The sequence below is a fragment of the Aedes aegypti genome, chromosome 3 (genome assembly GCF_002204515.2).
Source record: "Aedes aegypti strain LVP_AGWG chromosome 3, AaegL5.0 Primary Assembly, whole genome shotgun sequence".
Taxonomy (NCBI): Eukaryota; Metazoa; Arthropoda; class Insecta; order Diptera; family Culicidae; genus Aedes; species Aedes aegypti.
The window spans coordinates 406,806,655-406,878,743 of record NC_035109.1 but is presented as its reverse complement, the minus strand read 5'-3'; the positions used below and the strand labels follow the sequence as shown (position 1 = coordinate 406,878,743).

Sequence of the window (72,089 nt, the reverse complement as noted above, 5' to 3'; positions counted from 1 at the left end):
TCAAATATCATCCAAAATAACCTATTTTTCGACACTATGGGGCAAGTGTGCCACCCATATGGGGCAAGACGGCCACCTTTTTGAACATCGCATGTAATTCTACTTGTAATGAAATTTTATTTATTTCCTATTAATACTACTTATGAAGCAGACACTAATCGATAATTTAAAAAATAATTTTTAGTTTACCGTAATAAAGGGATGCTTTATAACAAGGTTCAAAACATGCGTAATTCCCTATTACTCAATTCGTATAACTAAAATGGTTATTTTTGTCTCCATTCAATACAATATATCTATTACCCTTATATTACGGCGAATATGTATAATATTAAATCAGATCACCACTAAATAACGGTAAAATATTGATGTAGATATGTAAAACGATACTAAATTTGCCGAAAATCATGTTTTTATTGAATATTTTGAGAAAAAATCACTTTGGGGGCAAACATGTAAGTTATTCCCCTACTATACTTCAGAAACTACTACTGGTGTCTCATTTTGGTTTATTATTATGATTTTGTTGATGATGTTCACATTTTTATAAATTTCACTCCAACAATTTTTGGTTACCTAATAGGTGGCACACTTGCCCCAATAAGTATACATTTCAACCAGACTGGATTTCGTATGTAAAACAAAATACTTTTTTCAAATGCCACAAAAACTTACACATTTGAATAGTTTCATGATGTACAGTACGTTAGAAAAATCCGTTAATAATTTACCTTTCATTATGCTATTTAGAAACATCGAAATCTAATAAAAATCCACTCAAATTTGGATGTCTTTGCACAAGTCGATGTAAATACGTGAAAAATAGAGCAATTTTCATCATATTTTGATCATTGTATTGTGAACTATAAGGGAACATATTGTTAAGCTCAAAGAGAAAATATATATTGTAGTTTTTATAAAAAGCAGGGGTGGCACACTTGCCCCTATGGCACACTTGCCCCAAAGTCCGCTGTGTGAACCGTTGGCAGCGCAAAGCGTGATGGTATTGATGCTGCTGTTGCTTTGTGTTTTGGTTGACTGTCAGAATCGATGAACTGTGGTAAATTGTGGTCACAGTTCCCAAGACTGGTCAGGAATGAACATCGCGTGGGTAAATGAATCATACGAGTGGAACGGTGGTCCTCGGTAGCTTCCTTAAAGATAACAGAAGGTAGCGTACATAATTAACGTTGCATTTTTTGACCAATTTCCGACACCTTTTTCTCCAATCATTACAAAAAAAAAAAAATCGTAGCCTATTTTCCCATACCAAATATATTGTTCGTCTCAAAATCGCAGACTCCCCCTCCCCCCTAAAATGCTACGTCATTTATGGATCGTTCCGAATAGGATTTTTGTGCAAGATTTTGACGGAATCCTATGCACAATTCTCACAGAGTGCAGCATTCTTGAAAAATCTTGGACAAGATTCAGACCATGCTTTGAACTTTGGGTAAAATTTTTAGATACTGATAAATGAGATTATGTCTTTTTGAGAAATTTATAACGAACTCTAAGTAAATTTTTAATAAAATCCTAGACATCATTCTTACAAATCTAGAGGAAATTTTTTCAAACGATGCTGCTGGAAAGATTATAACTAAATACCGGGAAGATTTTAACAGAACTCTTAGCATGATCCTTAGAATCTTTTATATATTCTTCAATTTTTCCAAAATACCCTTTTTCACCGTTTGAATTTTTGATGATGTTATAATTCATAGCGCACTAAAAAAATGGGTCGACACACAATTTTAGTTCGGAGATTTGACCCACAGTTCATAAAGGTTGGGCAGGTCTGCCTTAGAGTTACCGGATTCCGCTCAAACTTGCACAGTTCAAATGAACAAATTCACCTTATGTTATTGCAGTTTGATTATTATGGGCCTGGGCCACGGTGGCCCCAATAAACATTTAGTATTCTAGAAAAAGCACAGAGTTACTAACACTGAAGGAGTTCAAAGAACGCTAAGTAGAGTTTGTTTGAATTGAAATGCTTGCAAGGGAATTAAAAGTAAGAAATAGCCCAATGTCCATCGACTAGTGAACGGAGTCCAATTAGCCGTGTAAAACGAGAAATAAAACAAGATAAGATCCAAACGAAAATATTTTTCCTACTGATACCGATTCATGGATATAGGTACCTACTATTCTCGCCTTCTAAGATGCACTGATCAATGTAGGCCACCAGCAAATTCATCGGTCGATTAGCATCAAACTCATTGCCTTCTAGGATCATCCACATCGCAACATTGCAAGCTTAGGTAACTAGATGTGTTTTTCAAAAAAAAAAAAACAAAAACCTGCCTACGTTGTTACAAAATGCGACCGGTCTCATCTGACATCGTGGAACCGGATTCCATTACAAGTTGTGAATCTGCAGCACCGATTACGGTGTGACGGAATGGGTATCTGACCACCAAACCCAGTCACTCAGCCACCGAACCGTGCACCGTGTTGTTCGTAAGTGTACTTTTGTGTTGCCAGTCATGTAACCGAAGGAAGCAACAGGCAATCGAAAGGGTGCCAAGGAAAATTGAAGCCGATCTGTTTGGGAGGGACATGGAATGCTGGGAACCCTAACGTTTTTCTGGCCTACTACGTTTTGACATTTGCTTACGTTTTTCGCACAGATTTGAACCCACGAAGGGTTTCCTGATGCGATTTGATGGAGAGCGGGAAGGACTGGGTCGTCGGGGGGTAAAACCACCTTTCGGTTGGGGTGTAATTCAATCCGATTTCATTATTTCTCCATAGTCGATGGATGTGTGCGCCACAGGTCGTATGAACACAGAAAACAAGAGAGACAGCGCCCGACATTGAAGTGATTCCTCCGAAGGTATGTGCGTATGCACATGAGCGGTGATCCGGCGGCTGATATTATATCGGATGTCTTTTTGTTCTAGATTTGTCACCTGTAACATCTAAGTTTCATTTAAACCCACCTTTGCGCAGCCAGCTCACCGCAGTCGTCAGTTGGCGGTGGTCTGGTCTAGACATTGAGTTCAGGGCATTCGGATACCTGTTGACGTTCGGTGGATTACCAGTGCAGTTCAGGGAGTTGAAACCAGTGTTTATCGTTCAAGGAAGTTTCTATCACAAAAATATTTATTACTTTTTCATCGAGAACTTTACATTTACGTAACGATACTTTCAACCCAATGGATGATACAACTCACTAGTTGCTTTTGTGTGTGAAGTTGTTATTGTTTTTTTTGTTTAATTTTTAAAGGATTTTCTTGTATTAAAACTTATTACTAAGATTAACCGATCGTAATCATATAAAAAGCAAAAATAAGAAAAATTAAAATATCTGAGACATTATAAAATCGCGTCCCCTTTTTTCGATTGTAAAAGAGATACTAATTCGATCGGTTTTCGATTACCTATTACAAAGGGTGAACATGTATAAAAAAGACAGAAAAAAGGATTGCTAAGATCAACGGTTTCCCGTGGAGTCGACTCTTTTGATTGTTTGATTGCAAGTGTGAGATAAGTCGCGCGAAAATATCATCGAATCTAAGGAAGCTGGTGGATTTTTGTTTTCTGAAGAGATAGGGTAAACTCGCAGAGAGATGAGATCAAACTGTGGGCATCGATTGAACAAGAGGTGCAATTGGTTAATCTTCCTAAGTACTGGCTTCCAAAGGTGAGTAGATGGCATTCGATACACTCTAGCACCATTCGAAATCAGTACTGAAGGCGAAGATTTGTTCTGCGTGAGTTTGCCGGTCAATTCTAGGAACGTGTCGCAGTGCAGCTACGGATCGGATGTGGTTGGTGAAAGGTTATAGCGTTATTTTTTTTTCAGTAAATAGGATCAAACGTTATCCCAACAGAAGACTAAATTTGGAATGCTTCGGCGAAATGGTTTGGGGGGGCAATAACAAGGTAGGCGGGACAAGCGTTTGCGTTTCTCACATTTCGCAGTCGAATTGATTGCACGCTTCGTGCACATGCACATTCTTGGCTTCGGATGTTTCGAAAGAAGTGCTCTGAGGCTTCGCCTACTTCGATGAGAAAAAAAAGTCTAAGCAAACTGTGGACTAGCGTAAGAAATATACCTTCTTCAAAATCCAACCTATTCTTGTATGAAAGTGCTATATTCCGTATTCCAAGCATAGTCATGCAACTTAGTTACACGTTTTTGAAACCACAAAAATGTTGCGTAAATTAAAATAATTGATTGAAGATTGAATGTAAAACGATAAGTGATCGGATGAATTCTCGTTTTGAACTTAAGTCAATGAATATTTTGGAATAGTTTTCAGTGATACACTCGATTAAAAAGTTAAAAAACGTACAAATTTTAGAAGATAATACAGGAATTTTTCGTACACTTTCGGAAAGCACATAATCAGATAGAAACAAATTGGCATTAATTTGGAAAGGATTTCAAGCAAAATTTCTAACGGAGCAATCAATGTTTATCATACGGAAACTTCTGGGCGAATTTGTGACAGCATGCTAAGAATTTGGTTTTATAGATTGAGTTCTAAATCCGTGAATTTGCGATGAACATTGTGCAATAATATTGTGACGCAATTTCTGGAAAAAATCTTGGAAGTATCCCTGGTTACTATTATAATTTCAAATTGATTTAGTGATCTAGATCTTTTGACTGCTATCTGTAATACATTGATAGATTTTCATGAGGATTTCATTAAATTTGAGCGAAAAAAAACTGTTTTTTCATTTTTGATGATTGCTGATGATTGAATGATGGATTCTTGAGCCTTAATTGAATTACGTTGTCGATTTTACGGCAAAATAGCTTAGCATCATCTCATGTATCAGAAAGTACTCCCAGACATTGATTTTGAAACAGTTCTGCTTCCAGAAGGTTTAGACTCAGAGCACTTAAAACCAAAAATCTAATTTCATAGCAAGGCTTACATTATTCTTTATTTTGGTCAATATTTTGCTAGCGTATAATCCTCCCTTTGTTCGCTGTTCAGCTACTTCGTCAGCTTTTCGCCAGCTGAGCTTATCATCTACGCAGCGTGTCTTCAGAAATAGTTCGTCTGCTCTCGGTGATAATATTGCATGTTGCATTACTATCTATTAATATATTGTTCTTCATATAGCTTCAGGTGAGTAGCAGAACCCAATGGACATAGATCACATATTTATCTCACAAGAAACGCTGGCATTGTTGACCTTTATTTAGAATACCTGGACGAACACTTTGCGAAATTGTTGAAGGAGTTCTTGGAGGAATCTCTGTAGGAAATCATGGATAAATCCTTGTAAGAAATTTGAAACATTTTTGTAGAAATCTTGATTGAAATTATTAGAGGAATTTCTAAAATACTCCGGAAGGTACTTGCAAAAATTTTTAGAGGAATACTGATAAAAATATCCTCTATGACTCCAGGGAGGTATGCGTTCTTTGCGTTATTTCAATGTGGATTTCAGGCTGAACATCGTATCAAGAATCGATGGCAAATCCTTCAAGTTGTGGCTACTGATGTCCGAAGATCTCTCTACATTCAGTACATGAGATGAGAGCAGAAATTATCCAATTCTGGGTTCTCAAGCCTGTTATAAGCTCTTGACTGCTTGCTGGCCTTGAAGATAACGAGGGAGATTTCGCAGGTTGAGGCACAGCTTGGAACCTTGGAAAGCTGCCAGCTTATATCAAGAGAGCGGATGTAGCTCCAGAAGCTTTTCCTAACAAGTCATTGGGTCGTTCGAGAGATTCTTACAAGATTCTTGACCATCGATAACGACATCAGGACTCTTCACAACGACGCCCTCCAGTTTTATTCTGATTCACCGATGAAGTAGATCCAAATGACAGTGTTTCTATAATAGTTCTACATCAAACATTTATGGACAGTAGATTTCTGCAAATCTACTGTTTAGCTCGGTTTCGTGATCAGTTACATCCAAATTCGATGTAGCTTCTCGTCTTCTTAAAGCCGATTGAACCTACACTTGGCTACGAAAATGCGGTCGTGCATGGCTCTGGAAGTAGTAATCGCCTTTAGGTTTATTCATGCTCTAATCAAACCACTAAAAATCATTCCGACTGAGATTTTCAGGATTATGTACTGTCGTAATGATTGATACTTCTATCTACTTAATGAAGAGATGTAAATTTTCAACTGATTGTCAACTAAAGAAAGCCCTTATTTGATCTCTCTTCCCACTACAAGAACCACCAACCATCTAAAAAGAAGGAATTCACTAAACGAAAGGATCGGAAAACACCTATATCAGGAACAAAAAATATCATTTACAACAAACAACAAGGAATTAGTAAATGCGCTCGTTTTAAACAAGTGACTATTTATATTTAAAAAAAATGATAATAATAAAAAGAGAAGCGTTCCTAACACAGACATCAGCATTAGTAAATATAGTACGAGTGGTTGTTTTGATTCTCTCAAAAATGGTATAAATGTGTTAACAATTGACCGTTCTCTCCGACCGGACACGACGGAACGCACGCGTGCCTCGCAAAAAAGTCTAGTCTTGGACTCTCTCTGTGTGTAATCTCGGCGAGTTTTCGAGGCACCACCAATGTTGCTTGTAGTTTTTTTTTACTGTGTACATTCTAACGTTAATCTGATACTTTCACTAATAAAAAAGAGCGCACGATTGTTGTTGTTGTTGCATATTACTTTTCAGGCTTCCACACCGGGTTTCTTACGAGTGAACCTTAATATTGCCTAAATATATTACCAACCAACATTGTATGAGTCTAAAGAAAGCTGGTTTTTCCATTGCTCAAAGGTTCCTCTTCTTCTCTTGTATCATTTTCCATGTGTCATTTCCAAGAGCCTTAGCAAAATGATCGTCGACCTCTTCCTCAGAGTCGGGCCTAACGTGCTGCACGGTGCCTAGTTCAGCTTTGACCTTAAGCTCTGGTCGAACGAGTGGCTGAACTAATCCCGGTTCAGCTTTTACCTTAAGCAACGGTGAGATCTCAACTGCCGGTGGGATTACATTATTGTGCCTAACAATAGGACTTACGCTTACAAGGTGGCTGTTAACGTTGAAGTTAACGCTGTTTCCAATGAGACTGCCGGCACTGCTACTGGTACCGATGGGAACCATACTGGCAACACTGCTGATTCCACTGGAGCTACTGTTAGTGCTCAAGCCGACACTGTTGCTGCTACTATTGCTTGAACTACTGCTAATACTGCTACTGCTGCTAGTACTACTGTTTCTGGTATCACTGCCACTGCTTTTCTGCTGATTATTGTTGTTATTTCCATAGATGGAAGCATAAGTATTACCTAGCGATCTCCGGAAGTGTTCCTCGATGAAAACGTCACAGTTGACCGGAGAAAGATTATCACCCACAGCGCTTTTTATCACTATTTCACCTAAAATCGACATAAGTTTATAAAAATATCACAATCATAGCAGGCGATTGCTAGGACAATTGCGAAATACAACCATTTTCCGACACCGCCTACTAGCTTTCCCCTTACCATTGCTATGCATACTGCTGATGCGCTTCTTGATTGGCGGCGGAGGCGCTTTCGTTATCACACTGGGACGTGTGTTTAGATTGATTGGCGCATCACTGCCATTTCCGCCGCCTGCGTTGGAGCTGTGCTGTTGGTCAGCTGCCGCGGGCGATCCGGTGGTGTTCACCTCGGGCTGTCGATCCGACGAGTCCTTCCGGCGCACGGTCATGTCCAGCGGGGTTTCCGGATCCAGTTCCATTGGAGTGACCGCATGTACTGCCACAGGCATTTGCGGTCGGTGCGTGTCATATACAATCCGTTCATATTTGATCGACGGTTGCGGTTCTGGAAAGACATGGACAATAATATAAACATTTATGCTATCTTAAAACTTCATCTCATCCTCCACAGTTACCTGGACTTTCGTGAGGACCGGCACCCGGATCTCGGATCATATTGAGACGTGTTTGCACTAACTTCTTCAGTGTTGCTGCCTTTGGGGTACCGAGTTGCCAGAAAAAGAGATACTCCCCGCCTCCCGCGGTCACCACTGCTCATAGAAGTGTTGTACGTGCCGAGCTGTCACGCAGTAGCCGAGTCGTTTTCGGTTACCGTAGCAGCCAACTGTAGTAAGAACCTTGATTTCTAACACTTCCACCGGCGAAACCACAAACTAGTTTCACTTTTCAGCAACTAATCAAGCCAGAACTCGCCACGATAAACTCCAAAACCAACATAAAAACTGCTTTTCAAGCAGCACAGCAAATGTCTCACAACATGCGAGAGAAGCGAAAGATAAATCAAAATGTCAAAATGAAATCTTCTTCTTCCTTCTGCACCAAGTACCAGCACACACAAACACTGCCTTGTTTCTTTTTTTTCTTTCGCTCTACACACTGTCCACTTTGACCGAAAGATCGTGATCTTTTCTCTTTCTTGCGCTTCGATCGAGACTTTCCTTGTCTTGCTTGCTTCTTTTCTATTCTTTTGTGAGCTGCAGCAAAGAAAAATTTTCTTTTCTCTGCCTTTCACTTGGACGATCGAACTGAAAGATTTGATCTGAAGCAATTTCGACAACCAATCATCCGCAACAACAAGCCTAGTGTCGATCGCAGCAACCCACAAAGCACAGCCAACGGTCGGCAAAATTTGAGCAATTTCGGCAAAAGCAACAAAGCACTTTTAGCCCAAACAGCAACACACAAGATTCAGCGCAAGACGAAGTGGAAATTTCTGTGCCTCAGACTTTGGACAAGCTCTGAAAAAAAAAAACCGAACGGAGACAACGAACCTCTCTCCGAAAGGGACTGTACAAATTGTGAGACTTCACTTGATTGTTTTGTTTTCTCTCTCTTTATCCTCCTGCTGCTACTACTGGTAATCTACTTGGCCAAACCGACCGTCGTCCAGAAGCGATGGCAGTATGGTCACTATAGTATTTTGACTTGCGCGAAACGCAATAGTTTGCGTTGCGGGCACTCAATTCGACGGAGCGATTGGGCGGCCATGACAGTCGACTTACACGGTAAAGGCAAAACCATAAATTAGTTGACTATGTTTGGCATGGAAGTTTGATGGTAAAATAAAATGGCATGAATTTCAAATACAATTATTAGTAGTTAACTGTAGTTAGTAGTTAACTAGTAGTTTTATACAGTTTGAAATCAAAAACTAATAATCTGACAAAGGACGAAGCCTGCATGTCATCTATAGTAGATTAAAATTGTTTGAATATCTTCCAGCATACTAGCAGAAATGGAGAATTTTTCTCCTAATACTTTCAAAACTCAGTTCATAATGTTCTCACGTTACATAAAGCTTTAATTTGAACCCTTCAAGTAGACTACACACTTTAATTATTTATTTCACCAACCTCAGCAAAACGATTCATCGCGAATCCAACAACTGAGAGTTCGGAAATTTTTAATACCAAATACCGGTACTTATTTTACCGAGATGTTGGCAAACCATTTTTTTTATCGAGATCTCGGTGAACATTTACTGAGATCTCAGAAATTTTTATCAAATAATTACCGAGAACTCAGTTTTTTGATTCTCATAAATTGATATTGATTACTGAATTAAGCTGTGTAGGATTCAGGCTAGATGAAAATTAACCTTCGAAAATTACATTGAAGGCATTCAAGTTATATGTAAAAAGTATATAAAATATCTTATTATTTTAAAAACGACATATTGACATACAAACAAACATTCAGGACGGTCATGTTGTATGCTGTACCAATATGGAATAGCTATTGCAATCAGAGGACTGACAAGTCTATTTCCGCGGATCCGCGCATTGTTTTGATACTTCACGTATTGGTACTCAATTTCTGGTCGGATTAATATAATTTGCAGTAGAAATTATGATGAAATCCTGAGCGCATTTATCAAAAAATTTCAAATCAGAGCATTTTATTTTAATGCAATGGGAACATGAGTGGAATACAAGAAGCACAACGTTAATTAACAGCAATACAAGTTTGTTTCTCTAAAATAAGATTTCACTGAGTGATAAACGTATACATTTTCGAAAACTTCATAATTTGAAGGAATGTTCGTTCTTAAGAGTTCTTTCAAAATCCGTGCAGAACTCTTTGTAACATTTCAAGAAGAGTTTGATTGATTAATCTAATCTAATCTAAGCGCTTGCACAGCCAATATTGAAAAGCATCCTGGAAATACCTAAATTTATTCAGGTATTTTCTTGTCAGCATTAATATTTGCAGAATATCAGCGATATGATACACATATTAAAATGGCCAGGCCCACTGTGCAGACTTTGGGGTTGAAGATAATTGATAAAAATCATGACGATCAGGTTATTCACGCATAAATAAACTGATAGCTAAAACATTTTCAATTCAGAAAGGAAGAAACTGGGACAACCGTACCAACCGTTTCGATTCAGGGTTATAAAATCGTTGGGAGTGGCGTTGCTAAGAAAGTTAATGCACACTCCATTGTTGTTCTCCTGGGCTGGGACATAGGCATTTCTTCCTCATGTCCTGGCCCTACAGCCTTGGTTTAAGCGCCTTTCCTCGCTCTCTGAAATGAGATGAAAATTTATTTTGCCCCTTTCGCGTTATACAGAAATTGAAACTATAAATTAAAATTAATGAGCAAATGTGCAAAACAATTATTAATATAACAAATAAAGTTTTAATTGGAAATCTCTTACCAAGTTTTTTAAGTAGCTTCCACAATCTGAAGGCATTGGTGCAGGTACAGAAGCTTTCTGATAAAGTTTAAACTGCAGCACCAGCAGCTGAACCTTTCTTGATTATTTCGGTCACTTCTGTCGTTAGCTTCAATACTAAATTCAAACTCTCTAAGGAACTGCAAACGCGAGCCTTCGTAATCTTCAGGGGAGTCAGCACCAAACTTCTGCCCATCCGCTCATCCGCGATAAACACTTCCGAACAAAGAAATTTTTTCGTCCACTATTTACTTCTATAAACAAATTTGGGAATAGCTTCTTAATTCACCATTTCCACTACACCAACAACTTCATGCGTGTACTCAACCCGATTTTTCTTACATTGATCAACCGATTTAAAATTAACAGAGAACGAGCAAAATCGTGATAGAAAACGAAAAGCAGCCAACCCTGCGCACCGCTTGCTGCGATCGACTCCAAGAAGAATTTGATTGATTGTGTTCACTGCAACAGCCCATTGTACCGAACAGCCCTGATAAGACCCATTGTGAGCCATTAGGGCCAAGTGGACATTGAAGTTTGGGTTGATGACGGGCATATTTGGACGGTTGATATCATTCAGCGAGTAATAACAACAGTAAGAAGTGGATGGAATTCATCGGTTGTATTTTGAAGATTCGTGAAACTATTATTGATTTTTTCTTTTCCATTTACGCTGTAAGTTAACATTAGTTTTATTTGAATTAGTCTATTATATATGTAAATTTACAGATTTAAGAACAAATCTAGTGTACTCTATTGTGAATTGGGTAGATAATTTTCAGAGACTGAATTGTGAGTACATTTGAGATGAAATCCTATTTAAAACCATATCCTAAATACATCATACGTTTTAGCTTTAAGCTGATTACCACCAAATATCTGGAGGTGTTATCTACTGGAAGAACTCCGAATAACCCATCGCAACAGATTGATTAGTGACAAAATTTATTATTTAACTCCATATTGAAATTTTTAGGAAGTTAGAAGATACTTGGGGAAAAGTTCCTTAGAAATCGTATTATGATCTTTTTAGATATATCATGGAAACCAAAACTTCCAATTATTTTTTATACAAATTCTTTGAGCTACAAACATAATTGAAATTGTTGTATGATTGAAGACAACAATATTCCAAAAAATATTGATAATTGATGGGATTTGAAAGTCTACAAAATGTGGCTAAATAATTAATAGAGATCGGTGAGTGATTATGGCCAGTTACTAGCGAATTTTATAAACATAATCCATAAACAGTGTGTAAGGTGGACGGCACCGTGGTGTAGGAAATTGGCCTGAATATCGGTATTTTCTGAACTGATTCGATGAGATCATGTCAAAATTCGATGTATAAGATGTATCGATGTAGTAAAGTAGGACTCACGGTGTGTGAGTATTATGGGTATTTTTGGAACCTGCATGCTAGACGCGTTGATGCCGGAAATCGATGTTTGCAATTTGTCGGTTTTCAATTAGTGATAAGCATTGGTAACCTATGGAGTATGGGTATTCTCTAAAGGATTAGAGAATTAGCGAGTCGACGAGTAGATACTAAAACTCATGTTAGATACCATTTTAGAATCCAAGATGGCGGACCAGAGAGCAAAAATTTCTTCCTGATTTTGGCAACACATTGAAATCTATCGTCAATTCATTGTTAGGTACTGAAATATTAGGTTTGAGATAAAATAAAAAGGAAATATACTAAAATGAGAATAGTGGTGAACATTGAGAGCAATAAAACGTAATGTAGTTTGTACTGATGAGTAGAATTCTCATATATCAAGGTTTTTACTTAAAGTATAGGAAAAGTATTATAAAGTAGAAAATCTGTATAAATTATTGCTACATACTTTAATAGGCTTCATAAATTGATGGAATGGGATGGCGATAAATGGTTGATATAATTTGTTATACTGTGTTGATAACGATTGTTTTCTTAGTTGTTGTGCAAGAAAGAATTTTTAACCATCTGTCATAGCGATTGTATAAAAGGAGATCGCAGCAAGCCATGCGCGCGGGCGGCTGCGTTTTGAATTTTGTGTCACGTTTACAGGGTGTCTACTACCTGGAAAAACCTGGAAAACCTGGAATTATCAGGGAATTTTATTCAACCTGGAAAAAACCTGGAATTCTCAGGGAATTTTGATCACAATCAGGGAAATTACTTTGAGGCAGTAATTCATGATAGAATATGTTAACGACAATGGATTTTTGCGTGATAATCCAGAGCTACCATTATTTGCCAGAAAACTCTCTTAATTCGAAAAAAAAAAAAAAATCGGCTGCGCCGCTCTCATGAGCACTATATGAGCTATTCAATAAAGATCCTTTTAAGTATGAATTTTTTTCAGCTTACCAAAACATGATTGATGTTTTTAATGTCTCTTTATTCATTTAGTGAAAGATTAACATATCAAGGGCTGGTAGCAGGTTTATTTTAGATACCATTTTTATGCAAGTCTCTAAAAAGGCTTTATTTTTGATAATAGGGGTCTGAAGTCTCTATTTTAACCAAAATAGTCTCTAAAGTCTCTTTTTTCCATTATCTTGCTTGCAGATAATTAAGATACAAAATTTCTTCTCATGTTTCTCGAGAACATTTTCAGGAATTATCCTTGTGGTTGCTCCAGAGATTTCATCATTCCTCTACCAATTTCTTCAGCAATTTTTCGTAGGATGCTTACAAGAATTTCTCCAGAAATTGCTTCACGATTGAGCATTTCAACGTTACTACCTCTAGTAATTTTCTCAGGGTATTCCCTGTGAACAAAGTCTATCCTAGGACTTCTTCCAGATACTTTTTCACTAACTTTTCAACCGATTTCTACAGTCGTTAATCTAAGAGATATCCAAAGTTTCCCACAGAATTTCTTCCAAGAAAACCCGACAAGAATTTCCACGCCATTTCATCTACGGTTATTCCAAAGAATAGCTCCAAAGTTCCTCGAGGGGTTATTCGAATTAATCTATTAAGAACATTACAAATAATTCCTTATATTTGACCTGTTTCCATTATTAAGTTTCTTTAGATTTTTTCTAGAAATTTCTCCAGCGTTTTTTCCAAGGAATTTTGGAGTTCATCCAAACGTTTGAATGAATTCTCAAAAAATCCCCATGGAATATTCAAAAGTTCATTTAAGGTTCCACACCAGTTAACACTCCAACATTTTTTCATGAGATCCTACGATTGTAGTAACAATAATTCCTTCACATTTTTTTTAGGAATTTCGTCCTGTTTTTTCAGGAGTTCCTTTACAATATCCTGCGAGATTTGATTTTTTTTTATATTTTTCAATTATCTTAGCAATAATTTAGCAATAATCTTGGAAATCTTCTAATAGTTCTTCAAGAGTGACTTTCTAAAAACCTTCTCTATCAAAGGTGACCTAAGAAATTACATAAGTAACTGTAACAGAAGGTACCCTAAAATTTGCTTTAGGAATACGTCACGAATTTTTCTCAACAATTTCTCACCATACTGGAAAATTTCATTCAAATTTCCACGAAGAAAACTCCTGAAAGAATGTTTGAGAAAAAAGTTGCGAAAACTTTCTTGAGAAATCTTTTAGAATTAATGGAGGAATTTCCGAAGAAATCTTAGGAGCAATATCTGGAGTAATTCCTGAAGGTATCCTCAGAGAAATTTGCTGTTGAAATCTTTAAACAAAAATCTAAAGAACAATGTTGTAGAAATTCTTGAGAATTTGGAATCATCTGGAGAAGTTTCTAGCTGAATATTATAACATGTTTTAAGCGAGAGTCTTGAAGGATGTTTGTAGGAAAACTGATTGGAGAATCACCGGACAAAATCCTAGAGGACTAAAGGCTTTTCGAAAAATATCTGAAATAATGGAAATAATTATAGGAATTTCTGATGGAAGCCCTGAAGTATTGTATGTGATATTTTTTTGGAAAAATCTTGATTCTATTTTGAGATACCCAAAACAAAACATTTGGAGGAATTCCTTAGGAAATTCTTGGAGAGTGAAAATCTCAAAAAAAGATATCAATCAATCCCCATCGTAATGTCGTCATAATACATGTTTGTCATTTACTGGCATATACCAGATTTGTTGGTATGTCGTCGTAATGTCACGAGAAATTTGAAAAAAAAAAGTTTAAAATATTCTCAGAGAAATATGTGGTCTGATCAAACTATTCTATCCTGGTTCCTGTTAGGTCTCGTTTTGTTTTTTGATGACTGTTTCGTCTCTTTTTGATTACTTTTTAGTGTCTTTTTTCTGGAAAGAGGTTTCTAAATTTCCTGTTTTCAAGAAACTCAGTCACCACCAGCCCTGCTTCATGCACAATTTTTAAAATTATTGGAAAATATTCGGTTTTAGAACAAACGATTTTCGAAAAGAATTCTGGAATTTGTACAACTTTAACCTTCCAGTCGTCGCGCGGTTTGCCACCGTCAGAACCACCGTGCTGCTGTTGTGAACGAAAAGCGAGGTTTTTTCAGCGGTGTTGTACAAAATACAACAGCGCGACGACTGAAGTGTTAAATTGAAAATTTCGTAACAATCATGAATAATTTAAAACTTTTCCGAAGGGAATGCGAAAATTCAACATTTATTTTAATTACCACAGTGATATGTTATACGGTCGAACGCGATTACCCAGGGGCTCGATAATTCGTGTTTCTATTTCCGAAAAAATGGATCGGGATCCAAAAGTTTTACGGATTATTTGTATTAATTTAGATGGGTATATGTATATCTACTTAAATATGTAGCAGATGTCCGTGTTAATGTTAAGATATTTTAAAGAATTTGGCTTTTATGCAGATCAGAACTGTATGATTGCTTTGCTAATACATCGATAAACTTAGTATTTATTTTAAAATATTACCACAAATCCAAATAAAGTTTTAGTTTTGCGCCCATGAAGTTGTCTTAGTTATCTAAACGACCGATGGAAATGATATGTACCATTCATCTGTACTAAAAGTACTTTCAAGAAGTAGCATACTGATGTACTTGAAAGTTTCGTTCAGTTCACGGAGCTCTAACAAACGAAATATAATACATCATCATTGGAAAATACAATTCATTTGAATAAAATTTAAGCTTTGGTATTGTTAGCATGTTCATATTGTAATATTGGATATTGAAATCGCATCAGCATGCTTTAAATAATGTTCAGAAGTGTATAAATAGCTATTAAATTGATTTTTTTTAAATTTGTCATTTGTTTGTTTTAGGGCCCTTTTCTTCACCTTCGCTTAAGCCGTAAACCACGTTAAACCCATATAATAAAACTAGATTTAAGACCTAAGTGGGGGTGAAAAAAATCATAGACATATACAATTAGAGTATTTCTGGAACCTGGATTTTTTTTGTAAAACCTGGAAAAACCTGGAAATATCAGGGAATTTCATTTCGGTAAACGAGTAGACACCCTGCGTTTACCTCGTCCGCGTTCTTTCGCTTTTTTTTCCGTTTCGCTGGTGAAAATTAGATTCGGCGGATGGTGCTACGCCACGTGCAAATGATCTGTGGGAACATGTTTTTAAAAGTGATAGATATATTTTTTATCGGAGATTGAAACCAAAGATGTTTTGTGAAGTTTTGTTTGCGTTTTGCTCGAGAGTGCTCTGTGATGGCACCATCAATTAAATTCGTTTTGCGTGACTCGTTTTTTAACCACCGTGCGTGTTGGTTCAAAAATTTAATGTGATTTGTGGATGCTCGGTTCGGGATGGATTAAGAATTGCAGTGCGTGCATTTTTATGGGCAGTGCTAAATTACGACTCAAGCTATTGTTCATTATTAGAGGAGCGATAGACTGTGGAGGATTTTTGAAAATGGAATTTGGTGAGTTTGTTCTGATCAGCACAATGCGTAAATACTAACCATTTGTCGGCCAGAACGTCTACCGAACGTATCCTTTGGCACTACTCTTTCCATCAACATTCCACAACATCCCGTAACATATATGAGAGGTCGTAGAGTTCTCTGCATCTTTCTTAAGTAGGTGTTCAATCAATCATCCATTCCCATTCTCTCGCTTTCGCAAGGACAGCTCTCGATTATTGAAGGATGCGTCAATCTTGTCAAAGAGTTAGAGGTTAGTTCCAAATCTCTGACATTGGTAACGGACGGGAAGGAGGCTACCCTCATACAATTGTCTAGATCTGTACCACCTACGAATTTGCGCTTAATGCTAATGCTAATGCTAATCTGTTAGAATGGAACCATTCTTCACATTTTGCTGAATTTTCCATCTAGAAAAAAGCCTCTCTATGTTTTCTAAAACAAGCCCTTATACTGCAATATCAAAATAAAATCATTCACCAATGATTAGGAGCCATCCATTAAATACGAAATTTTTTAGTATTTTTTAAACCCCGCCATCTTCCCGGATGCTAAGATTCTCGATTCTGATTCAATTTTGATTGCCAAGAGAATGTGTTCTTTCGACTTCACATTAAAATGTATGTCTATCCTTTGTCCTTTTAAGCACTTCTAAAATTTACGTACCCTTCCAAAATGATCAAGTTGTTTGGTTAGTTGCCATGGCAATGTATGCTCACATTGCATACTCACATTGAGTGTTCATAAATAAAACCTTCAAAGCTCTTTTAAACGTCAAAACGGAAGGATGTACATGGAACAGTTAGACGGAGCCTCAGTCTAAAACAAAGGACCGAAATTTTGCAACGCCTCAAGTTGCAAAACTGCACCAAGTCAGAACTTGCGAGGGAATTTGGAGTGGATAGAGCCACGATCAGGAAAATTGAAATCCAAGAAGCGAAAATTCTACGTAAGTCGTCTTCGATGGGGGGAAGATGTTCCAAGAAAATATATGTTTCTTCCGGCAAGCATAAAAAACTTGAACTGGCTCTATTTTACTGGTTTTTGAAAATGCGAAATAACCACAAAACTGTTACATCAAGCTTGATTGTGCTAATAGAATTATTAGTAGTAGAACACTAGTGGCGCTGTTGTCACAAAACTGATTTTAATTATTATTACCTTAAATTCTGGTTTTTCATTAATTGTTCAATACCATGTTGTTGTTTTGGTTTTTAAAATTAATCTGACACTTTGAGGCCCGGTACTCACGCTGTCAGTTCGTGGCAAACTAGATGTTGGTAACACGAACAGCAGCGACATTAGCATTCTTGGGTTCATGCTTCTACTATTGTGCTTCAAGCTCGGAAATTTGCCTCTAAGTTGCGAATTTCGAGCTCATTCAAGTTCAGCAAGAAATGGATCCATAATTCCAAAAGGCGGTTCAACATCCGAAAGCTGAAATTATCCGGAGAGAAACTGTCAAGTGATCGAGACAACATTGAGCCGTTAAAGCGACAGTTTTTTGACTTTGTTAAGAAAAAAAAAAAACTTATCAATTGATCAGCTCTACAATGCCGATGAATCCGGACTGTTTTTTAAAATGTTGCCTGGTTATACATTGGTGCATAGTAGCGAATCCTACGCATCAGGACATAAGATAGCCAAGGAGAGAGTCACATTTATGCCTTGCGCTAATGCGTCAGGGACCCATAAACTGCCTATGCTTATGATTGGAAAATCTAAAAATCCAAGGGCATTCAAGAATATTCAGTTGCCATTGCAATACGATTCTTCTAAGAATGCATGGATGACCAGAGACATTTTCCAATCATGGTTCTATACAAGGGGGTGGTCACTCTACGCACTTCAGTCGGCACAGCTGTGCCTTCAGAGCGCTAAAGTGCGCCAATCGTGCCAAACGTGCTATAATAGTAGCATGCCATAAAACTTAATGAACTGAAATTACAGTAAATCGTTCTCAGCAAGCATTGAAATATTTAATTGTTTTTCTTTTTTATCTCTCTTTCTACAAATTTGAGATGGTCTTAACCTGAGACGAGACTCGCGGAGACGGTCTTCTTTTTCTGTGATTGCTGAGTTTTTTTTCTTATTCCACTTTGTGTTTATACCAATTATGCGCATGCTGTTCAAATCCACACATGAATCTCTCAGCAAAAAATGATTGAGTTTGCATCACATCGAATCATAAATAGCCGTTTGTGTGAAATTTCATGCCAGCAAACGTAGCAGACATTAGAAATAATTGATCTTCTGCTAAGATTTATCAGCAACTTTGGAAAAAACTGCTCCGCCGACTGAGGTTTTTAATAACAGTTTACTTTGAACACAATACTTTTCACTTTTTCCGCCATAAAAACGGTGGGCTGCATTTGACGTTTCGTGAGAGGGGAATCTGGGCTGCATATGACGTTGATATTTTTCCTCTTCGCGAGTCTCTCTCAGGTCTTAACCTGGGAGGGAGGCACCGATATTACACACGATATATGACACAAAGTTATTTCGAACTGCAAGATTCGATTCTGATATATTTGTGAAACACGAACTGCTTGCGTTGCGTGGTAATTTCGTAGATTGCATACTGAAAACTGTCATGTTAGTTACTTTACGACTCTTATTCCAATTGCTCATGGAAAACTATTTTGAATGTATTAGTTATCCAATAGGAAGTCAGAGATAGAAAGACATGACATGGAAAATGATAGCAATGATATAGCAATGAGGCCCATTTGTTCCAATATTTGCACTCCAACGGAAAAAATGGCAGCGTGGTTGGTGAATGAAATGAAGGGCTACCCGGTCACCCACGGAAAGAGTGTGAAAAATTCAGTGGAATTGGTGGATAAACTGGAAGAAGTTGAAATACGTAGAGGAGAAATTTTGGTTTCATTCGATGTGGCCGCACTGTTTCCTAATGTGCCTGTACCAGACGCGCTTTGCAGTTTATGGAGGCATTTGGAACGACATCGTGCCCCATTAGAGTGATGTAAATTTCGAAATTTTTGCTCCCCTATGCTTAAATGATTTAAATTATGGTAAAAAGCATCCTCCTAAAATTTTAAATGATTTGGAAGAAATTTGACTGTGCACACACCATTTGAAGTTTATATGGAGATTACTATGGAAAACGCCAACCTTTTGTGTTCAGCCCTCTATCTCTTCGTCACTAAGTTTTATGGAAAAGTGAACACACTCTTCTCATGTGAAATTTTTCCAGCTACATCTTTGCCGGAGACCACATTTTGATTGGACGCCAGGAAAAATTGTTATTCATCATCATAAAGTGGGTTTGCCTTCAGTAAGCTTCACCTACTATTCGGCAGGCAACAGTGGTGCCGCCAGGAAAGAATAGATCAAAGTAATCCAGGCTACTATGTTCTACAGCAAGAGAGCAGTGTTGCTCTGAAAGTAATTGAATGATCATCTCAGCATGGCTTAGACTTTGGAATCAAGAATAACAAATTATCCTTACGTCCCAACAAAATGTGATCTTCGGCAAAGTTATAGCTGGGAAGATTTTACATCGGAAGAGTGTGTTCGCTTTTTCGCTTTTTTTTGGCGAGCAGATAGAAGACTGAACACAAAAGGTTTGTCTTTTCCATAGTGTTCTGTATTAGACAAATTAAATAATACGTCTTTCTTTTATGACGAGAAAATACAGAATAAAGTTTATTGCAAATCAACAACTTATGTTACTAGGATGTTGCTACCCGAACGATACTTGGCTTGCCACGTTAACAACGCTTTGGAACACGCGACAGCACATCTCCTCCGTAAGTTAGAACCGCTCTGGAGCACGTACCATTCGGTTACTTCTAGAAACATATATCCCATCATCTCGATAGTATCCTCTCTGCTGTTGAACTGAACTTGGATCTTCGATAGCCTCATCTTCTGCCGATAGATATTCGTCGTCTGGTAGTTGAACATTGGTAGTATTATTTCCAACAATCGTTTCTTGAACGCTACTTCTATCGTCCTCGAAATCGTCATATTCATATTTCAGCAGTTGATGAGTTCTTCTTATAAATGTACCAATTTCAGCTGCATAGCATTCGTACAGATTTTCTCCTTTTCGTTTCATAATTTTTGTCTTAATCCATCGCTGTCTGTCGGGATCTCGATAGTCTCTTGCATATGCTATCTCACCCGCAATGAAAGATGTATCCTTCCTTTTCGCATTATGCTTCCATGTTTTAACCGTTTGTTGTACAAAATTGTCCTTCCGGAGCGAATCGAATCTAGTCCTCATCTCACGTCCAAACATAAGTTTGAATGGTGTCTCATTTGTTGTGCAATGTGGTGTAGCACGATACATTTGAAGATAACGGTTCATCGTTGAAGCAAGTGACTTACCACGGCTAGAGCTTTCCGCAAGCATTTTTTTAAGTGCATTCTTGAATGTCTTCACTGCATTTTCAGCTGCACCATTAGAACACGGACTGTATGGTGCTGAAGTGAGATGTCGTATTCCTTTCTCCTTGCAAAATTCTTGAAAGTCTGCCGCAGTAAACGATCTACCATTGTCGGACACCAAAACATCGCAATTCCCGAAACGTCCGAAACAATCTTCTAACTTCTCAATAGTTTCCTTTGTTGATAATGTACTCACCACATAGGCTTCTACCCATTTTGTATAGCTATCGGTTATAATCAGGAAATTCTTATTTTTCAAAAACAGGTGATCGATGTGTACTCGCTCGAATGGCCGAGAACATAGCTTCCATGGAGATATTGGAACATTTCCCAATTCTGGTCTACACTGGATACACTGTTCGCATCGCTTACCCATGTCCTCAATGTCCTTATCGATGTTAGGCCACCAGAAGTAGTTTCTTGCTAACGATTTCATTTTCACAATTCCCATGTGCGTTGAGTGCAATTCTTGAAGTAAAAACGGCCGAAGTTTTGCAGGCGCTACGATCCGATAACCCCACAGGAGCACTTCTTCCTCCACAATCAGCTCTGATCTACGTACGAAGAACTTCTTCAACTCAGAATCTTGCACATTGGTAGGCCATCCAGTCTTGACATAGTTCACAACACGACTTATGACAGGATCTCGTCGAGTTTCAACAATCAATTGCTTCCGTTCTACTAATGATTTCGTTTCAGCTTCTATGAACTGTAGGAACATGACTTCTTCATCGTTGATATCATCGTCTTCATGGTACAATACTGGTGATCGCGACAGGAAATCGGCTACTTTATTGTTAACTCCTTTGATGTATTTGATCTCGTAATCATAATTGGCCAAGAAAACGGCCCATCGCTGTAGCTTACCGAAAACCATGTCAGGGATGCCTTTACGTCCAAAAAGTGATACAAGGGGTTGATGATCCGTCCAGATGGTAAAATTTCTTCCTAGTAAGTAACTGCTTAATCTTCGTACTGCATAGTATACTGCCAATGCTTCCATGTCTAACGAAGAGTATTCTTTTTCATGATTTTTGAGAACTCTTGAAATAAAAGTCACCGGTCTTTGGTTTCCATCGGAACAAACTTGAAATAGCGCAGCACCAATACCTTTGCCAGAAGCGTCCGTTACCAGTACTACCGGTAAAGCAGGATCATAAGGAATTAATACATTATCTGAACAAATTTTAAGCTTGATATCCTGGAAAGCAGTTTCACATTCAGGGGACCATTCATATTTTTCTTCTTTCTTCAACAGCCGGTACAGTGGGCTTAAAATGGCTGAGACATTCGGAATAAATTTTGAGTAGTACGTAACCATTCCCAAAAATTCTCGTAACAGTTTTACGTTTGCTGGCCTCGGAACATCCATTATTGCTCGTACCTTTTCCGGATCCTTATGGAGACCGTCGCCGTCTACAATATGTCCCAGAAATTGTAATCGTTCTTTGAAAAACTCACATTTATTTCGGTTGAGCCGAAAACCAGCGTCCAAAAGCTTCTCCAATACTTTCGATAAATTGTTGAGGTGTTCACTGATTGTTGCTCCAGTAACTAGAACATCGTCCAAAAAGTTAACAGATCCAGGGCAATCTTGTAACAGTTTTTCCAAAATCTCTTGAAAAATAGCGCATGCTGGTTTGGTTCCAAAGGGCAATCTGTTCACATAGTAAATTCCTTTATGAGTACTCCACGCCAACATCTTCTTCGATTCTTCATCAAGTAGTAGTTGGTTGTATGCTGATTTCAAATCCAGTTTCGAAAAAAATTTGCCGCCATTGAGTTTGGCAAACACATCTTCCACTACAGGCATCGGATACCGTTTATCTTCCAGAAATGGATTCACTGTAACGCGATAATCGGCACACAAGCGGATTGAATTGTCCTTCTTCAATACAGGAACCAAAGGTGTCCCCCAATCAGCATTTTCAGCTTTTGAAATTATTCCAGTATTCTCCAACCTCTCCAATTCTTCTTCGACTTTGGGTTGAAAAGAAATCGGAATTTTCCTTGGTTTCACAAACTTTGGAACAGCATCGGGTTTCAGTTGCAGATTCACTTTTGAATACTTATAGCACCCTAACGAATCGTCGAACAACTCTTCATAATTGTCCAAAACGCTTTTCAGTTGTCCATCAAACTTTTCTGACTTCTTTGTATCGATCTTGTTGAATTGAATGTTCAGTAACTCACCAATGAAATCTCTTCCAATCAACGGATTCCTTCCGCCTTCAACAACGACCAATTCGCCAATCGCTTGTCGACCTTGATATTTCAATACCGCATCGAATGCACCTTTAGGCGTGGCTTCACCTCCAGTGTAGAATACTAGTTTTCCTCGAAATGGGTGCAGGGCAAATTCGTTAAAGTGTGACTGATAAAATTCTTCTGAAATAACAGTAATCGGCGATCCAGTGTCTACCTCGAACTTCGTACATCGTCCATTCACAGAAACTTCCACAAAGTAAGGGTCGCTATAGGCCACGTTGTTGATCTCCAAATGATTAACGTTTTTCTCCTTCCTTCCGAAATTTTCTTTAGTTTTCTTTTGACAAACAACAGCAATATGTCCTTTTTCTTTACAAATCTTGCAAACGTAACTTCGATATTGGCAGTTGCGAAAATCATGATTACCTTTACCACAAGCATAGCAAGTTGCAGATCCAGGTTTCTTCGTCAACTTCGGAACATAATTAGCTTTCTTCTCAACTATCTTGTTCACCTCCAATACCGCTCGGTTCTTCAGCGCAGCTTCCCGTTTCGATGCTATTTTGATCAAATTCTCCAATGATACAGACTCTTCTTCTTCACATAATCTTTCAAATATTGGTCCAGGTCGAAGTCCCGTAACAAAAATATCTTTCAACGTGTGATCCAGATGTTCTCCGAACTCGCAATTCAACGACAATCGCTTCAACCGCACATACCATTCCAGGACGCTCTCTTCCAGGTCTTGGCGGGCTCTATAAAACAATGCTCTCTCACGATACGTAACAACCGTTGGACAAAATCTTCCTTTCAGCAACACACACAGCTCATCATAGGTCTTAGAATTGGGTTTCGCAGGATGACAAATATTCTTCACCGTCTGGTACACCTCGAGCGAAATTGATGTTAGGAGTACAGCGGATTTACGCTCCTCTTCCGTATCAACAGCTACAAAGTATTGCTCCAAACGTTCCTGGTACAATTCCCATTGATCCCCCAAGGCAAATCTCGGCGGACAGTAACCTTCCATCTTAACGCAGGTTTAAACTCCAATCGTCGCCAATTGTTCTGTATTAGACAAATTAAATAATACGTCTTTCTTTTATGACGAGAAAATACAGAATAAAGTTTATTGCAAATCAACAACTTATGTTACTAGGATGTTGCTACCCGAACGATACTTGGCTTGCCACGTTAACAACGCTTTGGAACACGCGACAGCACACATAGTAATTTCCATATAAACTTCAAATGGCGTGTGCACAACCAAATTTCTTCCAAATCACTTCAAATTTTCGGAGAATGATTTTCATCATAATAAACACAGTTTAAGCATAGAGGAGCAAAAACTTCAAAATTTGCATCAGTCTAGTACCCCATCTAACCACATTAATAACTATCTCACCGTGGCAGAAGTGTGCATGAATCAAAACTACTTCATGTTTAGGAGTAAGTTTTACAAACAAACCTTTGGACTCAGCATGGGTAGTAAGCTCTCTCCACTATTTGCTGACGTTTTCATGGGCGATTTTGAAACAGACCTTCAAAAAGAAAAACTTTTCCCTCGAATTTGGAGACGCTACGTTGACGATATTGATGATCACCAAGAAAGAGGATGACACCTTGGAATTCGGTATGTGTGTGTGTGTAATCCAACTAACACCCACTGTCCGGCAGTGATATTATGGAAAGATTTTGTCTTTATAACCGGCGCGTATTTAGTTTGTTTTGCAAGCATAATGCTCAGAACAATCTCACCGAAAACCATCTAAGGCGGTATTGCCATCACCATGGAAACTTCGACCCAACCTTTGGCTGTGGGGTTGGCCTTTCTTCCCCCTTCACGTCGCGCATCCGCTCATCGCTACACCATGCCACTTTTTTTCACAGTTTCGTATTGCTAGATATTTTTCATTTGAACTTATGTTTACGCACATTAATTCCTAAATCACTATTTTCTGTAGGTTCTTTATTGGTACCATTGCACAGAGCACTAATTGTAACGTTCAATTTCCGGGGCGTTCGGCGTCTCACTTTCACATTCCCGGACACACGAAAGTCACACTTTTCTTCCAATCATTGGCCACTCAAAGATCCATCATCTGATTCAATTCCTCACTGGCAAAATAAAAAAATAAAAAATCAACTGAAAATTCGCGCAATATGCACTGCAGTTCACACAATCTTGCATCTCACATTCACATGCACTCTGGCCAATTTCTAATGTTCTTATCGTCACATCACACAATCAACACTTTTCTTCCATATTTTTGCCGGGTGGCATAGCACCATCAGCCATTTGGAACGTTTTCGAAATTTCCGCGACCCGAGATGAAACGTGACAGCGAATTTGAAAAGCAGCCACACGCGCGCAAAGCCTGCTGCGATCCATCATGACACCTTGAAATTCGGTATCTACCGAAAACCGACATCCATCGATCGGTATATAACGTCCGATTCTAACCACTACGGAGCACAAAAACACGCCGCGTTCCACTCGATGGCACACCGCCTTTTTAATATTCCCATGGAAAAAGAAGAATTCGTTGAGGAGAGAATGAAGATTCATGAAGCTGCAGCAGTAAATGATTACGATGAAGAATTTGTCAACAAAATACTAAGGAAACACGAACGGAAAAAAACATCGCCAAATTGCTACTACACTTCAACCACAAAAAGAAGAACCCCTACGGATAAGTTTGCCGTTTTATCCAAAATTAACCAACCCCATTTAAGGCATTCTGAAGCAGCACGGAATGCGAAAAGTTTCCCATTTAAATGCTTGGGAATCTACATATGTTCATCTCAAATGCCGAACAACCATTGATGAATGTTCGCCGCTTTTTCACTTGACGAAACTGGAATTCAAATAGCCTTTCTAACGTGTACTGGAGAAAGTACGAAGCTGTTTTGTTCTCTTCTATGTAATCAGTTGGACATCGTCCTGTAGATGTCCACGAAAAAGGTAAATGTTTAAATCCTTTTTATGTTTGTAAGAACAATAAGTGTTGTGTCTAGCCTCGCGTCGCGTCTTGTGAGTATATTTTGTTTTCCGTGTAAATTACGGAAAACCAATTTTGTGATTATATTATATCAGGGACTGTCCATTAACGTGAAGATGAATCGAAGCCAAACCTCAAATTTTCAAGAGCCCAAATCTGGAGAGCTGAACACCCGTTTGAGCTGAAAACTTAACAGCTTAAACGGATATTTGGTTCTTTAGGTTTGTGCTCTTGAAAATTTTTGGTTTGGCTTCGATTCATCTTCACCTTAAGACCTGAGTGACTTCTAAAATTTAAGACGAGTGTCCAATATGTTAGGCAGTGCCTATAGCCGAGTCGAATATATCGGCTCGATTTACAAAGTAGGATCTTCAATCACATCTAATTCATTCTAAGTCTTAAGTCTTTGAACGCTTCATATATTTTTGTGAAAAAAAAAAAGAAGTAACCTGAGAAACAATAGAGAATTAGGATCATCAATCTTTGGATTTATGATAAGTCTGATGGGACTCATACCATCTTTCAATTCCACTTTAAGAAATATTCAAGATGGAAAAATGAAATAAATGATTAAGAATCGCATTCAAATCGCTGTGGCTAACGCAAAAGTCGACTAAAAATAGGGAGAAAACGATCTTTTCGAACAAACTTTGTCGAACATCTAGATCTGGTCTTCCCGATAGCATACATTCACCAAATGTGCTCGCCGTGAGCGAACAGCATAAATCTGTCCCCATTTATGAATGGGTGAGTGTGCAGATTTATTCTCTTCTGCATTGCTCTTTCTCTCGGGCATGCTTTATGAAGGAGAGTTTAACATAGAGTGTTTGTATACTTTTTAACGCATGCATCTAACACGTTAAGATTTTGTCATATACAATTTTGAAACTGAATTATTGTGTATAGGAATACGATGTATATTAAAACTTATTATTCATGTTTTTTCTTTGCATTTAATTTTTGAACTCTTCCTTTCCTAGTTTAACAGAATATTCCTTTATAAAAAAACATGTAGTAACTTTTGCATAGTAACATCTGATCGGACTTGTCTCAAATTCGTCGAAGAGCGATGTAGCTCTGGAGCTCTTAGAAATAGAGGATTAAGTCATAAGAAAACTAATGGTTAAGTAAAGTGCAACATTTGGTTAAATCAACAAGATGTGTATGAACAATCCTAAGCGTAACTCGACGACTGCTTCGATCCATTCACAGAAAGTTGTGCGAGAGTGAATGCATAGACACCGACCTGAACGGACAGCCCACACGGCAGCGCCTACTACCACCGACCGACTGAACCGACTGTCGCATACAGAGCGAAACGGAAGAGCGCATATTTTTTTTATTATTGTGTCGGTATTCGTTCCTCAAACTCATGGTTAATGGTGAGAACATTACTTGCTCCGAAAAATAACATAGTAGGACATCGCCTCGTTCGGTCACATTCCACCAGAAAAGACTCTCACCGAGTGGTGTCACATATAGGAAGGAAGCACGTCGCCTACTTTCATGTCCGAAAAAAAGACAAATAACCATCGCAGGAAATGCATTTAAGGCGTTAGAAAGGATTTTCCTGTGTTGTGATGTTGAGTGCAATTCAAATTTATTAACATGAATGGTGTGCAATCGAATGTGTAAAAGTTATAGGAAAGAAATAGTCAGCAGAGAAGTTTCCGGAGCGCAGCTGAAGACAAGTGCGTAAATCATGTCAATAGATTTGGTGAAAAATCGAGAATCCATGGTGAAAGCCTGGACGACGGTAGTTGACACGAAGAGCTCCACCAACTGGGCCCTGTTTTCGTACGAGGGTCAGACCAATGTGCTCAAACTGCAGGAAACCGGCGAGGATGGAATATCCGAACTGGCAGCCGAGTTCAACTCGGGCAAAATTCAATACGGGTTCGTGCGGGTCGATAACAAGGAGACTGGAATTGCAAAGTTCGTGTTCATCAATTGGCAGGTGACTACGTGAGCACATATCTTATCTGAAGGTTCCGTAAACAACACCGGTATAGTGTTGTTGACTAAAATATTCAAACGGAATCTTAGCAACCCAGATAAGATAAAGATCTGGGAGTTCACCTTTCGATATTTGTCGTTTTAGGGTGAGGGAGCGCCTACTGCGCGCAAAGGAACCTGTGCCAAACATGTAAGAGACGTGACAAATTTGTTACACGGAGCGCACATCACAATTCACGCTACCAACGAAGATGATGTCGAGGAAGCGCTGGTGCTAGAAAAGCTGCAGAAAGTAATCGTTAACGATTTCAAGGTCAAAGATTACTCACAGGCCAACGGTAGGTGATCGAATGACTTTTCACAGTTTTTAATTAAATTTAATTGTCTTAAAACGGCGTTGGAGAAAACACTGACTGCCGGTAGAGATTTACAAGCGGGCAGAGAAAGGCGACTCACAGTGCTGGGAAACAAGTGGGTCATCATGGATAGAAAAAATGAAAAATAACAGTTTGTTCATTAGTCACAACTTCATGGTGAACGCCGTAGCCGTTGAGCGCCACACTTTACTTGGAGAAAGGCGATGGGTGGCGATATTGAAAATGGACAACGCCGTATTTTTATATTGATTGAATGAATCAGCAGAGAATGGCAGGAGGTTTGATTAATTAATCGATTTTAATGCTTTAGAACCGGTTGTGCTGATTTGAATACGAGCTGATGTTTTTTTTGTGTGACTCAAATTGACCTATTGTTCGATTCGCAAAGTAACAGCTGACGCCCGTTGCATGTTCTTGACCAACATTTGTAATTGACTCACGTTCGCAGCTGATTACATATGCGGATAGCATGGCCTACCATGTTAGCGCATACTAAGTTTTGATAGCGTTGTTTCGCTCTATGGGCTTCTCGGGTTACTTTGATTGCTTAGGCACATACACATGTTTCCAGAAATTGCAGTGTCTTACGGGCTATGAATCAAAACAAAAAAGAAAAATATTTTCACGGCTTATTAGTATTTTCTACGTTCGATTCTTAGTGATCGGAATATGATGATTCAGACCTGTGATGTTGAAGGAAAACCTTCTTAATAAATTATTCATACCACACTCTTTGATTTATTCAACATGCCTGCATACATGTGTGTAGAAAAAAAAGTAAGAAATTGTCAGTGAACTATTCGTCAACCAAGACACGATGGTCCATGAAAGATTCTAATATTTTCTAATTTTTCTTGACATTTCATTCTTACTGCCTCTCAGACTAGTGTTCTATGAGCACTACCACAATTCGGGCTCGAAAAGATAATAGACCGTTTAAGCTAGGGAATGTCCCATTATTTACAAACATCGGTTCTAGTATTTTTAAGTCTACTTTATCTGCAATCTAGGGGATATTTTAAATTCCGTTGGTTTCAAACCGGGACCTAGACAAAGTACCGTCAAACGGGGTGACTTGCAACACTTTGCAACTTCAATCAACCAAAACCATGATCTAAACGTAATTTAAAAATCTAAAATCCATGTAGAACTTTTAATGGCCGGCCCGCCTACAGAATGAGATGATAGAGAATTGAATCGAATTATTTTGTCATATCAAAAGTCATCAAAAAGGTGAAATTTTTTAAATGTCCTTGTGCGGGGTGACTTGCAACACTCAATGCTAATTTAGTTTATTCCAACAAAATGTTGATATTTTTTATTAGTCACACTTGTTGAGTATTGTTATTCATGTATTTAAAGCATTCGAACCAGTACAAGAGCATTTAGAATACATTTTTGTAAGAAAATAATTGAGCTTTTTTTGTATGGGAAAAAGAGGCGTTAAATCATCAAGGTGCAATATCTTAACTGAACAATATTTTTAACTAGTGTTTGTAGTTGATTGATGAATTATTACTCTTTTGATTATAAAGTAGACCTAACACAAAAGTTTTTAATTTTTATAAAACTCTAAATTGCTTAGAAATAAAGTGTTGCAAGTCACCCCGCATAGGTACATGTATATAAAAATGATTTTTATTAAAAAGTTGTTGCTAAAATTTTGTAAAATAAAATTCGTCATATTATCACTTATTAGTTATAGAAACAACATGTAGAGTATTACTTTTGTATATTAATTCTATCTCATGTTTTCAGGTCACGATTTTGAACCTCCATCAAGTATCAGTTTTCTAGACATTTAAAATAATTATGTTTATTGTATGAACATATTTATAATAACAGCTTTAATCGTGGCCCCTACTTGAATTGTGAATCACATGTGTTGAAGCACCGATTTAAAACAAATTTTCTTTTACAATTTGTGTTTTATAGTGAAATTTAGTTGTAAATTACAATGTGTTGCAAGTCACCCCGCCGTTGCAAGTCACCCCGTTTGACGGTACTGAAAACAGCTCGAGTCAGCGAATCCCAAACTCAACAATCTAGTTTGTCGCGCGATAAACAAGCGAGTTATTTTGAAATCCTGAGAAGATTCTCTATGCTTTGTAAAGATCTTTGGCATATCTTTCTGCTTTGTATGACATTTACATTTCAAATTGATATTTTATTGGCAGAAACGAATTCTCTCAGTTGACTTTGTTTTGTCATGATTTGCTTATACACATTTTGCCCTACTGATACAAATTTTATGGAAGAGTGTTTTGTGTACAGCCCTATTTCTTTATATAGGAAGCCAGATCCTATTCTTGGTACTTTCGTTTCACTACGGCATTTTCCACAATATGCGTCGTATTGAAGTGCTTCTTGTTGCAAAGTGTCAGACAATTCGGCCTCCCATTCAAAAGTGAATCATGGAAGTACCCAAGTAGTACGGAGCATATTTTCAACGAAAACTATAAATTTTGCGATTTAATATACTACGCAACAATGTACGCATAGCTGAACAAATAAACAAATACTAAGGCAGTTTTTTTTTTACAATTTTTCTTCAATTTCCTATCACAACATTTACTTCACTTACTTGTGGGCCCCGGGCACTAGACCTATTCATATTTTCAAAAATGTCTGGAAACTCCCCAGTCAACCAATACTTTGATTTTTCATTGCGAAATGAACTTCTGGCCAAAATTTCACTCAATTTAGAGTAAATTTAGTTGTGCTTCAAATCAATTCTTTGTTTTTGGGCTATTTTCAAGCTTTAAAAAATCATAACTACCGAACGAAACATCAAAATTTATCGGAAATACTTCTACATAGTAGTTTATCCAATTCTACGAACTTTTGTCGAACACAATTTTATGATTGGAGCAAGTTTTAACATAGTTTGGTTGAGGTTTGTATCTCGAGGTTCTTGAAAATCTCTTTTTTCGGGAATTGTTTTCACTGAACAGCATGTCTGCATGAAAATTTCGGATTTTTAATTTCCTGACATGATGACAATGCATATCTAAAAATTAATCCCGTTCAAAGTAATCATTTATCTTACGAAAATAAATTGTAAAGAATAGGTATGAAGCACATTTGTAAATCCACTGTGGGTGAGCCAAGAGCACCACCGTGAGCTTCAATGAATACAAAAAATGAACACGTTAGCACTGGCTTTTCTCAGTCGATGATGATGATTGTTTTCATATCGTTCTAAATGATCAGTGAAATGCGATCAAAACAATCATCACTCGGAAGAAAAAGCAATGCTAACTTGTTCAATTCATTCGTTTCCGGTACATGTGTCATGCATGATTTAACTATGCGATGCGGTGCTCGATCTTTGGGCATTTATTGTAATTTATTGTAAGGGTATGCGAAATACCGAATGATGCCGTCAAACACGCTTCGAAACGAAATTCCGCGGAATTCCACGGAACTCGTACAAGCGGAATTTTTATTTTGCGATTCCGTTTCGTATCGCTGAATCGTAAAAATATCTCCGCGGAAAACTAGAAATAAACGGAATAAAACGGAATTTCGCGAAATTTCGAGTAAATTGTCAATCACATGCCTACATTGTCATGGAAAGGGTATTGGGTTAGTGGGATAAGTTTTGGATCTGTGAGTCTATGGTTCTATGGCTCACGCCTAACCGAATTCGCGATATAAATCGATAACAGCATTGTACGACAAACCACTTTCTGGCTATTTAGATGTGCACTCTTGAAATGTTGATGCATGCCTTCGATTTATTTTCACCTTAAACGAGGAAGATGCGTACATTATTTTATATCAAAAACTCAAGCTAGGTTTATTCACGCCTCCTCCTTTTTCTTATTGCGTGACCTAATTTCTGCAAGGTCCCTAATTTAAACAATAGGCCTATTCACATGACGTCTCAAATCAGCTGATCGGGAAGCACTTTGACAGTTCTTCTATGAAAATGACAGGCTTGTGTTAGCACCGGTCCTCCACCAATGTAAACAAATGCATAGACGGATCTGTCACATGAAAAGGCCTATAATGCATTTCCCGGATTGTTTGATACTGATCATTTATTGTTACAAGTATCATTGGAGGACCAAGGATCAAGTAAAAGTTTCAAAAATGTATTTGTTTCGATCGATTTTGATGATTTTTTAAGGAAAATCACAAATAACTATAATTTTGAGTCATGCATTCATTATTTGTAATATTATGTTGTTTCCAGATTAAGGTCCGAATTTGTTGAGATACTTAGGGTATTTCGAAATGGAAAAGCAAAACAGTACTTTTTCTGATTTTTCGCACATCTGAATCACGGGAAATCAATAAATAAGGCAAACAAAAAATTTCGCTTATTGAAAGACGGATTGTCTGAACGAACATTGATGAACTTTTCAATCTGATTTGCAGTTCCTCAATATTTTCAAATACCGTAAAACGGAGTAACTTTGATAGTTTTTTCTAAGAAAACTTGAATATTTATGCATGCTGTTTCAAAGAATTATAATTCATATTTTTTTAAACAAGTACTGGTATCCTAACTATCGATTGCAGTTGATAGATTGCCAAAATAATTATTCTGAATGGATATATAATTTTTCATATAATCGAAAGTCGGTTTTTGTTTTGGGGTAACTTTGATAATGAAGTATAAATCGAACAAAATTGAATCAATTATGGAACATGGGCGTTGCATACCTCTAGGCGTTTAAAGCTATATGTAAATTTCTGACTTAGATTACAAAAATGGTCCCAGTTTGTAAAAATGGTTTTCGCTAAGAGGTTTGAGACCTACTTCATGTTCTACTACAACTAGGCTGTCAAGGATAAGCGACGAACTCATTATGACTCCACCAATTAGTTATCGTAGAACAGATTGTTTGTGAGCGTTTCAAAAGTGTTAAAATCTTATGAATTTTTAATATTTGCATATAAATCTCCAAATGTACTTGATTCCAACGAAAAAAGCTTTGACATTAAGTGTCATACTAATACTCTTTACTTTTGTATTCGTTTTGTTTAACTGATAAACAGAAACTATGTTATTTCGTTAAGTATGTTGTGGGTCTTGCACTATCAAAGTTACCCGCATTATCAAAGTTAGGCTTCACATTTATTAATAATTTGTTTTTATTGTCAGCTTGAAACCAAGAATCTTAAGGCGAAGTAGGCCGTCATTGAAATTTGTACGCGTCGTTGATGATTGTTGCTAATTCATCTCACGATTTCAAATCAAAGAAAATCAGTTGGTTTTGCACTGACACAGCTGAAAAAGTTTATGCATGTTAGCGCGTACACTGATACTTTTTTAAGCCAGTACAAACTATCAAGACTGAGTTTTATCATTTGAAATGCAAGCTGAAAAGTCATCATTGTTGCCAAAACGAATGACGGACTACTTAGCCTTAACATGAAATAATCTCAAAACTCCTCTAAATCACAATTTTCACAAAAATCGTCCAGAAATGTCTGCACATGTTTCTGAATACGATCATTACTCCAGTATTTGCTCATAAAAACTACCGGAAATACCTCCAGTAATTTCCACGCTAATTACTCTCAAAATTTTCCTTTCACCAGATTTTTTCATTTATTCTCCCAGTCATTTATGGAGTGATTCCTCGAAGAATTAATGCACATTTCATGAAGGGAATTTTCCAAAAAAAATATTAATCCTAAATGAATTTAACCACAGGTTCACGGCAGCGGTAAACAATGCGCGTTTGGCTGAAACAGTAAATATCATGTTGCAATATTTTTTTCGTTTAATTTTTTCATAGTTTTATGAAATTAAAATTGAATCAAAAATTATTGAGAGAAAAGCGGTGCGTTTTCGTAGATAGGTGTATTTTTGGCAATTTAGTTTGCTTGGGACATTTTTGACACCCAAAACGATTGAAGTTTAGAAGTAAGAAGCACGTAATAAAATATAAATATTTTGAGCGCGATAGGTTATAAAAAGATTCTTGACAAATTGAATGCAGCTGTCAAAAATATTAGAATTCACCCTACGTGTATGTATACCAAAATTATCACTACACAAAAAAAATTCGCGGAATATTCAGAAAAAAATCGTTTCGTTTCGAAACATTTCGTGAGGATTTGAATTTCGTATCGGTTTTACGGAATATTTCAATTTTTCGTTTCGTTTCGCTAAGAACAATTTTGAAAATTCCGCATATCGTTTCGTTTCGTATCGCCATGGAAAATACTCATATCGCATACCCTTAATGTAAACCAATGAAAATCACGTTTTCCTACACATTTCAGCCCGTTCAAAATATATGGGAAATACATTCGATTTGCATAATCTGCAGTAGACCTGTTCATATTTGAAAAAATGTCTGGAAATCTACCGGTCAAGCAGTATCCTGAATTCTCCTACTAAGAACAATGTCTGGTCAAATTTTCAGCTAATTTGATACAGATTTCAGTATGCTTCAAGTTAAAAATGTGTTTTAGGGCTAATTTCAAGGTTTGAAAAATCATAACTAGCATGTGGAAAATCAAAACTACTTGCTATTACTGTGGGATACTCCCGGTTCGCACTTCAGCGAAACACCCGCGAATCAACTGTCCGTACACTACGCGACCACTTGTGATACGATCACACGAAATTAAATGAACTATTCGCACTTCAATCGAAACCAAAAGAACTAATTTATTCACTTCACACAGTGGACTGTATTTACGATACGCGACGCGACGGTCCAACGGTCGATACCGATGCCGTCGGTGGTTTGGTTATAACTAAATCTCCTTCGTATTTCTGCATCAAGGGATGCTGCAAGAGATTAACTCGATCCCTCATCGGGTTATCTCTCTCTGGGAATTAACATATGAACTATTGATATCTATCTAGAGCATTGCGGTCACTCAATTGCCGATCTGTCTCGTGGTACAGTGGCGCGTAAAAATATCGTACCTATCTATATCTAACATACCGGCCGCCTTGAGTTCACTCAATTCAAATAACTATACTATAAAAGAACAATTCAAATTCAAATACGGATCTTCTCCAGACACATCAACTATCTCGCTACTTCCGATGAAAAGCTCCTCCTGGCGCTCTACAGGCTACACCTGACCGTCCTTCAAGCTGGCTGTAAGCGATGCCTTCAACTGATCCTCGTTCGACATTTCCTGAAGACTCTGCAAGACCTTGTACTACAGCATGACTTCAGCCGATGGACTGGATGCCGTACGCTGTCGAAAAATAACATGGCTTGATTCCAGAACAGACTGATAATTGAAGGGACATAACTTATCTGTCGCCCCCTGGCGATAACGGACGAGTTCTCCATTCTTGCCAAAGTGTGCCCCTATGGGGGCGTAAAACGCTGTGCTGAAGTGGCTGTCGTACTGGGTCTGAAGTCGTCGTAGAGAAAATACTGTTGACGAGAAAAACCGATTGGGCTCCGAACAAATCTTTAGGTTTTGACTACGTAACTTTAAGGGCGGCCCCTGGCGAATGCGGCAAATGCCGCTTGCTGCCAATAATGCCCCTACTGGGGCCATACTTAGCTTGGTCGATCGCAGGGGTGACCGACAAACGATGTACCAGGGATGAGTGAGTATCTGCTGAAGATCAATAACGCTTTGTATCCGAAATACTAATTTGAAAGGGCTGAACGTAACTTAGATGTCGGCCCCCTCGGCAGATGTGGCAAATCGCCACGAGATTGCCAACGGTTGCCCCCAATGGGGGCGTTGAATGCTATTGAGTAGTTGTAGACTGATGAGCAAAGAAATATCCAGGCATACGGGCAGCAGAGTTTGACTGTCAAGGGAGAGCAGATCAGTTCCTTTCCACATACACAAAATGTAATACGTAACTTGGGGAGAGCCCCCTGGCAATAGCGGCGGGAATTCACCGCAAGGTGCCAAATGTGCCCCAAATGGGGGCGATAATACTTATTGTTGAACTGGATGCTGCTCCTCGACAATCGGTGGGACATTTTGCAGTGGAAGAATACAGATTTTTGAAATCCCTCGACGGTATGATCCTTCCTTCGTACGGACGGTGATAACCCTCACGTTGCCGTCGGAACCTGGATGTAGTTCCTCTACTCGTCCCAGTTTCCACTTGAGCGGTGGAATGTTGTCTTCCTTTAAGAGCACCATTGATCCGATGCCGAAGTTGTCTCGTTGTCTCGTCCACTTGTTGCGACTTTGTAGACTTGACAAGTAATCCGTTGACCAACATTTCCAGATTTGCTGGCTGTAGTTCTGAACTTGCTGCCACCTGCTGAGCCTACCCTCTAGTAGCCCGCTGAGATTTGGTTCAGCTATTGCGGTAAGTGGGCGTTGGATTAAGAAATGCCCAGGAGTTAGGGCTTCTAAATCCCGAGGGTCGTTGTTCAGCGGAGTAAGTGGCCTAGAGTTCAAGCACGCTTCAATCTGGGTAACAACAGTGTTCATTTCATCGATCTTCAACAATCTGTTACCGATCACTCGCTTCATGTGACCCTTTAACGATTTCACAGCGGCCTCCCATAGGCCACCAAAGTTGGGTGACCGTGCAGTGATAAACTTGAACTCTATCAAGTCTCGCGCTGTCTCCGTTGCTACGCGTTCCTGGAACTGTTGTTGCTGGAACAGTCGATGCAATTCATGCAGCTCTCTACGAGCTCCAACGAAATTGGAAGCATTGTCGCAGAGTATCAACTCCGGCCTTCCACGCCTTGCGACAAATCTCTTAAGAGCGGCAATAAATGCCTCGGTGGTAAGATCCATCACAACTTCTACATGCACTGCCTTGCTAACTAGACAGACGAAGATGCTAAGATAGCATTTCACCGGTGCACCTTTCCGGGTTGGAGGTTTCAATTCAAAGGGACCGCAATAACCAACGCCTACACGCAAAAACGCAGGGGCTGGCGACACGCGTTCCAGTGGCAGATCTCCCATCAGCTGTTCATGGGTACGCGGCTTCGCTCTGAAACATTTCAGGCACTAGGGCTTGTATCCTTTGACAGCTCAACTGTAAGGCCATCTTCAGTGTGGTGTACTAGAGAGTACACCAGACACCGAAAACGCCCTTACAGTTGAGCTCAAAATACGCGTATATGTCAAAGGATACAAACTCTACTAGAATTAAATGGTATAGTACTAAATTCGGATTTCATTTACTTAAGATCGTTGAGTTTACTCTGCATATACGAACGCCGTTGAGCTAGGATATCAATATCACCAGCCAAATAATTAAAGTGCTTCATAGTAATAGGCTGCCACAGCCCACGGTTTTCTTCACGGTCAATGGCGCCTACCAGGATCTTGTCAATTACGATGAGGAACAGTAGCGGTGATAGTATACATCCTTGCCTCACTACAGCCTGCAGCTACAACCCGGATGGGTTCAGACAAGACCCCGTTGTGCAATGCTCTGCACGTAAAGGGCTCGTACTGCGCTTTGATGAGGCCGATGATTTTCTCAGGGACACCCTTGCGTCTCAGGATGCTCCAGGATGATACGAAGCGTGACAATATGGTCCACACAGGATCGTTCGGCACAGAATCTCGCTTGTTGCCGACGGAGAGTAGCATTGATCTTCATCTGGATCTGGTTTAGGATCACTTCGCATAGAACTTCGAGAACAATACATAGCAACATGATGCCTCGCCAATTATTGCAAACAGTGAGGTCACCCTATTTAGGGTACCTTCACTAACACGCCAGAAGTCGGCCAGAAAAGATGCGGATATTGCGGAATAATTGATGCAACAGTTGAGCGGATATTGCGGGGTCTGCTTTGAGCATCTCGGTTGATATGTGAGCGACCCCAGGGGCTTTGTTAGATTTTTGAATGGCTGTTTCTATTTTCTGCAGTGATGGGGCTTCGGTGAACCCTAGGCGGATCATGCGGAGGTGTTGGTGGCTGGGTTGGTACTTGAAAAAGTTGTTCGAAGTGCTAAAACCAGCGTTTTAGCTGGTCAGTGGGGTCGGTTAACAGCTGTCCCATCATGTCTTTCACGGGCATCGTCGTATTCATCTTTGCCCCGCTAAGGCATCGAGACTCGTAGATATCATAGAGGAGACGAATGTCGTCGGTTGCTGCGGTTTTATCATCTTCGTCAGCAAGGGAGCCCACCCACGCTCCTTTGTCCCGCCTACATGAGCACTTAACTTCCCTTTCTAGAGCCGAGTATCGTTGATGGGAAAACGCCTTGGCTCCTCTGCTCTATCGCGGCTTTGGCTTCTCTCCGTTCCTCCATCTTCCTCCAGGTTTCATCGGAGATCCACTGTTTTCTCTGGGTGCGTAGCTAACCCAGATTATTTTCCCTGGTAGTGATGAAGGTATTCTTGATGGCGGTCCATTGCTCTTCTACGCTGCCACCTTCCGAAATATTTACAGCACAAGTCTACAGTTCTTCACTTTGGCATCTTCCAGTCGGCGTGTGTCAAATCGACGTCCGACTCTTTCTTCCTGTCGAAGAATCAAGAAGGCTCCGTTTCCACTTTCGGCTGATACAGATGTGGTCGATTTGATTTTCAGTTAAGCCGTCACGGGAGACACAAGTGACCTTGTGAACCGAACGATGGGGGAAGAGCGATCCCCCGATCACCATGTCGTTGTTGCCACAAAACTCTGCCAACAGCTCTCCATTTTCATTCATTTCTCCGAGACTATGGCGGCCCATGACGGCCTCATAACTAAAGTTGTGGGATCCTATCTTCGCATTGAAGTCGCCCATGTAGATCTTGATATCATCCTTCGGTATCTTATCAACGACTGCATTGAGTTGACTGTAAAAGTTATCTTTGTCCTGCCATTCGGCAGCATCGGTTGGCGCATAATATTGGACAATGAAAGCTTTCGAATCCGTGTTCTAAGTCTGGCGATGATTATACTCTCATTTATAGGCTCTACTTCATAAGCGCGGCGTAAACTTGCAGAAAGCCGAGGTGCCGAGGAGCGTGTTCACATCGCAGGCCTAAATAGAGCAGAATCTGTCCCGATGGTATTCTGTGTTCTGCAAATTTTGGCCAACGGATTTTGTTCAGTCCTAGGACATCAAGCTTCATGCGACGCGCCTCGTTTTCGAGTTGTGCCAGTTTACCCTGCTGGGCTAGGGTTAGTACGTTCCATGTTCCAATTTGTGTCCTCGGCATGGCTTATCCTCTGCACCCAGCAAACATATTTGTTCACATAATTGAGATTCAGCTCAGCAAAGTGAACGCTTATTCGGAAATAAAAGATTGTTTAAATGCAGTGTGGTGAATACAACTTCATACGAGTTCGTTTGAAGCTTTCTACACTTTCGTATATAATAGGATTTTTTTTTATTATTTATTTATTAGTCAACAGGTAAAACATTACCCCAATGACCCTTGTTTCTTAAACAAAATACAAACACTAAAATAATCAAACCAAGATTACAAAAATTAGCACAAAACTCGACGGTAACTAGACTTATTAGTTTCACGCGACACATTAAAATCAAAAACATGATAACACATATTGAATACTCGGGACATGCTACGCATTGGTTCCTGTAAACCGTAGTTTGTTCTGGCAGAAAGTATGTTGATGAACGAATGAGTTCGAAGATTGCGCCGTCGTACGTTGATGTCCAAGCAGCTGAGCAGTGTGGAGCAGTCGATGTTGCCTTGCAGGAGATCTCCAACAAAGCAGGCTTTGGCTACGTTGCGTCTCGACACCAGTGACTCCAATTTGATTAGCTGACATCGGCTACCATAGCTGGGCAGGTTAAGCGGATCTCTCCATCTGAGGTGGCGTAGAGCAAAGCGGACGAATTTGCGATGAATAGCCTCAACACGTTTGATTCCATTCTGATAGTACGGAGACCAGATGATTGACGAATATTCCAGAGTAGGGCGCACTATCGAACAGTATAAAGCCTTTAGACAGTACACATCCCGAAACTTTTTGGCATACCGGAACAGGAATCCCAGTTGAGATGAAGCTTTGGACACAGCATATGCAACGTGGTCTTTGAATGTCATTTTTGAGTCCAGGGGAATGCCCAAGTCTTTGACTGTTGATACGCGCTCAAGTTGCGTGCCTGCTAGAAAATATCCGAAATGGAGAGGTGCATGTTTGCGGCTGAATGATATAACGGAACATTTTGACACGTTCAACGACATTCGATTTATTTGACACCATTCAGCGAAGGCTTCCAACTCATGTTGTAGAAAAACTGCGTCTTCCGGTTGCTTTATCGTCCAATACAGCTTCAAGTCATCGGCGTATGAAAGCGGCGTATGCACTTCATATGACTTTGTTTTAACAAACAAACAAAAAATAGAAAAGGTAAAACAAGTTAGCTGCAATCCTCCGCGCAATGATCTTCCGATCGTTAATCATATTGGCTACCACTGTTCCGTTCAGTCACTATGAAATGACACTGAAATCTGGCAAACATAAATCCAGCAGTATAACTCATTTGCACGTACGTCTACCCCATCCATACAGCCACCCAGGTTCAAAAGAATTTGTCGTCAGTATATTTTGTAAATATATCAGAAAGCTCCAATAGTTGTCACAGCTTTAACATGTTCTTAATAATTAACTTGTTCCTCATTAGATCATCATACATTAACCATTATGTTTATTTCCCAGTCAAAAATGTTGTTCACATAACAGATATCGCATATGCGGTAACAACAAATGATTGAAAATGCACGAATTTTCTCTATTCGCACAAATTTGGAGGCTATATCAGGCAATTCATCATGGCCAATACAACTCTAGAAAAGTTGATTTGGCGCTTAGTATGACTAGCGTGTATGACTGAGTATTGCAGTTGATGTGATTTAATTTTTACAAACATATCAATATAACATAAATATAAAATCGTAAGACAGGCTAAAAATTAGTGATCATCAGTGATTACATTAAGCGCTCTAATGATTAGCCAGAACTCTGAAGCATTTTTCTTTTGTGATTTCAATGAAGTGCAGCTGAAACAGCACCGTAAGTCTGGGGAATAAATACAGCTCGACTTGTGGCCCCAGAGTCGCTCACCCAGTAAGGTAAAAAGCTATACTAGGTACACCGCCTAACGAAAGATTGCTCTATCGCAGTAGCAAATGCATTACTTCAATCGTATTTGATGCCAAAGTGTTATTTATTTAGTAAGTCAAATCTTGACGTTCCAATGCAACTTGGGCAATACAGGCAGAAAAAAGTTTCACAGCGTTGGAGAAATGTTTCGAAAGTGAGTTGTCTTCCGGTAAAAGTAATCAGTACAAAAATAAAGAATGCGTTTCACTTATTAAGGATTGCCTATCGGTTTTGTGAAACTTAGATGTTTCATCCAGCGTTGTGTACTCTTCCCCTGTATGATTTTATATTAACATCAGATGAAATCAATCTAATCTCAAATTCAAGATTATTATAGAACCAAATCAAGTGAAGTAGAAATCGCAAGGGAATGACATTTTGAAGTTATATATTTTGTTATATGAAATTGTGATGTGGCTCCATAAACAATTTCAATCAATTCAATTTTGCATCATATCCAATTCCAACGTAAACTATACATTTATACAATTTGAAACTAACATCCTTATATGATCTCTGGTTTGCTGGGCAGCCAACTCTTGGTCGGCGCGCCATAGGCGTTGCAATTCTAACATAATGTGAGTGACAGCCGTAGTTACTACATTCCAGCACTCGGCATCCACACACATTCTATCTATTATATTGTCGGGGGACGACTCCCCTTCGCATGTAGCGAGCATGCGACCTCTCACAACAATGAAACGGGGGCAATCGAACACGACATGCTCCGCTGTTTCCTCCACATCAGCACAATTGGGGCACGCCCGAACCTATGCAGGTACCATGTCCTGACAGAAACTGCGTCAAGTGGGAGTTCACTTCCCCATGGTTTCTTCCATACCAATCTGACACATTTGGTATTAGCCGATGGGTCCACCTACCCTTAGTGGAGATATCCCATTCCTGCAGCCAGCTTCTGAGCGTTTCCTTTTTACACGAGTCGCGGACTCCTCTGGTACCCCTTTGGTTGAAGCATTGAACATCTTCCTTGATGATGAGCCCGATGGGCGTCATCCCGGCTATGATGCACACGGCCTCTTTAGATACCGTCCGGTATGCACTTGCTACTCTTAAGCACATTATCCTGTACGTGCTTTCCAACCGCTTTAGGTTTCTGTTCGTTCTAAGCGCTTTTGACCAGATTGGTCCTCCATACCTTAGTATGGATAGCGCCACGCTTGCCAGCAGCTTGCGTTTGCTGGCAATTACAGCAGAGCTGTTAGACATCATCCTCGAAAGCGCCGCTATAGCCGTAGATGCCCTTTTACAGGCATATTCAACGTGGCTAGCGAAGCTCAGCTTGTCATCGATCATTACCCCAAGATGCCTAAGGGATCGCTTGGACTCTATGGTGCAATCACCTACCGAGATAAGCGCCCGTTGCTCGGACTTGCGGTTGTTGGCCACCACCACCTCAGTCTTGTGACGGGCCAGTCCTAGTTTCCTAGACTTTATCCATTTCTCAGTTAGGGAAATAGAGTGCGCTGCTGTCAACTCTATTTCCTCCATCGAATCACCATAGACCACTAGGGTGATATCGTCGGCGAAGCCAACAATCTTAACACCCGTCGGAAGGGGCAGCCTCAGTACGTCATCGTACATCGCATTGCATAACAGCGGGCCCAGGATTGAACCTTGAGGTACTCCCGCAGTGATTCGAACGCTTTTCTGCCCCTCCTCTTATCTCAGTGGGTGCACCTCAAAATTAGATTAGTTGACCCGTCTGTTACTTTTTAAAGAATTAAAATCGATCGATTTCTGACAAAGTTACAGTACACGCTATGTCTAAACCAGCAGATTATGCAAATCGAATGTACCTCGGAATTTTTTTACTCTAGAGTTCAGTAGTTGGCTTATATTTTAATAATCGGAAGGTTTTAAAATATTCCATCGGTGAGCTTTTGATTTTTTTCACATTTTAGCTTATTTTTCCCTACAGACTATGTAAATCAATGAAAATCACGTTTTCCTACACATTCCAGTCCGTTAAAAATATATGGAAAATACATTCGATTTGCATAATCTGCAGGTTTAGACATAGGTCCATGGACCCGTGCACGGGTTCACTATTTGACGTTTTAGCGGTGCCGTGTTATTTATGTGACCATGGTAACGAGTGAATTCAGCACCTCTCAAACGCAGTGTTGTGAAAAACTCAATTTCTCATAACTCACGCTTGATATATTTCATGCGTGAGTTATCAATCACGCAACTCAGCAGTCAAAAAATCATGGATGAGTTGACTCACCTTTTTGACTCATTGTCTCGTATTTCCACAGTTTACTCACACACGGCAATAATTTCTTGTTAGTCTGGTAAAATTATAGTAATCCTTTCTAACGTAAACAACAACATTCGGGTTTCACGAGTTTTTGCCGGGTTTTGCGACTGAATCATTTTTAACGGTTTGAGTTGATTGAGTTAATTTTGCACCGAAATCTCAAGCGTGAGATTTGCGATGCAGATCTCTAATGAGTTTGCTCTCACGGGAGAGCGTATTGATTGAGATTTGAGTGTGAGTCTATCAACACTGCTCAAACGTCAAATGAGCAAACTCGTGCATTGGTCCATTGACGTTTGTGCCGCACGGTCTCTTAGCATTAGAGGTGTTGGATTGTTAAGGATTTACACAAAAAATCGATGCTTGTTTAGACAATATTTGTAAATCGATTACAGTGGCACACCCTCACTCAAAGGTAGACCATAACCTCGAAAGTGTCCTAAGTCGTTTGATAATGATGTGTAATGTACATCACTAACATCTAATAATCTTGGTTTATTTGGCAAGATATCGTTTTTTACACAATCAGATGAAGTGGCTCAAATGAAATACAATGATTTAAAATAAAACTGAAATGAGTTGAAGTTCACCCACATTAATTTTGTTTAAATTAGAGATTTAAGCCTTTCTCCCCACGACTTTGATCGACAATTTCTCTATGAAAAAAAGTGTTTTTATGGAAAGCACTTGAGCAAACAATGTTGCAAATATGATAAACTTTTCGAAATCAGTTAAAAAAGTTGTGATAGCAAATTGATTGTTTTTCAAAGTTTTACTATTGGATAAACATAAAATTTAGAAAGAAAAAAAATTCCAAAATTTTAACCTAAGATTGAATAATACCTTTTTTGTTGAAATTAAACTCTGCGTTACTATCACCAAATTGAACGATTGAAAAGCGTTTTTTCAATAAAACTGTCAACCTTAAATTCGTACTATTACATGTTCGAAGTAAGCAAAACGAATGGTTTTGCTCGTGAATTTAATAATATACTATTTTGATGAAATATTAACATTTGAACTACTATACAATATCGAGAAGAAATCTAGTTTTGAAGCAAAAATGTACGACTGATCAATATATATTTATTAGGAAATACATGAGCTAAGCCCACCAGATTTTAACCAGGAAACTGGGATAGATATAGAATGAGGCTCACTTTACGCAAGTTTCATTGGATTTGTTAAAATAAAAGTAAAATCGGAATCAAACTAGGGAACAAGAAAATTTTTAGACAATTTTATTTTTTTACGTGTCTTATGTTTTCATAAACCATTGAGACTTTGAAAAAAATCTTTGTATTTAGTCTTTGGAAACTTTCTCAAACGTGCATCAACAAAGAGAAATGTGAGGATTTTTACCCCAAATTGTGGTGTTTAAACATAGTTTTAAAAATGATTCCAAATCTTCACGAACCTATGCATCATCGATATCTCATTGTCGATAGATGTAAGTTTTATTTCTTTTTCTCAAATAACGTCATGTTTTTGAATTAAAAACAGTTCACATAATTCAGAACTATCTATAGGAAGAGATCCCCCGGTACCGGACACTTAATGCACTAAATTCATTAATAAAAAAAGTAAGAGGTTGTTTCCGAGATACGACCGCCAAAGTGACGTTGGATAACTTTAGCTTCTTCTATTTCTTGGCTTGAGACTGTCACGAACTTATGAAAGATTTCTAAGAGAGCAGCATCAATTTTCGACCCAACACTAGGTTTCGACCGTTTTTCGATGATTTTCGACCGATCGATTTTCGATACGGTTTTGGCCTACTTTGTATGAAAATCCGAAAATAGGCACAGAATTCTTGTAGGTCGAAAATAAGTGCTCTTCTAATCAATTTTCACACTATTTGTTGCATGTTAATTCTGACCTATTATGAACATTTTGTGTTATTATTTGGTTGGTTCGATTAACACTTCAATTGGTCGATGGAAGCAGAAGCATGAGCGGTAACTTTTGCTCAACAAACAAATATTCCGCTTGAGGATCCACGCATGATCCACTAAGATTGATTGCTTAAGTGGGTTCCGAAGCCTTTCGATACTCGTCGTATCCGTGGCGAACGCGCTTGAATTGCATTGAATCACAGTTTCAAACAACTGCCCTTTTCAGGGCCACAATTGATTAAATAATTTATTTAGTTGTCATTATAGTTTCGGATGATTAGTTTTCAACAGAGATAAATGGCAAACAAAATTTAACATAGGTTCCCGCCGTTCAGTCGGGCGGCGGTAGCATTTTCGCAGTCTTTTCTGTGTGCGTATTTCCATTCGATCGACAATGTCTTACCATATCGAAACGTCAACAAAGCTGTTGCTGATTAGTTTTAGCTCTGTGTTCGACGAGTTGATATTGATCGCTCTAGTATCATGTAGGTAGCGACGGCGATAACGGCATTATGCAATCATCACTAAATGCGAAACAAACCGGGAGGGATTCTTCATTCAAGTGCCGTTCGTAATTTATCCGACTCATGCACACACTGTCGACGATTGCCCCGCGCGCGCACAATCGGAAATTCATGTCCCATTTATGGTTGCGTGTAAATGACTGACCAAAATCTTAATCAATTACATCCAATCATCAGTAATTGTCGGTGGAAAATTCTCACAACTCTTTTAAAATGTAATTGTCGTCCTGAAAAGGACGGTTGGTGGTAGTCACCGTCGATCAAACTGGGTTTTCATTCCATTGTTAGACAGAAACACACCAAAAGCTCACCGAAGACGATTAAATTGAAATGCGGTCGGTAATTTTGTGCTTTCTTGTCCATCCTTGTATTCGATGGTTTGCTCACTCCTCCGACGGTAATTATCAAGGTTTCTGGACGAATTCGATGGGCGAGCTGGATGCCAAGGGCCATGATGAGCGATAACACGGAACCCGCAGCTTTTAGCTTGGGAATAAACAGCAGCAGCAGCAGCAGCGACGAACGTGTAAAATTTATTCCGATATGAGTCTTTCTCCGGTTGCTGGTCTACGATTGACTGATGCGCGCGTCAAGTCGAGTTTGGTTGGCTTCGACTGAACACGAGATAATAAGAGAAGTAAGAAGAAGACCGAAAGGGGCGTTTCCCTTTGAATGACGAAAGTGGCTAAGATATCGCGCAATGATGTCTGTGTCAGTAATACACAAGAAAAATGTGCTTTTCTATGAAAAATAAGACATGCTTCGATATTTCCCAATTTTTCAATAGTTTAGTCATGAGAATCAATAGTTTTCATTGTTGGAGTCGATTCGTAGAAAGATTTTCAATCGATTGGTGCAAGAATCTTGAAAATCTATCCGGGCGTTAGTAAGTTATTAACATTCAAAATCTAACCACTTTTCGTGACGCGAGCGATTTTTCGGTTTTCGAAATTGTACCCCAGTATGTTGCCGTAAGACGTTATCCAACGTCAAAAAAGAAGATAACTTTTGCGTCTGCTAAGAAGAAATTGCATCTGGCGGTACTGAGGAAAATTTTATCTTGGCTTTGGCAATGACGGCGCATCACAACGGAGATTGGAAAACATGCGAACGCAGTGACGACATCAGGCCTTATCGTTCAAATATATCGTTCCGTCACAGGGGGAGGGAGAGGGTCTTCCATAGTGTTACAGCCCTTATACACAATTTAAATCTTCCATACAAAAGTTGTTACGTGGGGAAGGAGGGGGTCTAGAACTGGCACATTTTGGGTTATGTAATATTTGAATCATTCCTTAACAATAGAAAATATATTTATTGCATTCCGACAGCACGACTCGGAAACATTCTCGATTTGTCGTTTTGTCAATTATTCATAACTAATCAGATATTGTATGATGCTACGAGATGAATAAATGTAAGAATATGGTAAACACATTAGCAAATATTACACAAATAACTCTTTAGGACACATTTGTTGGCACTGAAAAGGGCCGATTGAACTGTGAGAATCGAGTAACGCGGACACATTTTGCCAGCGAACGGGTTGAAATCCTCCTCGCCCGATAAGATTTGCGGTGGCGATGATGATGGGCGCTTGAACAAGCGGCTTGAGCTGATTTTCTTCAGCCATCTCGTAGCCAGCGATTTCACAAACCGGACACTGAATTTGCAGCAGCTTAAGGTGAAGATGAATCGAAGCCAAACCTCAAATTTTCAAGAGCACGGATATGGAGAACCAAACATACGTTTAAGCTGAAAACTTAATCGATTGGTCACTCGCTGGTGGTGACCAATCGATTAAGTTTTCAGCTCAAACGGGTTTTCGGTTCTCCAGATCCGTGCTCTTGAAAATTTGAGGTTTGGCTTCGATTCTTCTTCACCTTAATGATTGTAAATTATTGATGCTGGTTTTCTTGTCCACACACTAAGGGTGAGTTACGAATTTTGATAATAACTCAGCAGCGGAACATTCGGTAAACAAAATTTGTAGATATTGTTGGAATTTTACTGATTTTGGTAAAATGTTTACCGCAAATCACTAAAAATTTCACCAAAACTATTATTTTTGATTCACCGACAGTTCTGTTGCTGTGACTATTGCCAATAATGTTGCGTGAAATATTTTCGAAACTCTTTCAAAATTAAATTGTCGTCCTGAAAAGGACGGTTGGGTGAGGATATCGTCGATCGCCATTTCATGCTCAGGTTTTGTGAATTCAGTGGTAGTTTTGCTGTCGGTGATGGGGACGATTTAGCTTCCCCAATCTGTACAGCGTATGGCCCTGCCACTTCAGAGCGTAGCCGACAGAATTCTGGATGACTTCAGCACACCGCGGGTTTCCTCGTAGATGAGACCGGAGGTACGATTGACGTCGCCACGGCGAGCCAGACGGCGGATGGCGGGCTTGGTGAGGATGCAATGGATGTTGTCACGCTTGGCGCTTCCTTTTCCGAGGCCGGTCTAACTTCGGCAACGATTGTAACAAAACTGATGCTCGGCCGCCGGCTCGGCTGCTTTTATGCGGTACGCGATGGATGAATTCTTCTTGCTCGCTCGCTGTTCACTGTTCGTCTCGCTCGCTCGCAAGAGAAGGTCATAAAAGGGACCGGCAGCCGCGCAAATTCAATCATTCGTTTGTTTCAATCCGTCCAGAGAACACTACTACGACGATGGCTGGAAAGCAGCCCCTCGCAAGCAGCCGGTCACGAAAATCGCTCGCAAGAGCGCCCCAGCCACCGGAGGAGTCAAGAAGCCGTATCGCTATCGGCCAGGAACGGTCGCTCTGCGTGAGATCCGTCGCTACCAGAATTCTACGGAGCTGCTGATCGACAAGTTGTATTTCCAGCGCCTGGTCCGTGAAATCGCTCAGGACTTCAAGACCGATTTGCGATTACAGAGCTTGGCCGTCATGGCCCTGCAGGAAGCGAGCTAGGCCTATCTTTGAGGCTACCAACATGTGCGCGATCCACGCCAAGCGTGTGACCATCATGCCGAAAGCCTTCTAGCTGGCTCGTCGTATCCGTGACGAACGAGTTTAAATTGAATTTGGACACAAGCAAAACGGCCCTTTTCAGAGCCACAACAATGTATTCCACGTAAAAGAGTTACGGCTTAAGATATTTCACCTATTATTAATTAATTAATTTATTTAATTGCCAATTTAAATTTCGGATGATTAGTTTTTCAACGGCAAACAAAGTTTTAGCTAGGTTCCCGTCGGGCGGCGGTAGCATTTTTGCAGTTTTCTCTGTGCGCTTATTTGGTTTCGATCGACAATTTCTTACCAAATCAAATCATCAACAAAGCTGTTGCTGATAAGTTTTAGCTTTCAATTCGACAAGTTTATACTGATCGCTTTGGCATGCATGTGGCAAATGACTGACCGAAATATGAATCCATCACATCCATTAACCAGTAATGTCGCTCTGGTAATCCATCGAACTGGGTTTTCATTCCATTCTTAGACAGAAACACACCAAAAGATTACCGAAGACGATTGAATTAAAATGCGGTCGTGCGCGTGCGCGTGAAGTGGAATTTGATTGGCTTTGACTGAACACTGTGGTATTCGGATTTGAGTATGAACTGAGAGCGGTTTGGGGGTTTCGGATTGAGCGTGTGGGAGATGGGGGTGGAGTCGAAAAGAGAGAAATATAGAGTGAGTGTTATTTTGTATCATTGGAAAACATAGTGGTTTTAATTATTAATAATTACTGATGATCCTGAGGATATCACATTGGCGATCCTGCCATGATATTGGTAAGTGAAATATAAAAAGAATAAATTATATTCATTGCCCAAAACGAAAAAAATGAGGCAAAGGGTACATGAAAGCTTTTAGAAGTGTTGCCAGGAATATCAACATTGTATATCTTGCAACTTGTAACGATTTTATGGATTGCTATGTTGTATAACTTGAACTGCTGTCTACCATTTTTTTTTTCTTCAATTAAAATATACAAATAAAGAGAATATACAAGCAATCGCAAAATTGACATTATCGTTTGAGCCGGAAAAGTCCATGGCCAAACAAACATTGTCTGATTACTGGCTGAACAGGAGAAGGTCCATTGTTGCCACGCATTATAAAGTAGAGCCGAGTTTAGCTCATGGCCAATAAAAAAAAATGATATCTGAACATAACTGATTTACAACTGGCAAAGAACTAAACGGATATGGTCAAAAGTGATACATACAAGAGTACGCTGAGTATAGCTCACAGCTACAATTACGCTGAGTATAAGCTCATAGCTAAATTGAATAAATGTAAACTGCCATCACGCAATAGTTAAAATGAAACATAAAAAGTACGCTGAGTATAGCTCACAGCTACAGAGTAAATATAAACTGCCATCACTGCAAGCAAAAAAAAAAAAGAAACACGAATGTCCAACTTCATTGCAATGTGAAAATAAAAGCTCTTGAATCGGCACATGGTGTGCGAAACAAAACAAAAAATCGTTGTGATTAAAAAGAGACAACTAACAAAGCGAGAGCGACTGACAATAAGCGCAGTGAATTTATTGACTACTCAAACACGCTCTTCGGGATAATGAGCAAAATATGAGTAATAGAATATTTTAAGGACAGAATTTGCTTAGATTTTGTCAGTAGCTATTCTTTAGAGTGTAAGCATTCATGCATGTCATATTTTTTGCACTGGGGTAACAGCTTCTGCGCTTGCGCTAAATCATCTATCGGACTCTTTTCAACTTCTGGCATTCAGTTTGATGTTTGTCAAGTAGCATAACACTGCAGGTAGAAGAAGACAGACAAAGTTGTTTTCTGTGTTCGGAAAAAGCTCATTTCAGTGTGGCGGCATAGTGAAAAAAGTAAAGTAAGTCACTGTTCGTAACGTTTTTGATCTATTATTACCGTGAAAATGAGTGGTACTTGGCGTGAAAGCGAGCGTTCATCGTCGGAGGAATCAGACACGGAAGACGGTGGAATCAGTAGTTTGTTACCGGCTGTAAAACAAGAACAGAAACGTCCAACTACGTCGGAGTGGTTATCGGGTACGTGGCCATTGAAATCATTCGACGAAGGTTTGCCGACTAACAAGCGAAAAGCAGAATGGATTCGTTTTCGCGATCAATTTGAGAGAATTGTCTCGTGTAAAGCGCCGGTTAGTCCTGCGACGAGGCTCACAGGAATGAAAATCTTCGCCGGGAATTACCTGTTGAGCATTATCGAATTGCACGAAAAGTTCCTTAAGCAGGATTCGAATGATGTTTATGCTGATACTGTTTCTGCATTGAACAGGTAAAGTTGCAAGGTTCTTATTTTCCAATTCATCTATTTTTTTATTAGTGAGACTAGAAGATTGGAAATATTATTATGTTGTTTATGCTATTTTAGATATTTCAATCAGACATGCGATCCTGCTAAAGAACGTCTGAAGTTTCGCGAGATGCGTATGAATTCAAACGAATCATTCGGCGATTGGGTGCTACGGCTAGAAGCACAAGCAAAATTTTGTGATTTCGCCGATCAGCAACGCGAAGAGGAATTTCTGCAAGCGCTCTTAAGACGTTCAATTCCAGAAATAGCGGACAAACTCTATGAGATGTCAGATATGCTCGATAATAATCTCCAACGAATTATCAAACACGGCAAGCATCTGGACTATATCCGAACGGAAGTGGCCGAGTTGAACAGAGTACCGAAGGATGTGACAAGCTTGGACAGGGGCGATGAAAATGTTGAGATCCGACCGGTCAACGCTTTGCATTCAACAACACCAAAGCAGGGATTCCATCGTTTTGAACCGTATCGCAGAAAACAGCAACCATCGCAGAGTTTCAACTCTCGTTATCGATATGGTAATACGCAGCAGCGAGATGCCCGTGGGAACCATGATGTTCGATCTTGCACAAAATGTGGACGTTTGCATGGCCCTAAGGAATGCAAAGCATTTCGGGTGAAATGCTACTCTTGCGGAAAAGTTGGCCATTACGCCGAGTTCTGTCGCACACCGAGGGGTACTGATGCCAATTATCCTGCGCGAACCAACGACGTTAAAGCCGAAGCTGAACGAATTAATCAGGTAGATAATGAAACAACTTCACAGTAAAATACCAGGTGCCTACTAATATTGTCGAAATTCTAATCAGGGCGTGTAGTAATAAATAACGTTCTAAAATGTTTTATTTTTATTATTTCTGTTTCCATCTTGTTTACAGTTGATTACACAAAAGCCTACTCTTCAACGATCTTTGAAAGATCCTAGGCTTGTCGATTGCGTAATCGGTACGGAGTGCATCAATTTTTTAATAGATTCTGGTGCCACCGTGAATACTATAACTGTCGATAGCTGGAACAAGATCAAGACAGGATAGTGAAAAAATTCAGGGACCGCAGGCTATCTTTAATCTCAGGACGGAGACTAAGGAGTTTCCGAAGGTTCGAACCGATCCAATCAAATTCAAGATTGACGAGTCGGTGTCTCCGATGCAAATTATTAGATACAACATTCCGAAAGCTTTTGAGAATGCTACTAGCGAGAGGTTACGAGCAATGGAACTGAAAGGGATAATCGAGCGTGCGGATAAGGAACATCATACCATTACACACGTCTCACCACTTGTACTGGTACCAAAGGGTACAAATGATTTCCGCATCGTTGTCGATTATCGGGCAGTCAACAAAGCGATTATTCGGGAGCCGTACCCTATGCCGTCACTGGAGAAAATCTGGTCAGACATTCCGAAAGGCACGATGTTCTTCACAAAGCTTGATCTGAAGGACGCATATTTTCATGTTGAATTGCATGAAAGTGTTCGCCATTTCACCACTTTCATGACCGCCAACGGACTTATGCGTTTTAAAAGACTGCCTTTCGGTCTGTCATGCGCACCTGAACATTTCCAACGGGTGATGGAGAAAATATTGGTTAAATGCAAGAACGTCATAGTTTACCTCGATGACACTCTTATTTATGGGAGGACACTGGATGAACTGAGGGGAAATGTAGCCGCTGTTAAAGAAGCGTTACATGAGCATAATCTTACCATAAATGAGGAGAAGTCGAGGTATGACCAGCAATCAGTTGATTTTTTGGGGTTTACTATTGACGGAAGCGGAATTGTGCCCACCCAGCAGAAGATCTCTGATATCAAATCGTTTGAACGGCCCAAAAACACGTCTGAAGTCCGGAGTTTTCTAGGCATGATGACCTTCATTAGCCCGTTTATTCGCAATTTTGCCCATAAAACCAAACCGTTACGGGAGCTGTTGTCGGTTGATTCTAAATTTGAATGGACCGAAGAACGACAGATTGCTTTTGACGCACTGAAGGATGCAGCGGAAAATGATTTGATTAAACGTGGCTACTTCGATGAGAATGACGATACCATTTTGTACACCGATGCGTCACCTTGGGGAATCGGAGGAGTTCTAGTACAGGAGGCCGGTGGTACTGAAAATCGTCGGATAATTGCTTGTGCTTCGAAAAGTCTGACCGAAGCGGAGCGTCGGTACCCTCAGTTGCACAGGGAGGCACTAGCTATCATCTGGTCTATGGAACGATTCGCGTACTACCTGCTAGGAAGGAATTTCACACTAAGATGTGACAACGAAGCACTTATGTTCATGACTAAGGCAAAGGGTAAAGATGTCGGCAAACGAATTTTATCCAGAGCTGAAGGATGGATGTTGCGGATGGACCACTATTGCTTCAAGTTCGAGCATGTAGCAGGTATGAATAACATTGCGGATGCACCTTCAAGGATTGGTAGAATACGGAGCGATCCGCATTTTGGTATGGATAAAGAACCCCACGAGCTGTATTCAGTCACAGCGGATCTGGGAATTATTAACGATCATCTGCTTGCTTTGACCACGGCGGAGGTCAAAGAAACTTCGGCCAACGATAACGAACTTCAAACTGTGATGAAATGGATCAAAAAGACCGAGAAATGGCCGGAACAAATCGCAAGATATCAAGCTTTCCAACGTGACATGTATGTGCAAGGTGGATTGTTGATGAAGCAGGAGAAAATGGTCCTACCCATCCTTTTGCGAACTCGTGCGCTGCAGTTGGCCCATCGAAGCCACCCTGGAATGTCCACTATGAAGAACTTTTTACGACAAGGGTTATGGTGGCCAAATATGGATCGAGAAGTGGAAGACTTCGTTCGAAGCTGCCCGGAATGTCAGCTGGTAACCGCAGCAAATCACCCATTGCCTATTACGTTGACGGAGCTTCCGAAAAACCCATGGGATTACGTCTCAATGGACTTCTCAACAGCATCGGATACACACAATTGGAAAGCCCTTGTTCTCACAGATAACTACTCGAGGTTCTTAGTTGCGTTTCCTATGGAGAAAACAGATGCCGAAGCCGTTAAGAATGCGTTAAAGCGGGTTTTCAACACGTACTACATTCCAAAAACAATGAAAGCGGACAATGGTCCTCCGTTTAACAGCGCCGACCTTAAGACATGGCTGCAAAGTGTGTGGGGAGTAAAGTTAATTCACAGCACACCATTGAACCCAACAGAGAATGGACTAGTTGAAAGAAGCATGCAGGGTATCAACAAGATATCTGCCATCGCGCGCTTGGGGAAAAAGAATTGGAAGGAGGCTCTGGCCGAGTATGTAGCAGCTTACAATACATGGCCGCATCATGTTACAAAGGTACCGCCAGCTGAACTGATGTTCGGAAGAACGGTGCGGAGTGTATTGCCAGATGTACGAACGGATTCTAAGCAACTTGTGGACGAAGAACTACGAGACCGAGATCAATCTTCCAAGTTCAATCGCAATGCTAAGGAAGACGTTAGGCGCAAAGCTTCTGAACTGAATATTAAGGTAGGGGACACCGTTTTGGTCAGCCAGGCGAAACGTGATAAAACGGATACACAATACAGAAATGCTTTTCATGAAGTCGTTAAAATTACTGGAGCTGGACGAGCGACGGTTAAGGATTTAACCACGCAAAAGGTCTATGACCGTAATGTGAAATTTCTGAAGAAATTTGTGAAGCGCAAGATGAGTATGTCAGATTTTGTTTAATGGATTTTTTACAATTCTATGACAATTTTTCCTAATATTTGTTTTGTTTTGATTTTTTTTTTATTAGCTGCACCAGAGGACGGGTTAGGTTTGACAGAGGAATCAGGAGTAGCCGACGACGTACACCACCAGTCATCCTCGCAACCACCGGTGATGACCCAAGCCGGTACTCCCATTACGGCTGATGAGGATAAACAGCCCTTATCCAAACGCAGAGACGCTAGGAAGATCAAGAAGCCGCAAAGATATCTCAATGCTGTGAACAATAAGATTTTGTAATGATAATTAATATTGTAAACCATTATAATGTTATCCATGCTATTATTGAAGGGGAGGATGTGGTATTCGGATTTGAGTATGAACTGAGAGCGGTTTGGGGGTTTCGGATTGAGCGTGTGGGAGATGGGGGTGGAGTCGAAAAGAGAGAAATATAGAGTGAGTGTTATTTTGTATCATTGGAAAACATAGTGGTTTTAATTATTAATAATTACTGATGATCCTGAGGATATCACAAACACGAGATAATAAAGAGAAGTAAGAAGAAGACCGAAAGGGGCGTTTCCCTTCGAATGACGAAAGTGGCTAAGATATCTCTCAATGATGTCTGTGTCAGGAATACACAGGAAAAATGTGCTTTTCTTCGAAATATAAGACATGCTTCGATATTTCTCAATTTTTCAATAGTTTAGCCATGAGAATCAATAGTTTTCATTGTTGGAGTAGATTCGTAGAAAGATTTCCAATCGATTGGTGCAAGAATCTAGAAAATCTATCCGGGCATTAGTAAGTTATTAACAGTCAAAATCTAACCACTTTTCGTGACGCGAGCGATTTTTCGTTTTTTGAAATTGTACCCCAGTATGTTGCCGTAAGACGTTATCCAACGTCAAAAGTGTTTTCATGTGATCATGTAACCCACTTTTGATAAATTTTATCATTTGTGTAGCGTACAAAAATAAATTTAAAAATGCAAATATCAATTTTTACATTTTGATGATGTATTCTAGTACCAAATCGGCCAATCATAAAAGGTGGCTCTCAATACCGGACACAATCAGGAAATTGATCTATTTATGTAAATTTTATTCTTATTTTTATGACAAGTTTGCAAAAAACAAGGTGCTAAAATTACAAAGATAACAGGGAGCCGGATACTATTCTTGGCACTTTCAATTCACTTGGGCAGTGAGGTTTTGGCCACAATATGCGTCGTATTGAAGTGTTTCTTATTGCAAAGTTTCAGACCATTCGGCCGAGAAAAACCCCCCATGCCAAAGTGAATCATGCAAGTGCCCAAGTGGTTCTGCACGCTATAACAAATCAAGCTGTCCAAAACCGGGGGACAAGAAGTGCTTGACCAAAATTGAAGTTTGTCCACATTAAGTTTAAATATGGTACAAAATACATTCAGACTTTTAAATTATGATTATATTCAATCATACTTGCATGATCCAAACTATTTTCTCGTATTCAAAATAATTACAAATTAGGCTCATCACCTTAAAGATACGTCAACTTTTTAACGATTTTCAAACATCTCTATTTTATCAAGGATGTGTTACTCTCCATAATAGCTTTCTTTTATTCTAATACACCTTTTGAACAAATATATGGACAGAGTTGATATAAAGTGTATAAAATTTTTATTTTATATATTTTATAGAATCGTTAAGAAGTTCTACCAAAGACAAATTAAAGACCTCCATGTCCCTTGCAGTTGCCCAAAATTTTATGGCTCATAAGGTAATCTAGAATGCCGTGAAAAGTGTACTGCGATCTGTCAAACTTGGGTACCTTTTGTACTACCGAGGGACCAAATGCAGTACTAGAAGTGGTACCCAATCTGAGCCCGAGTGTGACGGACCTGGTTCTACCGCAGGTATGTGAATTTTATCATGGAAGCAAACAATCAAATTACAGCATGTTTGAGGAGAGAACGCTTTGAATACTAGCAAAAAAAAACAACAATTCTTAGAGTGGAATCCAAGGTATCTTCTTCTTCTTTCTGGCGTTACGTCCCAACTGGGTCAAAGCCTGCTTCTCAGATTAGTGTTCTTATGAGCACTTCCACTGTTATTAACTGAGAGCTTTCTTTGCCGATTGACCATTTTTGCATGTGTATATCGTGTGGCAGGTACGATGATACTCTATGCCCTGGGAATCGAGAAAATTTCCATTACGAAAAGATCCTCAACCAGTGGGATTCGAACCCACAACCCTCAGCATGGTCATGCTGAATAGCTGCGCGTTTACCGCTACGGCTATCTGGGCCCCATATCCAAGGTATCATTGAAGCCGACTGATGATTCGCCAGAGCAATTCAATGCTAATCAGCTTTCAGTTGAACCTTAAAGCTACGTATGCTGTTTTCCCCAAGAAAGGTGAAGAAATTTTTTGACCGAATGGATCAACAAATTTGCCATAGTGTTTCGGCGAATTTCATCATTGAGCCCCTCCATAAATAGGCCAATTGGTATACTGTTCAGAAACCACCTGGAACGTTCTTCCGACAATGTTCACGTCGTCAGCAAAACAGATGAACTGGCTGGATTTATTGAAGATCGTGCCCCGCATGTTGAAGCCCGCCCGTTTCATAACACCTTCTAGCGCAATATGGAACAGGAGGCAGGAAAGACCATCGCCTTGTCGAAGTCCTTTGCGTGTTTCAAACGGGTCCGATAATGCACCCGATATCTTCACACAGCACTGTACACTACCATCGTTGCCTTGATCAGTCTAGTCAGTTTCCCGGGAAAACCCTTCTCGTCCATAATCTTCCATAGCTCTTCGCGGTCGATAGTATCATAGGCCGCTTTGAAATCGATGAATAGGTGATGCGTAGCGACTTGATATTCGCAACACTTTTGGAGGATCTGCCGCAACATAAAGATTTGGTCTGTCGTCGATCACCCGTCCACAAAACTGGCTTGATAACATCCCACAAATCTGCTTGCCAGTGGCGATAGACGGCGGAAGATGATCTGGGAAAGCACTTTATAGGCTGCGTTAAGAATGGTGATCGCTCGATAGTTCTCACATTCTAACTTGTCACCCTTTTTGTATATTGGGTATATTATTCCCTCCTTCCACTCCTCCGGTAGCTGTTCTGTATCCCAGATCCTGTCTATCAATCGGTACAGACAAGTGGCCAACCTGTCCGGGCCCATTTTAATAAGTTCCGCTCCAATATTCTTTCCAGCAGCTTTGTTGTTCTTGAGCAGTTTGATAGCATCCTTAACTTCACCTATTGTGGGAGTTGGCACGTCCCCCTAATCCGCCGTACTGATAAAGCCACTACTCCTGCTGCCTTGGTCTTCTTCCTCTGCGCCATTAAGGTGTTCATCGTAGTGCTGCTTCCACCTTTCAATAACCTCACGTTAGTCCGTCAAGATACCTCCATTCTTATCCCGGCACATTTCGGCTCGCGGCACAAAGCCTTTGCGGGATGCATTGAGTTTCTTGTAGAACTTACGCGTGTCTTGAGAACGATACAGCTGCTCCATCTCTTCGCACTCCAACTCTTCCAGGTGGCGCTTTTTATCCCGGAATAGATGGGTTTGCTCTCTTCGCTTCTGTTTGAATCGTTCCACGTTTTGACGGGTGCCTTGATACAACATAATCGCCCGCGCTGCATTCTCTCGTCCAAAACCGTCTGACACTCCTGGTCGAACCAACCGTTCCGTCGATTTTCTTCCACGAACCCAATGGCACCTTCCGCTGCGTTGTCAATGGCTGCTTTGACACAACTCCAGCAGGAAGCTGGAGCGGTGAGCTCTTCCGGCAACGCTGCATCAAGGTTTTGCGCATAGTCAGTTGCTACTTCGGGTAGCTTGAGTCGTTCCAGATTGTACCGTGGCGGGCGTCGGTACCGAATGTTGTTCACAATATAGAGTCGTTGGCGCACTTTAACCGTCACTAGGTAGTGGTCCGAATCGATGTTTGCGCCGCGATAGGTTCTGACGTCGATAATGTCCGAGAAGTGTCTTCCATCAATCAAAACGTGGTCGATTTGCGATTCAGTTTGTTGGGGTGATCTCCAGGTGTACCGACATAAGAGGCTGTGCTGGAAGTAGGTACTACGTATGGCCATGTTCTTGGAGGCGGCGAAATCAATCAGTCTAAGGCCGTTTTCGTTCGTAAGCTGGTGAGCGCTGAACTTCCCTATAATCGGTCTAAATTCCTCCTCCTGGCCAACCTGAGCGTTGAGATCTCCGATAACGATTTTGACTTCATGGCTTGTTCAGCCGTCGTATTCACGTTCCAGCTGCGCGTAGAAAGCGTTCTTATCGTCATCGTCGCTTGCTAGGTGAGGGCTGTGCACGTTGATTATGCTGATATTGAAGAAACGGCCTTCGATCCTCAACTTGCACATTCTGTTGTCGATTGGCCACCTACCAATCACGCGCCTCTGCATTTCGCCCATCACGTTAAAAGCTGTGCCCAGCACATGTCTGTTGCCGCAGCTCTGGTAGATGGTATAACCATCCCTATACGTATGTACCGTCGATCCTTTCCAGCAAACCTCCTGCGCTACGATGCCGAACTTGCGGACCCTCAATAATTCGGAAAGAATGCGGGTACCTTCATGAAAAATAAAAACACCTTAGTTGTCTTCCGAAACATGCTAACGGAATAGATTTCAGGAGTTCCGTTTAAGTCAGCTATGCAACTTATCAAGAAGTAGAGCTGGTTCTATGCATTGTGATGGCCATTCGATGATCATAGAACAAGTTCATGTAATGTTTCATGACATAATTACCTTGTCATGTGAGAACTCGTTGCTACTCAGTGATAACCAATAAATTTGCAAAACTACATGAAAACTCATGTAAATAAATCTTAGTTGCCGAGAAATTGATTCCGGAACTTACTCTTCTCATGAATTTATGCACTTTATTACTCGATAAGATCAACAGATTGATAAAAATGTAAATATAATATTTAAGATTTCTTCGATTTGTAAAAATTCTGATAGTGTTCTCGAGACATTTGTAACCATTATTTCAGGTGAATACAACTAGAGATTTGAGGGGTCATCTGTGGCCTAGTAGTAACGCCCACGGCTACAAAGCCAAGCCATAATGAGTTCGATTCTCGGTCAGTCCAATATCTTTTCAAAATAAAAGTTTCCTTGAGTATCGTCAAGCCTGCCGCACGAGATACGAATGCGAAAAAGCTAATATTGCAAAGAAAGCTCTCAGTTGATGACAATGGAAGTGCTCTTACAAATCTAAGCTGAGAAGCAAGCTCTGTCCTAGCGGTGACGTAATGCTACGAAGAAGAAGAACTAAAGGTTCGAGGTAACTTCATTGCCCTCTTTTTCTGGCAAAATGCGATTTTTGGATTAATTAAAGACAAATCAATGAAGACATGTGTCAAAGATACTTTTCCAAATTAACTAGTGTATTCCAATCAAAGCTCTTGGCGTTTTCCTTGGCACAATATTGACAATTTGTACGCTAATATTGTGCCAAGTAATCTTAACAAATTATTTGCTAAAAAATCTCGCCAAAACTCTAACACAGATCACAGCAAGAATCAGAAATGTCCCAAAAGCCTAAAAAGCATCAAGAATTTTGTAAGGAAGGCTTGAACAATCTCACATGCAAATACAGTAACGATCATACTAAAAAACCGGAAAAGTTTTACATCTGGAGCATGGTAAATGATCCACTAAGGCTTAACGGACTTAGTCAGACATTTTTTAGTAGTAGTTCAGTAATCTGTTTATTTGATCCAGTAATTGAGACAAGCATTTCCAAATCGTTAAAAATAGTATTTTGAAACGAGCTCACCACTCGTTCATAAAAGATCTTATATAACCATCACTTGAAAGTACTTTGGCTGCCAGATCTGCTAGAAATACAAATTTAAATGCAAAAATGTACGATACAGCGATATTTTTCTTTTAAACAATTTTGCACTATCTTAAATTTTTTGCCGCGTTCAACGACTAACTTTGGCTGTGAACAATTCAGAAGTCTATTGAAAAAAGTAAGATCGTATTGCTTTTCCGAACTAATATATTCCACCGACTTTCCAGGCCAATCACGCGTTCTGACTCTGACCAAAATGTGGAACTCAGGCGAATCTGGTAACGAAGGAATGTGTTCGTTGCTGCTGACAAAACAAGTCTTGGCTTCAATTCGTCGAACTAACTCGAATCCATCATTCGCTTCTCATGACTTTTACTCAACCCTTCATGTTATGTGAACTGTCCCCGTTTGTTGTCCACCCTGATAAAACTCTTCGATGTGAGTTGGTGGACGCGTTTTCCGATCATTATTTGTTACAACAGTATAATTATTTTGCATTGGAGTCCTAATAAAACTATTTGACTATTTTGCAGATGTTCAGAAACCGGTTGGCACCAACTACAGTCGAGTCATTCCAACGAAGGAGATCAACCCAGCCGAGCGCGATGAGTTCTGGCGAAAGGAGGAAGAGGAGGAGAAGCATCGTTTGCAGCTGGAGTACGATCGAAAGCTGCAGGAAACGGTTAAGCTTGAAGAGGTGAGTATCGAATGAAATCAATACGTATCAGTGGATCACGATGAAATTTCTCGAAAATTTCAGGAGCGACGTCGTCGCGAGGAGCGTGAATTTGAGAAACGAGAAGCGGCACTCGAAGCGCCGCAGAGTCCGGACAAAAACTATGCTCGGCAAACCTCGGACAGCTCGAAGACAGAGCGGGACCGTGAGATCAAACAGATCGTAGAAGCCAGCGGTAAGGTCAGCTCGGCCAAGGCACGCTTCTTGAACAGCGCCCTGAGTCCAATACACATCCAGCAAACGGTAGCCCCGGAATTGATCATGTCGCCAGATTCATCCAATGAAGAAACCAGCTTGATCAATGAACTGAAGGCCGAAGTGGAAGCGGAACAGAATGGCGGGCAAAATGGGACCACGGCGGAACCGGTGGTTCAAGAGTTTTTCGATCCGAATGCGACTATCGATCTGTCGGACGAGGACAACATGATCAAGGCCAGAGCTTTGTATGACTACCAGGCTGCAGATGAATCGGAGATCAGCTTCGATCCCGGTGATATCATCACGCACATCGATCAGATCGACGAAGGCTGGTGGCAAGGCCTGGCTCCCGATGGAACGTACGGACTTTTCCCAGCCAACTATGTTGAATTGATCTAAGGAAGGCACACGGAATGGATTTGAATCATTCGAAAAGTCATCACAGTAACCATGTCGTCGTGGTTCGTCATTTCGTGTAATTGTTTAGGATTGCCAAGCCTGACTTCTGAGTTGTATTTTTATTCATTAACCATCATAGTATTGCATTACTCGTATTCGATTATTTCCCGCGGCAATCGGAAGATACCCATTAACATCACATTATATAGGCAGCAATGTTCGAATTTGATTCGTTCGTTCGTTCGTAACTTACATATTAATGATCGCAATGTAGCAAGAGGAAAGACAATTTATCATTATCATACATGTTTTACACCCCGATAGGAATGAGATCCTAGATTTAACTGTTGTTATTAGATAAACTTTGAAATTCTACTACACCCGCAAGGATTAATAAAGACCTTTTTCTCTTATGCGACACGAGAATTAGTATCGAGCAAACAAATGAAAGCCTTCTTTAGACCAGCATATGATGACCGTCCGTTTCGTTATTGAGCAAAGAATGACCGTGCGCCATCCCTATGCAATAAAATTAATTGTTTTAACGATCAACGCCCCGTCATCGTAATCATCGTCATCATCGAAACTTCAAAAGCAGTTTTTCTGTTCACGAGTCGTAAACTTATAACTACGACGAGTGCTGTAAAAATCGAGTTTTGCAACGAGTTACGTACAACATTTTTTGCAATTTCGTAGAAGACCACTTGAGGGTATCAGAAACAATATCGGAATGCATTCACCATAATTTAACAATTTCTGAAAAATGGTTGTGTAATGATTCATTACGCAACTCAAAACAGTTGCGTAATGAGAAAGCGTTGCGCAATGAATCATTACAGCATTGGTTTAAGTTGCGTAATGACTATGCCCGCATTGCATACTTCAGTGCAGGAAAGTAGGCCGTTTCATGACAGATTGGTGTGATGAAAATCAGCCTATTATGATGAAAAATTGCAAAAATAAACTTTCATGGTTACTATGATGGTCGTTTCAAACGGCTTTTCATAGCGTTTTCGTTCCATGTCTCTATATTTCCACGGGTCGATGGTCTCTTCAGATATCGACTTATGGAGTATTGTATGTTCTAGAGTCCATATCCGTAGGATTATAATTTAAACGATAATAAGAAATATACGATCATAAGAAAACAACAGGTCAACAATAATACAAAAACAATTTGAGATATGATGCTTGGCTGTACATTTGAGTTGCTAATGTAGGTGCGTTCCATTTTTGTCAACTCTATCCGGAATTATTAGTGAAATAAGACAAAATAAAATAAATTTTCTTAGGAATTCTAATAAAGACATTGACAAGTATTGTTCCTTAACATTCAAATAACCTAGAATGTTGGTGTCTTAGGCACAGTTGTTCAGCAGTTCAAGTAGTATCTGGCGATGAAGAACCTGAATGAGAATTTTCCTGCTAGGTGGCGCTAGTGACAAGTTTTCTTAAATCGTCTGTATATATCTGTATCTCAAGATACAGTGGGATTCCGTTTTTGGCATGCTCAGTTTTTGGCATGCTCCGATTTTGGCACCCCCCGATTTGGATCAGTTTTTGGCAACATTTTCCAATACCATTAACTTGTAAATTTTTGTAAATATTATCGTGTCTGTTGCCTTAGTCATTTGAATAGCATGTTTACTCCACACCGATTACATTCCAGAGCTCCATTTTCGTCGATATTTCCCCAAATCTCACCAACTACTAAGGACTCGTGTACGCGCTTTTTTACTTCAGAATGGTCATTGGTCATACATTGGCAACGTTTCATGAGGCCAATAATCTCCACCAGTAACCCAACCAAAGACCAATCTCTTTTCTTAGACATTCATATTGAGTGACCAGCCCACTTGAGTCTGCCAGTAGGTGCTAAAATAAAAAACACTGTTCTTCAGATTTGGAACAGCTTGTTTGAACAAAGCACCAGCACCGACATAAGAGCAACAAAAAATCTATGACTCACACAGAGTTACAAACATAAATTTTGTCTCATCTTTTTGGCTTATTGTCTTTGTTATTATGGATTTACATACATTGCCTATGTATAAAAAAACACCGCAATAATAGTTACAAATATGAACAGCAAAATTTCGTGCATCATAACTTTTAATAAATTCCATTAAATAATATGACAAATGCGAATACAGTCCAAACTACAATTTATTCTCAATAATATCATTGAAGCGTGCGATAAATAAGTCGAGAGTGTTTTAACTTCTTGTCTGTAGTATTGGTGTGTATATTGATCTTTCTGCGTCAATAATTTAAAGCTACGTTCCCTATTTTCTATAGACTCTGTAAGGCGTTAGATTTGATAAGAGACGATTCAGAATTCTGTACAAGATTGTTAATCAAGGATACGGGTCTCAACATCATCAAAATGTTCCTTACGAGCTGAGTCTATGAGTTTCCTAACTGTACCCTGGAGAATCCTTAAGGGATTCTTGGTTATTGTGGGACTTTTCAGAAATTTTAACGAATTCATGAGGATATCTGCAGATTCCAAGTGGACACTGAGGGCTTGTTGAGGGATCCTTAGAGTGTACAATTGGTTATGGAGGATTATGTCCAAAATCTGGTGATTCCTAATAAACTCTAGGGCGTCCTGAAAATTTTAAGCGGCATAATGTGAATTTCTAGTAGTATTTTTAATATTTCCGGCGAAAGCTTGGGGGTTTTGAAAAGGTTCTTAGAGGAATTTAAGGTGTGCTAGTGGTAGCCTAACAATAATAAACTTTTAAATTTTTCATATGAGAGCAACATCGCAGCGGAACTCCAAGATGTTAACTCCTATCAAATTCCTTAGCAAGATCCTTAGAACTCTATGCGAGATCCTACGAATGCTTGGCAAGATGCATCAGAGCTCAATCGTTTTTTCTGTAGATTTCTCATGAGAACCTGAAGATTCCTATAAGATTCTTGAGATTTCATAACAGGATTCTGTAATTTTCAGTTGATTTCATAAGGTAGGTGTAAAACATATACCAAGCTCAATTAAAAATTATTTCAAGTAAAAATAAATTATACAAAATTACAAGTCACATTTATGCATCATCTCATGTTTATGTTTGTCCTTTTGATGCAGTAAACAATTCATTATAAAATGCTTTACTTTATCAGAAACATAAATTGAAGGAGCAATTCTAAACTTACCGAATTTCTCAAATTTTACACTCCAAAATTAAACTGATTTTAAATGTTAATTTTATGCCGTTTTGCAACACCCAGCGCTTTTGATTCGCAAATGTATGTATCTATGTATGTAGGTAGCCACCAATCCTTGCTTGAGTCTTGCTCTGCATGCGGCTCCACTCAACAGTAAGGTCAAATTTTATCACCAATCAGCATTCAACATACCACTGTATGAAGGGCCAAAAGGGGGGTGGCGGACCCGTAAGTAGAAACACTTACGCGAAACCCGCGGGAAATAGAGAATCTCCTTCCAGCCATATGATCCAACAGATTGAGTATTAGAATTCCCAGCGCTTTTGATTCGCAAATATGTCTTTAACCTTTCGGTTGTCGCGTGAATTTCTGTAACGCGAGTAGTCGCGCGTTGTACTTTGTACAACACCCTTGGTTTTGCGAATGTCATAGGAATCTGACCACTTAGAAAGATGACGTCTTCGGCAAAATTGTTCAGTAGCTCAAGGGCTATCATTATGTTAGCCAAAAAATTTGGAATTTTGCCACTAGGTGGCACTAGTGAGCATGAAACTTTTGTTGTACAGATCTCAGCATCCTGACCACTTAGAAAGATGGCGTCTTCGGGAAAGTTGTTCAGTAGCTAAAATGCTGTCGTTTGATCTTTGAAGTTTGAGATTTTGTGAAATAATGATAGTCCCTGAGCTTCTGAACAACTTTGCCGAAAATGCCTGTCTAAAAAGTCAAGATCCTGCAATATCCACAAAACAAAACTACTCTGCCGAAGACACTATCTTTCCAAGTGGTCAGGCTCCTGAGATATCTCCAAAACATAAATTTCTTGCTCACTAGCGCCGCCTAGTGGCAAAATTTTGAATCAACTGGCGCGAATAATGATAGCCCTTGAGTTACTGAACAACTTTTCCGAAGACGCCATCCTTCTAAATTGTCAGGAACCTGAAATATCTGCGAAACAAAAGTGAAACTTCCGTGCCTACTAGTGCCACCTAGCGGTCAGATTTTGAATTACATAAGGTGTCATCAGATAGCGCTTCACCTCCCGAACAACTTTACTAAAGACCCCAAGTTTCTAAATTATCTGGATTTTGCGATATATCGATTCTAAACTGTGGTTTACTCGAGCCGTCTATAGTTCGTTCATTATAATGCGACTTCCATGTACATTTGTTGATTTTATCGCATGATAAAGGGCCATACTGTAAATAAAAACTGTCGAGTATTGTTCTTAAGAAGATTATTGAGGAATACATTTTGGTTTGGTGTCGATAGATATCTTTGTTGCAAAATGATAGCATATAAATCTCAACTGTTGTACAAAGTACAACAGCGCGACAGCCTGAAGGTTAAAAGAAAACAATTTTTTTTTGTTTTCTTTCATAGTTTTCAGAAAATGTCCAGCTCTTCAATAAAAGTCACTTATGCGATTATTGGTTTTACAAGGCCCTCTTATACAAAAATTATACATAAAGCTTCTAAAAAATAATTGAAGACGTTGAGGCGTAAAAACGCAACCAGAAAAATGTTTGCCAGATTAAACATTACGGGGCTAAAGATCCATAGTATAGTATAACCCTTCGGGAAAATGCTTCGAAGTGAACCTTTTCGAAGTCTCATCGCCTTATGATTCCATAAAAATGATGTATTAACATTGTAATGATGTTTTCAAAACCAATAGTTGAAATATAAAATTTAAAATATGGGTTCCGATTTTGGCACGGTTCCGTTTTTGGCAACTGAAAATCTCAACTTTGTTGCCAAAAACGGAATTCCACTGTACTTATTATTTAGACGGTTGGTGTGTTCGATAAATCTATTCAGCAACCAGTCATCTAGCGGTGAAGAGTCGGATTAGAAATTCATCCGCTAGAAGGCCCTAGTAAGAAGCAATCTTCATTCTTCGCTACTTCAAGATTCTTATCAGCTAGAAGGTTGGTGTCTTTGGCCAAGCTATTAAGCAGTTTGAGGGTAAAAACTATTGGCACCAATGTATGGCCGATCAGAATTGCCAATACGTTACTCAAATAGTTATGAAGTGTACCACATACATAGCAAAATACAAAATCAATGCGACTGCGCTTCAAGAGACTATCTTAGGAAAGCCTTTTAAAATAGTACTAAATATAAAGATTTTGAATATAAAATTATGAAGAGATGACTGTAGCGCCATCTATCACAATATTCCTCAATTAGGTCCCACCGTCAGACACGAACTCATATTTTTCCAGTATATCGAGATACTGAAGATTTAAGAAAATTTGTTACTAGTGTTACCTAGCGGTAGAATTCTCAATCAGACTTTTCATGGCAAGATAGCCCTTGATCGGCTGATAACAATCTTGAGATACAAAAGATTGAAGAAAATTTGTTACTAGCACCACCTAGTGAATGTGTTTATAATCAGATTTTTGATCACAAGATAGCCCATAATCTTTTCAACGGCTTGGTCGAAGATACCAACCTTTTAGCTAATAAGGGTCTTGAGATAGAGAAGATTGAAAGTTTAATCTTACTGGCGCCACCTAAATGATGTATTCCCAGTCAGACTTTTCGCCGCCAGAAAGCTGAATATATTTGCGAAGACTCCAACCTTCTAGCTGACAAGGATCTTGAGCAACAATATTGTTGCATATTGTTCCGGATTTGCTACGGTCATGTGTCCAATCAGGTTTTGAACAGTCATTCCAAATCTAATCAGCGTTTTTAGGTAGTCAGCTTTAGGTTATGGCACACCTCATAACTGTTTGTATAACTATTTTAATAATTTCTGATCGGCAATATATAAGATCTTCTTCAATTGCCTTAGGATCTTAAGATAAAGATAATTTAAGACTAACTAATCGTATTTACTTCAACATTCATTTCAAATAATTGATCTACTGGTCTTCAAATTTTAGCCACTAAGAAATTCAAGGCTCGTTTCGGGCTTTTAAGGGTTCAAATAAACTAAATTATATTCACACAAACTCGTAAGATTTTGTATACACATATAGCTATGATTAATGAAATAAAACTAAATTTCTTCGGAAACCAAGGACCTAAGTTCCGATCCCAGGATCCGCACTGTAATCATAAGTTCCATATTGGAATTTCAAGATCCACACTGGAGTTTCAAGATACACTCTGGAGTTTCAGGATCCAAACTGGAATACCAGGATGCACAATCAATTTCCCCGATCCACATTTTAATCCCAGTACCCACACTGTAGTGCCAGTACCAACATTGGAAACCCAGGATCCATACTGGAATTCAAGGATCCACACTGGAATCCGAGGATCCACACTGAAATCCTAGGATCGATACTGAAATATGAGAATCCACACTGGAATCCCAACATTTACACTGTAATCCTAGGATCAATACCAAAACCCCAAGATCCACACAAGAAAACCAGGAATAACACTGAAATACGGGGACTGGAATTCCAGAATCCACACTGAAATATCATGACCCATACTTGAGGATCCACAATGAATTTCCAGGATCCTCACTGGAATCCTATTATCCACACTGCAATCCCAGACCTCCCACTGGAAACCCAGGCAGGATCCATACTAGAATCCAAGAATCCACAATGGAAGCTCAATATCGTCATTGGTATCCCTATATTCACACTGAAATCCTAGGATTCACACCGAAAATCCTAGGAATTTCTGCGATTCACCTTGGAAACCAAGGACCAATGTTCCGATTCCTAGGATCCACACTGACATCACAAGTTCCACATAGGAATTCTAAGATCCAGACTGGAATCTCAGGATTCACACTAGAGTTCCAAGATACACACGGGAGTCCAAGGATCTACACTGGAGTCCCTGGATTCATATTGGCATTTAAGGATCCACATTGGAATCCGACGATCTACACAACAATCCCACGATCTCCGCTTTAATATTAAGATCCACACTAAAACACCAGGATCCATACTTTAACACTAAAATCCGCACTGGAACACCAGAATCCACACTGGAAACCCAGAATCATCACTGGAATCCATACTGGTATTCACACTGGAATTCCTTGGTCCCCACTAAAATCCTAGGATACACACTGAAATATTCAGAACTCACATCAGAATTGAACAAGTAGTGACAAGAGTACATCTTACCAGCCAAAGAGTGATGTTTTGAGAAAAACACTCTCTACTCAAAAATAGTAGTTTTAGCATAACTAAGGCGGAACGTTCACTTTTTGTGACATTAGTTGATTTTTTACAATTTACAAGTTTGTTCATGAAATAATATATGGCTTGAGCTTTTGCCCCGCTACGGGCCAAAAATTAATTCCAAACATTTATGCAAAAACTAATACATCTCAAAGCATCCTTACGATAGATCAAGCTACACTCTTACACTGAAAAAGATTTCAACTATAACTTCTCCAAACTTCAATCGATTTCTATTATTTTTGGAGTGAGAGTGTCTTACTTGAACACCATTTAAACCATCATGACGTTCATAACAATTGGTTTAAAACAAGCAAGAAGTTACAAAATGAAACTTTCGCCCTAATGTATTGAATAAAGTTTGAATCAAAATAGAATGGAAATAACATTTTACATTAGAGCATCACTTGATCACGAAGTATATTTTACTTTAGACCAATACAATACAAATTTCAAACATTCATATAAATATCTAATGAAAATCGTAATTTGCAGACCTTTAAAAACCACGTTTCGTCTCAAATGGAAACTTCAAAAAAAAGTTTTCAAAATTACTTTGTAATGTTTTTTTTTTTAATAAATTTCGATACCATTGCAGTTTTGCAGTTCGACTCGGTTATCGCGCCATTGAAAGTGCGAATTCTTTCGGTTTGCGCGTGTTTGGTTGGTTATCTGTTGATTCTGATTATATACGTTAGGTATGTTAGTGTCGAAATTGAAATTGATTGTTGAGCTCGTATTATGCTTCTATTTTGATCGTGATAACGATATGATATGTTACGTTTAAGTATTTAGTCAAAAAAATTACGATTGATTCGTCACTCCAAGTGTCGGCCTACGATTATTCATCATTTGCATAATACGTATTGAAATACACATACTTTTTCTTCTGTTTCTGTAATACCTGTAATTGAAAACTTTGAATGGTTCGGCACAATAAGAGTCTTCGTTTTCTCCACGAACTAATGAAGAATTTTGTTGATTCATGTTCATTGTATCAAATCATTTACCCAAGTGAACCCATATGATGCAACTCTGAAATCCTTCATACTACTTAACAGAGGTGTTCCCTATGATAATCATGGAGATACAGAGGTATCTCGGACTCTAATACTAACGGATATCACACAAATATTTATTCCATTGCTCAAAGATTGTAATACATGCAGTAACATGAAAACTTACCAAATTCTGTTTTATATTTTGTCATCAGTGGTGTCGACATATTTTAGTGATTGTAATTCGCTGTCACGTTTTGTTTCGCTTCCGCGTTTTTGCTCATTCGGCTGAAGAATTATGGAAACGGTTGGGGGGCTATGCCACCTAGCGAATATTGTGAGCAGAATAATTCCCTTGTGAAGTGATAATAGTGGATGTGGTAAACAGATTATCGACGTCAGAACTTATCGCGGCGCTAACATCGATTCGGACCACTACCTAGTGACGGTGAAAGTGCGCCAACGACTCTCCGATGTGAACAATATTCGGTACAATCTGGAACGACTCAAGCTACCCGAAGTCGTAACGAGGATTACGCGCAAAGCCTTGAAGCAGCGTTGCCGGAAGAGGGAGAGCTCACCGAGGACTGCTGGAGTAATCTCAAAGCAGCCATTAACAACGCAGCGGAAGGTGCCATTGGGTTCGTGGAAGCAAATCGACGGAACGGTTGGTTCGACGAGGAGTGTCAGACGGTTTTGGACGAGAAGAATGCAGTGCGGGCGATGATGGTGCAGCAAGGCACCCGTCAAAACGTGGAACGATACAAACAGAAGCGAAGACAGCAAACCCATCTATTCCGGGATAAAAAGCGCCACCTGGAAGAGTTGGAGTGCGAAGAGATGGAGCAGCTGTATCGTTCTCAAGACACGCGTAAGTTCTACAAGAAACTCAATGCATCCCGCAAAGGCTTTGTGCCGCGAGCCGAAATGTGCCAGGATAAGGATGGAGGTATCTTGACGGACGAACGTGAGGTGATTGAAAGGTGGAAGCAGCACTACGATGAACACCTAAACGGTGCAGAGGAGGAAGATCAAGACAGCAGGAGGAATGGCTTCATCAGTACGGCGGATGAGGGAGACGTGCCAACTCCCACAATAGGTGAAGTTGAGGATGCTATCAAACAGCTCAAGAACAAGAAAGCAGCTGGAAAGGATGGTATTGGAGCGGAACTTATTAAAATGGGCCCGGATAGGTTGGCCACTTGTCTGCACCGATTGATAGCCAGGATCTGGGATACAGAACAGCTACCAGAGGAGTGGCAGGAGGGAATAATATACCCAATATACAAGGAGGGTGACAAGTTAGAATGTGAGAACTATCGAGCGATCACCATTCTTAACGCAGCCTATAAAATGCTTTCCAGATCATCTTCCGCCGTCTATCGCCACTGGCAAGCAGATTTGTTGGAAGTTATCAAGCTGGTTTTGTGGACGGGTGATCGACGACAGACCGAATCTTTATGTTGCGGCAGATC

The 72,089-nt window shown here is 39.6% G+C and overlaps 2 protein-coding genes across 3 annotated transcripts; one reads left to right on the top strand and one right to left on the bottom strand.

Moving 5' to 3' along the window:
* Positions 1-3,073: 3,073 nt before the first annotated feature.
* On the bottom strand, positions 3,074-8,908 carry LOC5568594 (uncharacterized serine-rich protein C215.13). The gene is made up of 3 exons (XM_001652376.2): positions 7,843-8,908; positions 7,449-7,772; positions 3,074-7,340 (listed from the first exon to the last, which is right to left on the bottom strand). The coding sequence occupies exons 1-3, from the start codon at positions 7,880-7,882 to the stop codon at positions 6,736-6,738; spliced, it is 969 nt and encodes a 322-aa protein (XP_001652426.2). The 5' UTR covers positions 7,883-8,908; the 3' UTR covers positions 3,074-6,735.
* Positions 8,909-27,311: 18,403 nt separating this feature from the next.
* LOC5568593 (drebrin-like protein) lies at positions 27,312-62,727 on the top strand. 2 transcript variants are annotated; one of them, XM_021855928.1, is made up of 5 exons: positions 27,312-28,034; positions 28,179-28,371; positions 61,177-61,227; positions 61,483-61,646; positions 61,710-62,727. In XM_021855928.1, the coding sequence occupies exons 1-5, from the start codon at positions 27,780-27,782 to the stop codon at positions 62,280-62,282; spliced, it is 1,236 nt and encodes a 411-aa protein (XP_021711620.1). In that variant the 5' UTR covers positions 27,312-27,779; the 3' UTR covers positions 62,283-62,727. The 2 variants fall into 2 exon arrangements, with proteins under 2 accessions (XP_021711620.1, XP_001652425.2); XM_001652375.2 differs by lacking the exon at positions 61,177-61,227 and having other exon boundaries at positions 27,313-28,034.
* The last annotated feature ends 9,362 nt before the right edge of the window (positions 62,728-72,089 follow it).

Excerpts from the sequence above, each read along its gene's own strand:
- LOC5568593 (XM_021855928.1), top strand. The coding sequence starts at position 27,780 with ATGTCAATAGATTTGGTGAAAAATCGAGAATCCATGGTGAAAGCCTGG. Across the intron at positions 28,372-61,176 it reads AGATTACTCACAGGCCAACG|GCCAATCACGCGTTCTGACT; the intron begins GTAGGTGATCGA and ends CCGACTTTCCAG. Across the intron at positions 61,228-61,482 it reads GTGGAACTCAGGCGAATCTG|ATGTTCAGAAACCGGTTGGC; the intron begins GTAACGAAGGAA and ends ACTATTTTGCAG.
- LOC5568594 (XM_001652376.2), bottom strand. The coding sequence starts at position 7,882 with ATGATCCGAGATCCGGGTGCCGGTCCTCACGAAAGTCCAG. Across the intron at positions 7,773-7,842 it reads CGGTCCTCACGAAAGTCCAG|AACCGCAACCGTCGATCAAA; the intron begins GTAACTGTGGAG and ends ATGTCTTTCCAG. Across the intron at positions 7,341-7,448 it reads CAGCAGTATGCATAGCAATG|GTGAAATAGTGATAAAAAGC; the intron begins GTAAGGGGAAAG and ends TGTCGATTTTAG.